The sequence below is a fragment of the Pleurodeles waltl genome, chromosome 11, assembly GCF_031143425.1.
Source record: "Pleurodeles waltl isolate 20211129_DDA chromosome 11, aPleWal1.hap1.20221129, whole genome shotgun sequence".
NCBI lineage: Eukaryota > Metazoa > Chordata > Amphibia > Caudata > Salamandridae > Pleurodeles > Pleurodeles waltl.
In genome coordinates, this window is record NC_090450.1 from 792,273,972 (window position 1) to 792,346,060 (window position 72,089).

Here is a 72,089-nt window from a genome sequence, read left to right on the forward strand (position 1 = left end):
GCACCTGCACAGTTGGAGGAATGCCTGTAGGTTGTTGAATGGCTGGCAGCAGATCACACTCCAGCTGGGTACACAGGTCCCTGATTGTAGCACGGTTCAGACGATAGTTGGAGATGATGTGGTGTTCTTCCATCATTTCTAAGTCAGCCAGGGGATGGTACACAGTGCATGCCTCACCCTCCACAGTGCTTGGTATCTACACATGGCAAACAACACAGGAGTGACAACAATTACACTTCATGCATCCTACTTCATGGTCACAAATGGAGGATGAACATCTCATCTACTACCACTTTTTGCATACGAAGCAGACTTCAAAGTGCAGAGCTGTTGTAATACTTATGTATTTTGCACATACATCGGGTTTTAAGTAGGAGTACATTAGAAAAATGGTTGTCTGCCAATGCTAGTGTACAGTCACCATCATTATGTTTGTATTTTTCAATCTGTCATAATGTCATCATCTGATTCTGTGCAATGTCAAAGTTTATACTGCCTGATTGTTTTCTACACAGTCCTAGACCGTAACTTATTTCATGTCCATAATGAAAAAGATTAGTGAAGCTTTTTTATGATGTTTTATTAACAGTAACAGTGTAAAATGGCTGCTGCCTGTCCTGTATGCAGGGGCAGATAACAGTGAGCTTATTCCACTGGCCTATGCCGTCATGGCGGTAGGCGATCGGAACCGCTGTGCAACTCCTCATTGGTTAACATTGATGTCTATGGCATACAGGGACCAATTACGATTACCTCCAGTGGTGACGGTGCAGACCGCTGCAGCCATGACTGCCATTTTCTACAGTGTATCTTACTTGACTCCTGACTCACCAGAAACCAAGACCTCCACTGAGTGTGCTGCTGTGTCGTGTTCCTGGGAGCCACAATGGCGCATGGTACAGGGGATAGGGCCCCAGCCTTCACTACGGAAGAACTTGAGAAACTTGTGGATGGGGTCCTACCCCTGTACACAAAGCTATATGGGGCTCCAGAACAGCAGGTAGGTCACATTATGTTATATTTGTTGCTACATGGGTATGTAAGAGTGTTAGAATGTGTATGCAGGATATTCCAGTGGAGGGTGTAGCTTCAGATATGACTGCTGGGAATGTTGTGCAAGTGTGAAGTCATGTACGGTCGTGATATGTTAACAGTTTGTAGGCCTAAGAATGTAGTAGGTTGTTGGGCCTACGTAAATGTGCTTTTCCCTCTGTGTCTCCCATGCAGGTCAGCGCCCATCAAAAGAAAGCGTTGTGGAAAGCCATCGCCAAGGAAGTGCGGACCATGGGGGTCCATACCCAGCAGAGCACTCACTGCAGGAAGCGGTGGGAGGACCTGAGACGCTGGGCCCGGAAGATTGCAGAAGCCCAGTTGCAGATGGCCTCCCAATGAGGGAGGGGTGCCAGTGGGACCTTGACCCCCCCGCTAGTGGCCCGCATACTGGCGTTGGCCTACCCAGAGTTGGATGGGCGCTTGAGGGCAACACAGCAGCCACAAGGGGGTGAGTTATAGAGTATATTTCCTGTACTGTTTGCTTTGGAATGAAAATGGGAACAAGCACTGTCCAGATATAGAATGGCTTTGTTCTTTAAAATAGCATTTAACTGTTGCTCAGGCTGTCTGGAGGACTAGTCACCATTAGGTCACAGGATGACTGCTGCTGAAAATGAAGTATCAGATCTGAAGACTGGGCAAAGCTTGTCATTAGAGGCAGGGAATCACATCTAGATATTGGGCGGAGGCATCTGATGGCAGTGGGTTATTTGCACAGGAACAGTGAGACGTTTAAGTTTAATTTACTTCCATTCAGCTCCTGGCTTGAATGGAGCGGAACATAATTATAGAGTACAAAAAGATAATATCCAACAAAACCCTTCTATGAAAAAGATAATTCTCGTTGCCACTCCTCAAAAGCAGGACTTCCTGAAGAAGCTTTTCGAAAGACTAAACAACTTGTAACTAAAGATTTTGTTAGATGTAAATAAACAGTGGTAGTACGTATTACAGAATACAATTGGGTTTGGGGAAGGACGGTTGAATGGGAGAGTGGACTAGATATCAGACAGGGGTGAAAATGTTTTATAAAGTTTTGTATGCAACCCGAGCAATATCTGAATACTGGGAGAGGCGGAGATCAAAATGGGTGTATTGCTACAGTAGTGGAATAAGGCATCTGGAGTAGGGTAGTATTTTAGAAAAGTGGGAAAAAGCCACACACATGAGGGTTTGGAACAAAAGCAGACTATTGGAAGACGGTAGATGATAAAGGGGTATGATATTGAAGTAGCAGGAGAAGCCTGGGTGTAGATTAAAGAGGACAAAAAGACATCAGTTTAGTGGGAGAAAGCAGCATTTATGAGATAAAAGAATCACACCAGGATAAGAGGAAGGGCACTCACATCAGAATAGTAGGGTGAGGTTACAGGTAAGAGGAGGTGGAATTGGAACTGTAGGAGATGGTTGCAGACATGAGGGAGGAACACGTCAGAATAGTGAGAAGAGGCTGCATATATGAGGCATTAGAATCACATTACGAGATGAGGAGGACTTGTGTTAGGATAGTGGGAGACTGCTGCACATATGAGATGTAAACTCACCAGGATATGCATGAATATACATCTGAGATATTGTCGGTGAATGCATGATGCAATATAATTCTAAAGGAGACGATAGTGAAAATAAAACTGTAAAATAGATTCTGTATAAACTCTTCCAGGAAGGTAATAAAATCCAAGGAACCTTGTAATGTTTGCAGTTGTGCTTCAAGGTAGAAGCTACAAATTCTCCCCCTGGGTTCGAGTTCCCCTTTTTCGAGACTCCTGTATGTAAAAGCAACTATGACATATTTTTATTATTATGTCTTTAAAAATTATTTTCATATCATTCTGTTCAATAAAAGTTACAAATTGACTTTGAATGCAATTTTCAGAATTCTGATTTTACTTTTGAACTATTCATTATGAAGTGCTTGTGAAAGACGTGATGATCAAAGAATGAACCCTATAGCGAATTGTAACTTCATTTCTCACCATATACTGGTGGAGAAGAGGAAGAGAGTCTACCACAAAATCATAGAGAAAGGGAAAGCAGTAAACTCATGGCTTATCTAAAATGGTAACAAGTATATAGAGCTTTCACACAACATGGGATTCTTTCCTCTCACGCCAGCGGATTAGTGCATACAACAGAAAAGGGCTATTATACTTGTGAACTTGAGGTAAGATGCACCTCCTCAGAGTCAGTAGATATGCCCACTTGTAAAAAGGCAGGAAATTTGACAAATATTTCTCATTGATTCTAACAATAGATTCTCTCTATCCACATTGATACTAACAATATATTCTCTCTACTGATTCTATTGTAGCTTAATTGGTGAGATGTGACATAACAGCATCTCATTATATTCTCCTTTAACTGAAGACCTCAATTTAGTAATCCAGGGGTGTAATCAAGGCTTCTGTTGTCCTTGCCGGGCAGGGGACCTCCACCCTTGAGGGGGCGTCATTCACCTCAGGGCCTATGAGTATCTGTGTAATATAAGTATCAGGGGGCATCACCACTTTCTGAGAAGGGGCATTAATTAGCATTACACCACTGGTGTCAACATATTTTCACTGTTATTTTCAGGTGTGCTACAGAGTTCTATAGAGCACAAACAGATAAATCATAGGATGTTGTTGTGAGTAGAGTCCACACTTGCTGCTACAGAAATGCATGCTTTATTTCTATATTTTGCCTGAAAGAAAATACAGCAGCTTTCCCAGATAATGTCTGCCTCCACTGCTTGCCCGTTCCTTTTTTTGACCCAGTGTTCTCTTCCTCAACCAGAACCCTCATGACCACAAGTTCCACACCTGGAACCTGATGGTCATTCCGATAAGCCCACAACAAATTCCCCTCTTTACAGGGGTGGCTCACCACTCACTTCTATTCTTCTATTGTATATTTGATAATGCATAATAATATGTTAAAATGGCAATTCATTATAAATTCATTTTCAAAATGAACTCTGGACAGTGGTACAGCCATTTAGCCGATTGCAATTCAATAACACTTCCTTAAAATTGAGGGTCCCGTGGAGAGCAGACACAGACTAGTCTCTCCGCGGGATCTTTTGGAAAGGGGAAGTGACGGATGGCGGGCAGGATTGGTTGGGGCTAAGTAGGCGTGGGACAAAGAGAGGGGGTTTATAGGGCTGCAGGGGAGGGACCGGCCTCTTCCACACCAGCTCATCGGGTGGCAGAGAAGTTGGCAGGTCCTTGGGGAATATTTTTTCGTATCCGCAGGAGGCAGCGGGTAGGGAAAGTCTCAGACGCCATGGCAACTGGCCATGACGCAGAGGCTGTTGGGCGAAGCCTGCCGAGAGGATCTTCTCAGGCGTGGTGTATTAGACCAGGCCTGGGTCAGCATGAAATGCCCGCTTGTGGGTATCCAGACAGGCCAAAAAGGATTAAATCAGCTGGAGGGAGGGTGTGCAACGCGTCCACCCTCCGTTTTTGAAGTCAGGCCACCTTGAGGCTCAGACAAGGGCAGGTGAGGTGGGGGGGGGGGGGGAGGGATGGGCACGTACAGCCAGAAATGAGCAGGGCCCAGAGGGGTCTGAGGTGGCAGTGGATGAGATGGGGGAACAGCGCACAAGGCTGCAGGAGGAGGCAGGGCCAGTACTGGCTTCTTGCCATTGGACCTCTCAGTGCCTAAGGGCGGGGGCAGCATGGGAAGGGCAAGTGGGGCCCCTGGGAAGAAAAAATGCAAAGGAGCAGGGAAATCAGGAGGGGGGGCGCTCAGAAAGGCATAGGACGCTGGGGGGACAGGTGCCTGAGGTGTGGAATAATGTGATGGAGGTCGATGGCAGGTGGGAGATGGATGAGGATGATGTGGTGGAGCTCGATTATGAGGAAGAGATAGATAATTGGGAAGACGGGGAGATACAGGAGAATGAGGTGAATGGGGGCAAAGGGAGGGGGAAAGGGCGCAAGAGCAATGCAACCCCCTCTTCATTTTCTGTCTTTCAGGAGAGCAAGGCAGGTGGGGAGACACAGGAGGCGGTCCGTGGAATGGTGCATGGTTGAGGGGCAGCGAGAGGAACCCATAGTTTCCCATGGCAAAGGTAAGGGAGAATGGTGGTCAGTGTGGGGGGACGGGACAGGTGCTGTGGGGGCGAGGACACACAAGCCTATCAGGGTGAGAGATTATTCAGTGCATGAGACACCTGGGGCAGGGATGCCTCAGGAAGGGAACAGCACACAGACAAAGGACCCAAGCACAACTACGGTTGGTGAGCAAGGACAGTTGCTCGGGGATGGTACGGTGACGGAAGACAAGGAAGGAGGTGGCATAAGAAGCGGCTTCCCTACATGGGTCTGGCGGTGCCTTTGGGCTCCCATGTGGCAGAAAAGACGAAGGCGAGGATCTGGTGGCACGAGTATGTGAATGTTTTTAAGCTCCTCTGTGGAGATATACAGGCTAAGGAGGGTTCCAAGGAAGAGGAGTGGGAGTTAGCTCACCAGTCGTAGGTACTGATAACAATGGATAATTGGACCTCGGCGTTTCTGATATTCGCAAGTATTTACTGTGAGAAATTACCATTGCACTGTTCAAATGCATAGACATAATACATAATGCTCAAATGCATTTTGAGGGCTTTGCATGGTTGAGCTACGATGAGGAGTTTAGGGTGAGGGTGAATGTGAATCCGGAGAAGCCATGAGGGGATGTGGATCCAGAATTGTGGATGCAGTGGATGGCGTCATTGCAGTCCACGGCATCTACGCACACCGCAAGTGGCTCACCGGTTGTTTACAAACCGTTTCAGTCACGTCCTGCCCAGGGAGGGGCGGGTGTTGGGCAGCTGCCCCCGGTACCGACTTCAGGGGCATGCTGGAACTTCAGTAAGGGTTTCTGTTCCAGACACCCATGTAAATTCAAACATGAGTGCTCCAAATGCGGGAGTCGCCATCCAGTCACGCAATGTTTCTCGCTCTCCAGTCCAGCTAAGCAGTGGAGAACGACCAAGGGTAGGGGTATGCAGGGCACTCCTACGCCAAGGGGCTTTTACACCAATTAGGCTGGAAACTCTATTGCCCTAGCTGCACATGATCCGGATAGGGACATGGCGCGTAAATTGGAATGGGGTTTCAAGGAAGGTTTTTTAATAAGCTACCAGGGCCAGAGAAGGAGGAGATGGGCAGACAATTTGTGGTCTGCTAGGGACATGCCACAGGTTGTGGCTGACAAACTAGACAAGGAAGTGTCTTTGGGCAGAATTGTGGGCCCCTTTTAGGATTGGCTGATGGAAGACTTAATGATTTCCCTGCTAGGTGTGGTACCAAAAAAGACAAGTGGCAAATTTCACCTCATACATCATTTGTCCTGGCCAGAGGGGGCGTTAGTGAATAATTTAATCATGCCGGAGGACACATGAGTGGTATACGCATCAGTGGATGATGCCATTGGGCTTGTTCGCGGGTGCGGCAGAGGATCAGAGATGGCAAAATGTGACATACAACGGGCCTTTAGGTTGCTGCCCATACACCCAGAGGACTTTGCTTTGTTAGGGATGCAGCTTGATGGGGCAATCTTTGTTGACAGAGTACTCCCGATGGGATGCACCATTTCATGTGAGTGGTTTGAAGCCTTTAGTACTTTCCTACAATGTGCTTTCATTAAAACGAGTGGGCATCGGGAGGTGACTCAGTAATTGGACGATTTCCTTTTTGTGGGTAAGGCAGGATCTGGGTCTTGTGGGTGGACTCTGAATTTTTTACAAAAGCTGGCACAGGAGGTTGGGGTCCCTTTGGCCCCAGAAAAGACACAGGGCCCAAATTCCGTGCTGACATTCTTGGGTATTGAACTGGACGCGGAAGCCTTAGTGGCGAGATTACCATCTGGTAAGGTGGATGAGATCTTGAAGTTTCTGGGACGCATACGGTCCTTGCACAAGATCAATTTGCGGACGGCACAGAAGCTTTTGGGTTGCCTCAACTTTGCATGCAGGGTGGTCCGGGGGGGAGGGGCAGGACATTTTGCAGGCGGTTAGATTTAGCCAGGATTTGTGTGTTGGTGGGGATGAGAGAGGACATCAGGGTGTGGGAAACCTTTCTGACGCAGTTCAAGGGGGTTTCCATGTTTTTCCGGGAGGAGGACACAATATGGCAAGTTCAGATATTTTCAGATGCAGCTGAAGCAGCTGGTTTCGGGCTCTTTTGGGATGGCAGGTGGTGTGCAGAGACATGGCTGGGAAAAAGGCTCCAGCAGGGAAGGAATATTGCCTTCTTGAAATTCTTTCCACTGCTAGTGGTGCTGGCAGTGTGGGGGGATGAGCTGGCAAACAGGACCGTAGTTTTCCCTGTGGACAACATGACAGTGGTAGAACAGGTGAACAGACAGAGGGCAAAAGATCTTAGAGTGCTGCATTTGTTGCGGCATTTTATGCTTAGATGTCTATCCTTGAATGTTATTTTCAAAGCTGCCCACATGCCTGGGGTGTACAACGGCATCACAGATTCCCTGTCGCGTTCACAGTGGTGACAGTTTCGCAGTTTGGCACCAGGAGCAGAACAGAACAAGACAGCGGTCCGGCAGGCATTTGGGAGTGGGGGTCGTGATGATTACTCAGCTGGTGGAGATGTCATTAGCAGAATCCACTCGGAGGAGCTACTGACTGGCATGGTTGGAGTTTCAGAGTTTTGAAAGTTTTGTGGGGGATTTCTGGTTACAGGACAACAGAGTGCTTGAGGTACGTGAGTTACGTTTTGTACTTTTCTTGATACAGAAGGGTTTGTCGCCCGCAACGATTGGGGGATAGCTGGCAGGGGTGTCCTTCATGGGAAGTTATTTTTTGATTATGATCTGGCTAGGGATGACCTGTTGGGAAAAATGCTGAAAGGATGGGGAAGGGTCAGAGCAGGGTCAGTTAAGGTAGTGGGGGAACCAATTACATTTGAGTTATTATTGGAGCTATTGCATGTTTACAGGTATGTTGTACAGATGCATATGAGCTGGCCTTGTTTTGTTTATGCATGGTGTGGATGTTTTTTGGGGCATTTCGGGTGTCTGAGCTTTTGGGCATAGGTAAATCAGTGGGTGTGAAAGTGGAAGAAGTTTGTATTCATGGGGAGCGTTTGGGCATATGGCTCAGACTGTCAAAAACTGATCAGCTAGAGAAAGGAAAATGGGTGTGGTTGGAAAAAGGGGGGAACGCACCGGCTTGCCCGGTTCTGGAGTGCTTGGGTTTTCAAGCGCAGAGGATGACAGTTGGGGGGAAGGGGTAGTTAGCCACTCCAATACCCCTTCCAGTTGTTGCAGGTATTACGGATGGCTTTGCGATGGACAGGCAGGCAGGCGTAAGGTTATGGTACACATTCTTTTAGAATAGGGGTGGCTACTGCTACGGCACATTTAGGATGGGAATGGGCAAAGATTAAGAGGATTGGGAGGTGGAGATCTAGATGCTGTGAGCGCTATGTGAGTACTTGAAGTTCAGCCAGCAGGGAACGGGGGTAGGTTTGGTAGCAAGGTCTTGTATAGAAGAGTTGGGGATTTGTCAAAGGTGATATTACAGTTTGTTTTCTTTGGAGGTTGCGTGTCTGGTCCCAGGAGCAAGAAAATGGTCACATGGCTGGTCGGGCATTTGTTTATCCATTGGGCTGCAAAATTTGCGGAGAGGCAGCTTTATGGACGCGCCTTAGGACTGCCTAGTAGCCAGCATGAAGTCTTTTGGTGGGGGAAGAGTGGCATGAGGTGGGAAAATTTGCTTCCTTTTCTAACGTCCATCATGCCGAATTGGGGTTGTCCTGATCTTCTGTTAATACATCTTGGGGAGAATGATCTGGTGCGACTGTCAGGGCTCACCCTACTGCAACATCTGCAACGGGACTTGGAATTGCTCTGGCAAAAAATGCACAGCACTTGCTTGGTCTAGACTGAGTTTGTCTCTAGGTGGACATGGAGAGGGGCAATGAAGCATGGAGCCATGAAAAGGGCTTGGAGAAAGCTCAATCGGGCAATGAGGGTTTTCTGTTGGGCAAATGATATCAAGGTTCTGAGACATGAGGAGATTACGGAACAAGAGGAGGGGCTGTTCATGGCTGATGGTGTGCATCTGTCCGAGTTGGGCAATGCTTATTATCTTACGGAGCACCGGTTAATTGTGGGCGACTTGTGAGGAGAGAAGATGTGGCTAAGAGAGAAGGTCTAAATGGTGCTATGTTGCAGTGGGTTTCGCTGGTGGGGCAGCAAAATGCCAAAAGGGTTTGTGACAGTAGATGGGGGAGGGTGGAGGGTCAGATGCGGGCCTGGCCACCCTTCCAGGGGGAAAAAGAAGCAGGTGAAGGATGAGAGCATGGGGGATGACCGAAGCAGGTAGGGCATGAAAGGAAAAGGGGGATGTTTGGGTGAATGGAAGTGAAAAGTAAAGGAATGAGTGAAAAGGATGATCGAGGAGAAGCTAAAAGGGTGGGGGTTTCTAAAGTTGAAATTTGTTTGGTAACGTTATATGTTATGTGCAAGATGCAATCCTGTCCTAAATAAATGGCCTTTTACACTAAGTAGACTGCGTCACTGACTGCGCCACGATGGAGGGTCCCGCAGAGAGCAGACATGGTCTAGTCTCTCCATCGGATCTTTCAGGAACGGGAGGTGACGGGAGGCGGGCAGGATTGATGGGGGCTAAGTAGGGGTGGGACAAAGGGAGGGGATTTATAGGGCTGTAGGGGAGGGACTGGCCTCTTCCGCGCTAGCTCATAGTGCGACGTAGAAGTTGGCCGCCCCCCACCCTACAGGATAAAGAAGGATGGAAAGGGTAGAATGTTTTTTTTTTTTATTGAGAAGTGAGTGTGTTTGTGGGTGGTGAGCGCCAGTTAGGGCAGGTTGCAAACAGAAGTTTTTGAGGCAGTAGATGGGGGAGGGTGGAGAGTCAGATGCGGGCCTGGCCCCCCTTCCAGGGGGGAAAAAGAAGCAGGTGAAGGATGAGAGTGTGGGGGATGATCGAAGCAGGTAGGGCATGAAAGGAAAATGGGGATGTGTGGGGGAATGGAAGTAAAAAGTGAAGGAATGAGTGAAAAGGATGATTGAGGACAACTTAAAGGGGTGGGGGTTTCTAAAGTTGAAATTTGTTTGATAACTTTAAATGTTATGTATAAGATGGAATCCTGTCCTAAATAAATGGCCTTTTACATTAACTAGACTGCGTCACTGACTGTGTCCTGAAGGCGGAACATCGTGAATGTAGTTACACATGCTCACACTGTGAAGATTGGTGTAGATTGACAACTTTGATAATATGTTGACAGATCTTGTACTTTCAATATGGTGGAACGTCTGCAACATGGCAGGCATGCGGCTTCCTGCGTGCAGCTGCAATCAAATCAAAACAGTCAACGCTTCTTGCATGAGGTTGATGCTGAAGGTGAAAATGCATACAGCTGCATGTGTGTGCCTCATTCAAACTTTAAATGTGAAGAGCAACGGGACAGGCAACAGAAGCCATTTTAATCACTGCATGAGCTTCCAAATGCAATGCACTCACTTATACATAAGTGAAAAATGCTGAATGCTGTAAGATTGCTTCTGTCCTCCAAGTGCCTCCGATTCTGTCACAATTGTCTTCTGTTACACAATGTAAATCAATGAATTCAATGTAAATCACCTCAGGCTATGGTAAAATCACCTTATGCCATAGAAATATTACACGTGGGTTCCCTTCAGGCATCCTTGTCACCACTTTTTGCAAGTAGTGTCCACACTTGCTGGTGTAGAAATGTATGCTTCATTTCTATATTTTGCCTGAAGGAAAATACTGCAGCTTTCACTGGTAGCAACTGCATCCACCACTTGCTCATTCTTTTTTGACCCAGTGTTTCTTCTACAAACCGAACCCACATGACCATAGGTTCCATACCTGGAACCTGATGATCATTCCAACAAGCCAAAAACAGATGTACTGGTGTTGAGAACCAATTTAGGAAAGAAACATCATAGACAGCTTGCAAAGGTAGTCATAAAGGAATGTTTTAACCAATCTGGAAAAGGCAAGGCGATGAGCAATGGCTTTGAGGGAGCTAGGAAGGTCATTCTATGGTTTAACAGCAAGCTGACTGAATGCACAGACTCTACAAAAAGATCAGGATGTGCACTGTACAACCACCTCTAACATTTGATTTAATAGTCTGTAAGGTTGTTCCAACTATAATAAGAATCTAGCCCATGTTTAGGGTTTACATGACTACTGACTTGCCACTTCGTTCATGAATGAGAGCCATGAATGTTTCTATAAACTATCACTTTTGATAAATGTTGTCTATGCAGTGATACAATCTGATGTACTAAGGAGAAAAGCTTTCACATGTTAAGGAAATATATATTTTTGTTAATTTTGAAGAGATTAGATCATATATTTATAATATGATGTCTATGCCAAATGTTTTCATGGCTCAGCTCATCCACTGACTCCTGGAGGTAAGCCAGGTCCTCACTTGATAAAATGGTTTTTTATGTGACCGTAGTAATGAATTCCCAGGGATGGCTACCAGGCCCAGGTGGGCAAGCAGGTGGGTAGCTTAAGCTGGGGTGATTAGCGTGTGACACCTCTCAAATGCATTCTTGGTTTGGTAGTCAGTTGTCAGGGCCTGAGTTAGGATGACTATGAGTATGTAGGTTTTTCTTGTTCTCTCATTTCACTAAGAAGTTTTGACTTGTTCATTTTTTGCATTGGGATCTTGAATATATATATATAGTGACAGGTTTACATGAAAAGTAGTAAATCTGCACCCATAGAAGTACTCCTTGAACGGGTGCAAATTTACTATGTTTTAGAATTCACAAACGCAGGTAGTAGTAGGCTTAGAAAGCTACATTAGTCTCTACTTTTCATACATCCTACTGGCAATCAAACACCCAAAAGTAGATGGGAGGAATTCTTGCAACTAGCCTACCCAGTGGCAATTGCTCGGCATAGCTTTCCAACCCATCGTTTTTTGCCTACTGTGTCACTCTAGACAGCACCCACATAATGCAAATCAGGACTAACCCTGTTCTTCATGGAAACAGTCTATCCCAAACATTGATCATCTCAGTCCTTCACCTTGCAGTCCACTGTTTATTTAGTTGGGAAATTGTGACCCACATCCTCAGATTGTCAGTGACTAAGCTATGCCCCTACCCACGTTGCTTCAGTATCAAATGACTTCAACATACACCCAGGTCACCAAAGTTGCATATTCTCTATCTCCCTGTCCCATACCATCCCCGGTCAGGGGGAAAGACTGTGGGGAAACACCATAATAGTAGGTTTCCTACCGTAAGAGTTTGGGCTTGGCACGTCTAAGCAGCCATCTTGTTTGGAACCGCCCAGCACAGTAAATCTTTACCACAAAATCCAGAAATCTCACTTATCAAATACATATTTTATATTTCAGTTTATTAAATTAATATAGGAGTTTAAGGCCCAAATCTTAATACACTCTCAACTATAAATCCTCCGTCTTGAGTGGTCCCAATGCTAGCATATATGTCTATGTAATTTATGCCAATTGGTAGCACTCTGCAGATGACATCTTGGTGTCCTCTGGTATTAGAGACTTCTAGGAAAAAACAAAAAACAAACTGAGGCCCATATTTAAGAAAAGTTAGCGCCGCCTTTGTGCCATTTTTGTTATAAAAAGGCGGCACTAACCTGCCGCCATATTTATATTTTGACACAAGATCCGTCCAGTGACAACATTTCAGAGTTAGCCTCATTTTTTGGGAGTGCCGACCCACCTTGCGTTGTTTTGCAAAAATCATATGTAAGGTATGCGTTCCCTTCCAAAAAATTGCACTAGCTCTCCAGTGCCATATTTACAGACCAACGCTAAAATGACGCACACTGAGGAACCGATCCCAAAAAATAACTCAAAGCCCAATTAGCGTCAAATATTGAGGCCTGGTCAGACCAGGCGTTATAATGAGGCACACACAATACTACTTTAGGAAAACACACAGAAGGAGTATTGGCAACCTTCTGGACAACATGGAACTGTTAATCTTCCAGCTTGGCACACACCGCAGATGACAGCTACCACAACAAATCCCTCCAGCACCACTGCAGCAACCACAAACACCACCACAGCAGCCACAAAGGCAGCACTGTCTAAAGGATATTTAGACAGCGCACATCCATCCCTGGGCTCAGGAACCAAGATGTCATCAGAACCTAAAGTCTGAAGCGGGAGTCAATTGTACGCCTGCTACACCACATACTGCCAGACATCACTGCAAGGGTGGAAACTCCAACATCTATTCCACCCATGACCAAACTCCTGGCTGTCCTCCATATGCTGGCATCAGGATAATTCTAGACAACAGGCGCACAAGTGGGTGGTATCTCCCAGCCATCCTCCTCGGCCTTCCTACCAGAGGTTTTGGATGTAATCATCTGCCTCACACCCCGCCACATCTGCTTCCCCAACACCCAGCAACTGCAGCAGGAGACCAAGCAAGGTTTCCACCTAATTGCTGGGTTTCTGCATGTGCTGGGTGCAATGGACTGCACCCATGTTCAACTTGTGCCTCATACTGCAATAGAACACCTCTACAGGAACCGCAAACACACCCATTCGATAAATGTGCAGGACATTGTGGACCACAGTGGGCTTTTCACAAACATCCTAGCCAAATATCCCAGTAGCATCCATGATGCCTACATATTCCAGCATTCCACCATCTACGACCAGTTCCAGGATGGGCAATATGGCAATGGGTTACTCGTAGGTAAGCCACCACATCAATCATTACACGGACAACGCACCAACCTTGTAGGAGAAACAATACATAAACCACACTAAACACAGATGTACAGGAGAACACAGATGTACAGACAACAACACAAATGCCACATGCCACACTACAATGCATTCATTGCACATCACACACACATGCACCCATATCCACATAATACAGCCACAACCTGACTGGCACACCATGTGAAGGACAGGTGGAGCTATGTCCCCTTGCATACAGAAGTTGACCCCAAACCACTATAAGTGTCCACTGGTTGACAACTAAATACAGATCTCACACACATAACACCAAACAGCCAATAGCTCAGCTATGTGAATGGCACTGGCCTTGTCAATGTAAAGAAAGTCACACATAGGCACAGCCTCACATTTGTGAGGGTGTTGAAGCCTCTGGCTGCACCAATATTAAATGCCATCCAAGTGTTTGCATCACCAACTACATATCACCTACGCAGACCTGGCGTGCCCGTTGTGCGCACTTTCACCTGTCTGCTGCTTTGTGCAGCACACATAAGAATACAACATCACCAGCCATGAAAGACCATGGGGCAGATTAATGAAAAGTGGTGCAGCACCTAGTCCAGTGCCACCTTACATGCTCCCCTTAGCACCCCCCTAACACCACCATGTGTGCGCCGTATAGAAGAAATGGCCCACCATGATCCAGAGTAGGTACAATACTATCAAGATAATGGATGCCATCGTAGGACTCTGTAGAAGTATTGAGAACATATCTTAGCTTTCATGCACTGTACAAAGGTTCCCATTCAGAACTATGGTGTGCCCCCTCCTAACGCCTGCTCTGTGCAGGTGTTGAATGTGTCTGGGATAAATCATGTCTAGGAACCTTGGAGATTCCTCTGCACCAATTTTGCTGCTCCTCCAATTGTGTGAATCTCACCCTTGTACACATGATGGCTGGCACAGGCATAATCTGCCACAAAGGGTCACTAAGTGTCGCACTGCATGCATAGTAGTGCCACATGGTAACATGGAGGCCTGAGTTTGGCTTTGTTGGGCTACCATGGTGTCAATACAAATGACACCATTGTGATGCAAGGAGGTCGTAGGTTCCACTAACAACAGGACACAGCCTCAAATATGGACAACACAACATATATTTGGCATGGTTGAACTGTCAGTTCAGATTTCTTTTAACAATCATCAGGTTCCGGAGCCATAACCAATGATAGTAATGTCCATCACCACACACCAATGCAACCATTTTACAAAACAGGAATACACACAATACCAGGCGCAGGTCTGAGCCACCACTCCACCTAAAACTAACATCTGCCATAGCACATACGAAACCACAGACATGCATGACCGACATATGTTTTCTCACTCCTTTGCAGCCAACCAAGTCTACGGCATCAAGCCATTGGTGATGACTCCTTTTGGCAACCCGACAATGGTGGAAGAGTGGGCATACAATGAAGGGCACAGAAGGACTCTAAATGTGGTGGAGGGGACATTTGGGCTCTTGAAGTCAAGGTTCAGGTGCCTTGCCATGACAGGAGGAAGCCTGTTGTATGCACCACCCCTGGTATGCAAGATGATCCTTGTATGTGCTATCTTGCATAACATATGTACACAGAGTAATGTCTCCTGGGATGAACTGGTAGATGTCCCCAATGAGGAGGAGGATGACAATGGTGCAGCACAGGTGGAGGGGGAACTACAAAACACATCTGCTGGAGTTCGCAGGAGACAGCAAATTGTACAGAACTTCTACACGTAGACACTGTACAACTAATATCAATTTGTAAATATCACCAATAAATCACTTTGCACCAGAATGTCCATGATGTACCCATTCTCCACTACATATACCATTGGAATGTTGCTCATACTTCAGAGAGGAGGAAAGAAACACAAGAGCTACAAAGATGGTTTGAACATAGGTTGTGATGTAAGAGGGTCTAGTGCCTCCATGCCACACATCAGCGTCCCATAACTCCTGGCCATGTGGCTCTCGAAGGCCTAGATCCACGCACCAGAAAAAATTAGTGGCGTTAAGTAGGCATAGTGCAAATTCCTACCCGTTTCCCCACATCATGCCCACGCCAGGCAAGATGTGTGCAAGAGGGGCGTACATATGGTAATGGCTGTTTATAAATGGTGCATTCGAAAATAAGGAACTAAACTGTGTCACATCTTAGGCGGGTAGCTATAACGCCAGCACTGAGCACGTCTGGCAAGGGGGAATATCATTGGAATCAATGGACCTTCACTGACTGTTCAGGATTAGGAGCAAAAGTTTAAGCCTACCCCTGCACAGTATGTCAATGGTGTTATGTACCAGCACTGCCATTGGCCCCAACCCTGCCACATGGTGTGCTGTACCTCAGATATAACACACACATGTTTGCTGTGGAGTGCGCTAAGGGTTGCTAGACAAGTGAAGCAGCAGTGGGTGCTGATCCACTCTCCATACATATGCCCCATAGCCAGGAATTAACAATAAAATGGGAGAATGCACCACCAAATTAATGTGTGGGTGGGATGTAGGCAGAGTCTGTTGCACACCCTATGTACATTCTAACACACTTGTCACACAAATCTGCTGTCTTGACACATGCCTGCAGCTAATCTGGATATACATGTGAAGACTGATGTACGGGTGTATGGCTTAGGTAGGAAAGGGTTTGCAATTACCTACAATGGTTTACATTTGTCAGCAAGGTAACCCAGTACAGTCTGTATGATACCATCACAAACCACATATGAAAACACATCTCTCATTGACACTCACATGCCTGACCAAGAGAAATTTACCTACTGTGACAAAATCCCAAAAATGTCTAGGTCTCCAACATCCCAATCAGGCTTGGGATGGATATACATGTATGTCTAGCAATGTCCAAGCATGTCACAGACCCATCCTAAATTGTATGGGTAAAGAAGGAGACAGATGTTATGCATATGGCAAATCAAAAATCCAGAGCTGAGGTGATTTCACAAACTACCAAGATACGCTCATGGTGACTGTGAGATAGGTTGTGGAATGCAGATGTGAGTGCATCCTCATGTTCACCAAAGGATGCGGCAGGACAACTGAGCGACTCCCACAGAAACTTGGAGATACAACATGTGGAGGTCACTTGGATACTACACAAGTGCTGTGGCTGGTGTACTGTCACGTGTGTGTGGAAGTCATGTAATCTTGCAAAGCCTGGAAATGGGAGGGAAACTATCACGTTGCCAGTAGGAGAAGATGTGTACCTCTTCAAATTACACAAGTCACACGTAGCATCCCGTCCATGTATGACTGGACAATGTTGCATCAGAAGATGTGTGCAAAGTGTAATCAGCCTAAAGAATGCCAGCGATGTAGGACCAAATCTATTCCAAACAACATATGCTGTTAATGTTGGAGAAGGTATACACACAGACCAATACTAAAAGTGCAACACAACAATGTCACCATGTGATCACCTGACATATGTTCACAGAGGATGTCTTGGTCGGTACATAAGCCAAACATGTTTGCTACAACAACAACATTGTAGTTGCCCTTCACATACTATTCTAACAGAAGGCAGTGACAGATTACATCATCTGTCCCCTGGGTCATAAAAAATGAACAAGTTACATTAGAGATACGTGCCCTAACCAAGCTGCATATGGAAATTACTAAGAATGTATAACCATTTCTGTCAGACCGCGCCAAATGATGAGACATGTCCTACACATACCATCAGCCAGTCCCATGTGCATGATAGGGCACGCCTGACATCTAGTACCCCAAAGGAAATTGTAAATCCTAAGCCCTGTGATCACATTTGTGCAGGTGTCTGTCTGCAGGGGACTGCACATTTCTCTGCTGAAGAGCTATCATGCTGAGGCTAGATCCCCACCCAACACCATCTAACTCCCATGCTGAGGCTACATTGACTCTTGACACAGTCAGGGGCCTAATGCATGTGCACAGTGTACTGAGCTGAGTGGAGCAAAGTCGACCTGCATCAAAACATGCAGCCATGGGTCTGTGTGGGCACAAAAAGTCCCATACTAACAATGATGACTAGGCTGCCTTCATTGCCTGACTGGAACACTGCTACACAGTTGTATGCCATTGTATTTGACAGTCATAACAAACATGTTGTGATCAATTGTAAGTACCTAGTTTGTGCCATGCACACATATGTCTGATTTCTCAGCACACATTTACCACTTCAATGGTATAGGCTTGTTATTGTGTCTTGGAGTCTGCATAAAAGTCAACTTTCCACTAATGAAAATGCATTTGTGTCACATGCTTATTGATAGACTTAAATCACCATCAGATGTGTTCCCTCATACAGAAACATAGGTGGCACTGATATGACTGCACAGCCATTTAACAATGTCCAACATGTGTTCATGCAGGAAGATAGATATGTGAGGTTTCACATCCCATGAACACAACGCTGTGGCATTCTTTACACATATGACATTACACAGGTCTTTCCATACACACGTCACATTCCAGCCTTCATTGACACATGTGAGTACACCATCTCCTGCATCATAGATGCCTGGGGAACCATATGTTACACATATAGCATAGCATCATGAAGCATGAACCAAAAAAACACCACACTGTGGCCACACATGTACTCACATTGCCAGGGTTTATGTGAAATCAACCCAGCCATAGTCCACTGCATCCTCTGAGTACGATTTGTCAAGGGTATCACGTGCATGACCATGTATTGGACATAGCCCATCATATCAATTGTGTTGCTGTTAAACGTACATTTGGAAATCAGACACGACAATGTGTTAGACCCACAAATATGTGTTACATCACATATGTAGACTCCTAGTACACATGTGGTAACATGTACTTGGACAAAGTCTACCAACGCCTGCGCATAGTCATTGCATACATTACACACACAAACAAACATAATGGTAAAACATACCAATGTTACAGTTAAAATAAGAACGTACATGCACACACAGATAGCCATACCATACCGACTACATACATGCATAGCCCCTGTGACAAGGTATGTGAATTTAGGGGTACTGTCAGCCTTTCCAACACAATCCATGCATCCCTGTTATGCATCAAAACATTCTGACACAAACGGCAATATTCCATACTCCGCTATTCCAAAACATTACGCTTGGCGTCTGCGTGTCAAATGCAAGTCCACCGCCCTTGTCAGCCTTCATGAGAAGAAACACCATACGTGACCGTTATGGGTCAAATATTTTGACACAAACACCAATACTCCATATTTAACTAATTGAAAAAAATTATGCCTGGCACCAGCTCATCAATCAATCAGTCAATCAAAATTTATTTTATTTGTCATAAGCCTTAAAAGTATAAAAACAATGAAATATACAAATTCATTAAAAATTTCTATTACATACTACATTCACAAACAAAGTTCTTGAATCATTCTAATTCTTGTTAACCAGCTCTGCTTACATTGTTCATTACATTATCCCAACCTTAAACCAATTTCATTTCCCTACTAATTCTGCCGAACACATCGTGTCAGCCAAATTATCCCGTATACAATTCTTAACGAGGTTCAAGTTCTTACAGTTTCATAAAGTGCAACGTGCCATCCAAATTATCCCACCTACAGTTCTGATTAGACTCAGGTCCTTATACTCTCATAAAGTGCAATTTCCGATATAAAGTGCTCTGCATTTTATTTCATGCCTCGTTATTACGTGGCAAAATTTTCTAAAGTACCATCAACCAATGTAATTTTAGAATAGTCAATTATGGTATTTAAAACTCATCATTCCTCTTTACTTCCTACATTATACTGGACCCTATAAGTCCAGTTAAAACCCCTCTTAGGCCATTTAAAAATAGGCCCAGTGCACAGGTTACATTTAGAAATCTCATATCAATAAGTAACCTAAGTGCTTAGTCCCGGTTAGTAATATTATATTCCTTAAAAATTGGTTTTAAAAACTTCTTATGCACTTCTAAAAACCAGTGACAATCCAAAAGTAGGTGTTGCATGGTATATTACTGCTGTAAGCCGCATGTACATAGGCCCTGGGTATCCTTAAGAAATGCTTTTACTTTGTGACCCCTATAGCCTGGGTTCAACCCAATTCGAAACTGTAGTACTGAGTCTCTTAATCTTGGGTTGGGTAGAACCTCTATATAGGGAAAGTTTTCCGGACTCCTCCATCCGACTTCCATATCCTGAGTTGATATTTTATTCTCTAAGTACTTCAGATCTATTTCTCTTGTTCTTTCCTTCACGATTATTCATAGATTGAGTTTCGGAATTTGTGCACCACACCACTGATTGCCGGGTATGCCTAAGAGGACACAGATCTTTTCTAAGCGTCCTCTCATTTGTAACACCCAATGTAACTCACTTATTGTTATTTCTTTTTTACACAATCTCACGATCTTACAAATCCCTTCATCTCTTATACTTAGCCAGAACTTCAGTGCAGCTTGTAGTCCATTGTAAGTCCACACCGTCGTTTGACATCCTGCTCTTATAGCTTGTAGCATACTTGAGGGGGCAGTGAGAGCATACGCTTTACGCAAATGCTTTCTTCTATCTCCCAATTTAGTTTCCCAGAAAATGTTAAAACCTCCACCCCATATTGGAACTGGGGACATACCATGGCATTAAAGGCGGAAATAACCGGCTGGAGGGAAGGACCCCCATATTTATTACTGAATGGTTTCAACCCCCAAACTGATGATAGAGCTTTATTTTTTAGGGCTTCAGTGTGAGCTTTCCATCTCAAATGTGAGTCAAACCACATGCCTAGATATTTATATTTTTTTACCTTTTCTATTTTTTCTCCTCCTAGAAGGTAGGTGAATGCACTTTTCTCTTTCCCTATAGACATTATTTTTGTTTTCTCCATATTTACTACAATTTTTTCCTTTGACAGTAGGAGTAAAACACCTCCAATTTCCTTTGGAGCCCTAACTCTATCATATCCATTATCACTAGATCATCAGCATATAATAAGCAGGAAACATGCACACCATCTATTTTTGGGCTTAGGCCTTTAACCTCCCGCAACAACCCTGGCAGGTCTGACAGAAATAATGTAAATAATAATATTGTGCCCAACACACAACCTTGGCGAAGACCATTCTTTATGGGGATCCTTTTTGAAAGAGAGCCACTCGTGTCTAAAATTACTTGGGCCCAATTTTGTAGATGCAGACCCTGAAGGAGAAATAATAAATCCAAATCAATCCTTAACCTTTTTAGCATATCCCATAGTAATTTCCTATCTACCAAATCGAATGCAGCATGAAAATCGAAGAAACAGCAAAATAGGCTTCCTCGCATTTCAACTGATTGTTTTGCTAATGCCCACAAACTAAAGCAATGGTCAATTTTCGAGTGCCCTTCTTTAAAACCACCTTGTTCTACTGGTATCAAATCATTATCGTCTGCCCATTCTTTGATTAACCCCATCACTAGCTTCGTAAATACCTTTTCACCTACGTCTAATAGGCTTATCAGTCGATAATTTTTTGGTTGGGTCCTCCTATTTTTTGTGAATCGGTCTTATCATGGCACCCTTCCAACTCTCTAGAAAACGGCCCTAATCAAGGATTTTACAAAAAGTAGCATGAAAAAATGTAATCCACCAATCAATATTCTTTTATATAATTATTGCTGGGAGATTGTCTGGACCTGCCGCTTTAGTTAAATTCAATGCTGCAATAGCTTCTTTTATTTTTCTGGGACAAAAGCTAATCTCGTATTCTCACCAAGCTTCCTAGCAACACCATAACCTTGCTCATCATCGGTACCTTTATATATAGAAGACAAATATTTATACCAGTCCTCTTCTCCAACCAAACACCGCATAGTTCCAACCTTTTCCCCTCCCTTACCAGCTGCCAGAAGCCCCTAATATTCTTGGTTCTTATCACCTCAATCATTGTATCCCAGTTTTTATTAACATATTCTCGTTTCCTCTGTTTTATCAATGTTTCATAATATTCTTTTGCTTGATGGAGCTTCTCTTCTGTATCAGCGGAGGGTCTTATTTATATTCCCTTTCTAATCTTTGCGTCATTTGTTTTTTACACCTACATTCCCAATTAAACCTTATTTTGCTATTATTCATCTTATATGGTTCTCCCTTAATCTTTCCCTCTTGCAGTATTTTTAATTAGTTTTTTAAGCAGTTAAATATTAACACAATGCCCCTATTATAGCCCTTGAATATATCTTTTGGATCATCTTCCATAATAAGGTTTGGATAGTTTACTATCAGATTATTAAGTGCTTCTAGACTACTCTCTGTAAGTCATGTCGTTATCCTACAGGGGCTCTCAACTAGTGCTATCAATGCCTTTTCTCTTACTTTTTGGGTTATATCGGCTGATCGTATTGTTAAATGGAATGGCCAATGATCACTGCCCTCTATATGCGCAACTTCAAGTCTAGTACTTCTCCAAAGGACCAGGTATTTACAAACGCATAATCAATAGGGCATACCTGATTGCCTATTGGAAAAGTCTGTTTTGCCGGGCTCATCAATCGCAAGTCATCAGGCCTGTCATCCTCAGTGGGAAAAAGTTGACACATGATCGCCATGCATCAATAAAAATGACATGTATCAGAAAACTGGATGCCCACACTCTGGAAGTAATGAAACAGGACGTCCTGGCTGCATACATGGTACAATAATTTCACTTTCACTTTTACTTCACAATCTTTTTGTCTGTGACTGTGAGAGGGTGTGCGGAGCTGGTGCTGGCGGAGGTGTGGTGGTTTTGATGAGTATTGCGCTGTGTCCTGCTGCTGTTGTGTGCTTTGTGCCTTTTTCCTCAGTCTATTGTAGTGTTTTTGTCCTGGTACTGTTATTATATTGTGGGGTGTTTGTCTTGGGGCAGCATAGTGTGTTGGGGTATTTGGGTTTAGGTGGGGTAGTTTATTATTATTTTCTGGGGCTTTTTCATTTGCAGTTACCTTATACTGCAAAATGTCTGGGAAAGGGAGAGCAACTAAGATGAGTGGAGATGAACTGATAGGGTTCATCTGGCTGGTGCAACATTACCTCCCCTTGGTGCTGACTTTGGATGGCCCGGTAATACAGGGCTACCCAACAGAGGCATGGAAGCTGTGGTGGGGCAAGGTGCTTCACCATCTACACAGAATTTTCGGAGTTGTGCGCACCGACCACCAGATAAAACACCATTGGGCAGAACTCATAGCACAAGAGCAGGATCTACTCGATCACCTGGGAATTCAGATTGGTGGACCATTTGGTAAGTACCCCATTTGCATAGCAACATCCTCATTTGCATGTGCATGACAGGCGGACATACGGGTGACTGCAGCATGTTTTGTCAAGGGTCAGGACGGGTCGTTTTTGGCCTGATTTAAGAGCCTCCAGTGCCACCTTAGCGTTGCTATTGCCAAATATATTTTGATGCTAAGGCAGCGCTAAAGTGGCATTTTCCCCACGCCATATTAACTAAGCGGTGCCATGCATGCATAATGCCACTTTGTTAACCCTTGCACAACATTCCGCCTGCGCCAGGCATAATGTATGCAAGGGGTGTGTTCCCCCATTAGGGAGGCCACAACAATGGTGCAGGGAAATCTTAAAGATTTCCTCGCGTCATTTTTTCCTGCACTCTTAACACCTGCTCAGAGCAGGCGTTAAAACGGGCATACCATTAGATATTATGGACCTCTATTTACTCTGCAGGAGTTGTGCCACAGTTTTGGTGCTACTCCTCCAGAGTACATCAATAGCATCTAAATAAAATTACACTATTGCCCTCTACCCTGTGCCGTAACGCACACATGGGGGTGGGGTAGGAGGCCCTAAAGGGCCTCAAGGAAAGTTGCCTGCACTAGGTGCTGCACCACTTTTTTTTAAATCTGCCTCTTTGTGGCCTTAGCCAATAGCATTTAAAGGAGCTTAGCTATACACCAGGACCAGACTACTTTCACATTCCTCTTTGTGTACATTGTGTATCACATGCTTCCCATAAAGTGTAAAATATCAGACACACATGTGCTGATTTTGTACCACAGACCTGCCCCGTATTACTGACAGTACCGGGCAGGCCTGCATCTGCACCAGCACTTGCACATTACTCAGCAGCCTACGCCAACGTAGGCATACTTGGACCACAGTGCAAGTGTGTCTGTGTTGAAGGGAGTGTCTATGCGCAGGTTGGTATCCCTTTCTGGACATAAGTAGTCTATTCTGGCGACAAGGGCTGCCCACATAGTAGTGGCAAGACATCTGTAATGTTACTCTGTTAATGTGCAGGAAGGGACAACTACGAGTACATAAGGAGATTGCCATGGCATTTTTAGATCTACTGTGTGTGCCTTCAAAAGACACACACATATAAAAAGCAAGAAACAAGGATGTATCAATGCATTCCCCAAGACTTTGCCATGCTCACACCACCCCTGAGCAGTTGATAGTCTTTTGGCACTGATAATGAGTAAGATGTCTTCAACATCTGGGGCAGGGTCAAAAGCAATGGGTGTAACAATGGGACGGCCACTGCAGCAACCACTGCATGCCCCTCTGATGCACAATACAGTGTCATGCTGCCCCATATGAACATGGATGTGTAACGCAACAAAAAGCTGCATAACAAAACCATGTACATATGGTGAAGTGAAATGCACCACAGGAGCATCAGGGAAAGTGATGCTTTGGAGGTGCCAGGGCCTCCATTATCTGACCCTTTGTCTTACAGACACATTTGTAATGTTTGGCAGTTGTTCTGACCTACCACTAAGTTGACTTGCTTACTCAGCTTAACAAGTTGAATGTGTAACTGTTGTCCATGCATGGAAATGTTCAAAATTCACTAAGCTTTGTTTTCCTGTCATGTATTGCAGTTGGGCCTCCGCCCTACACCATTGGAGAAGTGATTCAATGTGAAGACCCCAATGCAACCAGTAAGTGTCACCTTGTGCGTCACAGGTGTCATTCCAGGGTTTTGTGTGAGAGGGTATGATGTGTGCAATGCAATGATGAAATGTAATGTGTGACCAATAAGATGACATCATCTGAGTTAGGATATGAACATCATGTCTGATGCTATGTTGAGGATGGAGAATGAGTTGATTGTTTCACAAGTGCCAATGTGCTGCTATGGAATTGTGGGTGTTAGGAAAAGAAAAGCATGCCCACATACACAGTGATGTCAGTCAAGATATGTGTCAGAGGTGATGTTTATCTGAATAGCATGCCTGTTGCAACATATTTGTCACAACACTTTGTACAGCACTGTGTGACACCCATAGCTTTCAGTTACTCAGGAAATGGTACAGATGATGTACATGTGTTGATGTCTCCAGGGGGCTTATGCGGGAGACACTTGCACCACTGGTGCCTCACTACTCTTCAGAATTTAAGTGAGGCAGCAGTCGTGCAAGAAGCCTTATTGTGCTGACCAACAGTCAGTTGAGTACACAATAAGAATACAACTCTGCTCCAGATGGATGTGGGACATTGTCTATGGATTATAGCAAACTAGATGTGTGCAGATTTACCAACATGGTCTACCCATCATATTTGTGAATGATCTTGGTCACATCACATGTGCACAGAATGTGAATGCTGAGTGTATACCTGGTGCTTAAAAGATGTTTGGCATGCATGTGCACATGTAGTTCAATAAGTAGGAATACTGTAGCTGCCCCCAGAGCAGTGCCAATCTTCCTGTGCCCCTTAGGGCACCATACAGCTACCATGTGTGTGCCGCATTACACAATATGCACACCATACCACTGGGTAGGGGTCAATAGGTACAAATTCTGTAGACAACATAGATGTATTGTTCAGGCTTTGGGCAAACTATATGGGCACTAACCCTGAACTGTACATGGGGGCCCATTGTGAGGTAATGGTGTGCCCCCTTGTAACGGGTGCTCTGAGGAGGTGTTAACCCAAGGACACATGAATGATGCACTGGCAAACCTTAGAATTGCCAGTGGCAAGTTTCCTGTCCTCCAAGGTGACCTCCACCTTGCATCCATGATGCCTGGCCAAGGCTTGATGTAGCACTAGGGGTGTCAAAGTGGTGGATTGCATACATTGCGATACTTATTTAAAATGGCACAGGGATTTGGGACTTGTTAGGCCACTTGATCCTCACTAGTATGATAAGACAAATGTTGTGCAAGGACACAGTACTCCACTTACCACTGGGCCCTGATGGTCAACAATTCATGGCCGTTACACCAATGACATGTACATGATACCGTAGACAGCTGGTAGGAAGTGTAGTATTAATTTGGAATTTGACAGTGTTGTGGAATGAGAGGTGGACAGCATGTGTCATCTGAGGATGCTGTGTATATTCCATGTTTGTTCTACTGCTACCCAATGCTGTGTTTTATGCCATGTTCTCCTCATGTTTTAGCTGCCAATATGACCACAGCACAGAAACATGCATTTGAGATGAGGGATGAACGTTACAGACACATCAAGGAGGTACAGGCCGGGTAACAAAGGATGGCAAAGAAATATTGGAAAGAGAAATCCACTGGGCTTGTCTTGCCTTTTCACATGGGGGACCTCTGCTACAGGCCACAACTGTGCAAGCCACATTGGACAACAAATCTTGGGTCAGAGGGACCGTCACTGTTCCTACCCCCCCACATCAGGTGCACCTATGCATAGTCAGACACCGCAACAGGCGCAACTTTAACCTTTGAGGAAGACATTAGATGGGACATGGCAGCCCGATGGCAAGATTGGACGGACTGGTAAAGGACAATGCCAGGAACTAAAAGTTGCTGAAGTACTGCAAAAAGAAACTTAAGAGGATGTAGACATTTTGTAGCACAGCCTCCAAGCTCCTTTCCTTCTCCCTTTTTCTATTGTTATTTGTTTTAGTGGGTCAGTTATATAGTTTAGGTAAGTTGCAGGTTAGTGTAAGTATAGTTGAGAGGGTATCTTTTAGTATATTTTTGGTGGGTTGGGTGACGAGTTATGTTGGGGTTTCTATGATTATATATATATATAAAATATATATTTGTTTAGGATAACGGTTAGGTTAGTACATGTGTAGCCTTGGTTTATGTTGTCCAACTCGTATCTTGTCTCTTAAGGGGGTTGGGGGGACAATGTTTAGTGTCTGGCATTACATGTTTAAGTTAGGTTTAGATTAGAATTGATAGCTGTATGGGTAAGTTAAAATACGTTAATTTAGATTAGTTTAGTGGAGGGTAGTGTCTTGGTTCGGTTTTAATATGATGTTCTTTTAATGTTTTAATAAATCCTGTTAGTTTTAGACAATTATCTCTCCATGTTGATTGAGTGTCTGGGTGTTCTCATTTGTGGACTGGCTAAGTAGGAGGAATGCCTTAGGGTATGATTTCTGTATTTATTTGCATGTATAACCATGTGCATCCTCTATGACCGGTCAGATTGGCCGCAATATGACATCAGCTAGTCAAAAATGTGTCATCCCCAGCTCCAGCCATTCACATTGTGTATATATACGGAATCTTGGACAGGTAAGTATGGAACTTCAACTGTCATCGCTGGTCTGTCAGAAATATTGGTAGAAAGTGTGGCACATATTACATCAGCCATTTTAGGGTATGTGTCCTGGCACACTGACAGCTGCCCTTCAGTGATAAAATGTGCCTCTTCTGTGCCACACATATTAGTTGTACTGGTGCTCTCATTTGGGAAACTTCCAGACACTTGGTTCTGAATCCATACATGACAAATGTCAACTTCCATGGTAACTGTTCAATACATGTAATTAAGACTCTGTAAGTGGGTTGTAGCCCACAACACCATCTGTCACCTTTTTCATGTTAGGTTCCTAGCATGTGGATTTGTGTCTCTTCTCTTCTAATTAGGTTCTGTTCTCATTGACATAGCTTCACACAATGCATACATTTAGCTTAGATGATGGATCACAGTAAACGTTGACATGATACATGTGAACATGGAGCTTTATTTACATGTGCAAGTGTATTTTCCAATGCAATACAAAGTCCAGTTCACAGACCCCATGAGTGATCTGGAGTCTTTTGTACTACAGTCAGAGTCCAAGTTTGAAGGACATGTCATGAGACATGGACAGGAGAAGTGTGCATTAGTGAGGAGGTGTCCAAATTGGTGTAATGAGTGTTGTCATTCTTTTGGTGCTTTACTGCATTCGCACCACGAATGATGGCACTAGTGCAGAACAACAAAGGGGGGTGCATTGCTAACACTGCTTGTGTTACTTTGTCATCTATCTTTAGCTGGTGCCACACATGTGCTATTTGTATGGCACAGTCCAACCATTATAGATTGACAGCCCCATTAGTTCATCCCTCCCTTCATTAGGGACATTTCCTTGCATACAGCATATATGCCAAAGGCATATGTTGGTGTAAATATGTACAGTGTGGATCAATGCATACAAGTTGAGACTCTATTAATGTGGCACAGGGGAATGGGCAGCGTGGATCCACATGGGCAACATGTTCTGTGATGGTACAGTTGCTTTACGGGCTTGTGACATTGTGCCCCTTGTGCAACAATGATGCCAATTGTGCCAGTTCTTACGCATTGAGGTGTCCCTTTATGCACAACACTAACCATTCATGCAACACAGGGACAACCTTGTTACATGGTGAAATTGGAGCAACTTGTACTGCAGCACAAAGGATGATCACAAATGTTTGCCCCATATATTGTATGAGTTCATTTTTGTGCCCATTCCGAAATGGCGCATGGAGGTGTGTGGGAGTTGTTGTTGGGCCACCTTGTGCAGCTTGCATTCCACATATTGCACAGTGAGGCCCTGATTTTTTAATATGTGGTGGAACCGTTGCAGCAGCATTAATAGTTGCACTGGGCTGCACCACTATTGAAACGCAGGGATGCACTGTGTTTTCTGGAAGACAGCACACATCTTGGTTTCCCCAAGCCTGCACAGGCTTGTTCTCCCTGCACCAATGCAGGTATCATTGCACCATGGTGCAAGAGTGCCTGCATTGAGGGGATAGATTGTTGATATGCAGGAAGGTGTCCCTTCCTGTATATAAACATTCTATTATGGCAAAGTGGCATTTTTTTGGTGCGCTGTAGGATGCAGCACAAATGATCAGGGCATGGACATGAGGAGGATGGGTAGCCTTTTGCCTTGTTGCGCCATCCCGACACCACCCCTGGGGTGGTGTTGACTTTAGTCACAGCCTCTAGTGAACATATAGGGGGTTATTCTAACTTTGGAGGAGTGTTAATCCGTCCCAAAAGTGACGGTAAAGTGACGGATATACCACCAGCCGTATTACAAGTTCCATAGGATATAATGGACTCGTAATACGGCTGGTGGTAAATCCGTCACTTTTCCGTCACTTTTGGGACGGATTAACACCTCCTCCAAAGTTAGAATAACCCCCATAATGTATCTAGCGCAATATCATTATGCAATTGGTGTCGTCGTGGCACAGCCACACTGGTTGCACGCCCCTTCCAGGCAAAGTGCTGCGTGAATAAGGGGCCATATTTACAAGGTGGTGTTAAGCCACAGTAAGTGGCTTAACACCATGTTGTGTATATGTCGGTGTGCATAGTGAAGCTTGGGTGGCGATGAGTCCTTTTGATTCTGGCCCTATGTGCCCTGATGCAACCCTTTTTCATGCATTCACTGTGTCCTATGTGCCTCCCACTTCTACCATTTGTGAGATTCCAGATAGTTCCCCCCTGTAAATTACCGAGCAATTGTGGTAGTTCTTGGTAATCTGTGCTGTCCTGCGAGTCCAGTGACCATCTCCTCCGGGATAACTGCTGCCACCATCTCCTTCCACCTCCAGTCTGCAGTGCTGCCTTTCGGTTCCTGGTCAGTTTCTCATTAGTTCTGCGCTTTCAATCGTGCCAGTGCTTCTTGCAATCAGTGACAGACCTTTTCCCCTTTGCCACGCTGTTGACTTTATCTACTATTGTCTGCCATATAGCTTCTCTTCTACCAATTGGCATTTTGGAGGTGACAAAGAGGTGGTGTTGGTGCTCTGTGTCACCTCTCTGACCAAGATGTCATTCTCCTCCTCGCTAAAGCGACACTTCTGCTTCCTCTTCTCCTGGAACTTTTCTGGACCCTCCTGACTGGTACATGGTTGATTGGGATCTCCCTGGGGTGTCTCTAGGCCTGCATTTTCTATCTTGGCTTCCCAATTGTTTTTTTTCACTTGCACGTTTTTTTACACTACGGTGGTTAAATATGGCAACAACCCTTTTTGCGCCCCAAAACTGCCACAAAACGTTCTAACACCACTTTTGTAGCATTAGCGTCATTTTTACTTATGGCATGTTGGAGTGATTTGTGTCGTTTTTTTGGTGCTAACAATTCCTTAGCACCACCGTGCGTCATTTTATAAATATGGCGCAAGGATGGTGCTAGGGAATGCCATTAGCTCACGTTAACATTTTTGACACAAAACTGCACTAGTTTAGTTTTGTGTCATTTTTCGTTCAACGTCGTAATTTGTCCTGAACGAGTTTTTGACATAAGAGTAGGATGAAGTCAGGATGGCTAGATTTAACTTCAGAAGGTACATGAAATTACATCTCGATAGTGAGCAAAATTGTTGACAAAAGCAATGAAGACATCACTTGAAAATACGGTGTTCTCGGGGGCTGCCAAATCCGACTTTTAGAGGCACTCATCAACAGTGGGAGGAAGCAGATGACAGATGTGATTTTAAATAGCTGGGCCACTGCACAAACCTTCCACCTATTATATGTGTTTACGGTTTCGCCACTCCTGCTGTTCCGCACATTGTAAAGGGACTGAAAAGGAGGCGGGGGTCGGGGGCTGTCATTATGCTGGGCGCCATACGCTCCAAACGCTACATTTCATTTCATAATTAATTAGTGATTCTTAACCCCGGGCTTTTTGAGTGCTCTCCCTGATAATAACAAGATTGAGGTCTTGTGAATCAACGGGGGCCTTTGCCCTTACCACTCTCATTACATCAGCTGCTGTCCTGTATAACAGAGACGCAAAGTCACTGCTTCCCGCTCGGGGAGGGCGAAGGTCAGAGGTGCTCACCTCTCCTGACACAGGGCCGCACTTAAGGCCTTTGTTCTTTCTGCAGTGAAAACAGAGGAATATAGGAAGGTCGGAGAAGAACTCGAAGTGAATGAGTCCTAAAGATGAGAAATGAGATCGAAATACACGGGTAGCAAAATGATGTCCAGGCGTGAACAAACAAAGACAAGAGAAAGAAAACATAGGATAACATTGGGGGAACGAAATGACACAGCAAAAGGGAAAAAAAGAGGAGAGTTGGAAGGAAAAGTGGAAGAAGCAATAGAAGAAGGGCAATGTATAACAAGCATTTGCAATGCAATAGGTCTCGCATATTTCGAACAAGTGGTCATCTTTTGACGAAAGCTTCCACGAGCAAAAACAAAAGAAAAAGAGAAGAAACTGAGAAAAGAGGACTTGGCAACATAACAGAAAGTTAGCTTTAAAAAATAAACCTTTCAATTTTGTGCCAGCTGGACTTGCTTTTGCCAGTTACAAGCCTTCTATTTGCAGGCACTTGAAGTTAAAAATAAAAAATAGTACCTCGATCATGTCGGGAGCAGCGGATGAGCACTAATAAGTTGCATCAATTAGTGTTTGATCCCAGCTCCATACAGAGAAACGGAAATGATGCCAGGCATGCCTTGACGAAATACGGACTTATAGAAGAGTGCCACGCAAACCAACAAATGTTGAGTGACAGGCGGGCTCCAAGCCCTTTATGGAACACAACAGAGACTCGCAAGCGAGACGCATACGCTAGCGAATGCACTGGCAGACTCGACCCCAAAAAGCAAGTACGAAAAGAGCCAGAAGTGGTGAAAGCAAAGAGGAAAAAAAAGACAGCAATGCTATGCAGAAGAAGATGAATAAAAAAAATGAGAAAATGAAACATTGAAGGGATGAGGGATCAAGTAGAGAGCAAGAAAAGAGAAATATTAATAAAACAAATTGGAAGAAGAAAAAGTAACAAGCATTTGCAATGCAATGGGTCACGTGTTTGCTCGAGTTAGAGCTATAAGTGTTGTAAATTCCTAACTAGACTTTCCTTGCCACATAAATTGAAAATGAAAAGTAATCATGGTGCAAGGAAGCCTGTGTTGCAGGCAGGATTGTTTTTGTGCAGGAATGTGAATGTTTCTGCACAAAAACAATCCTCTGAGGTTTTGTCCTCATTCTAGTGTGCTACAGATTTCAGCACATGTAGAAAGAGGGAAAAACGAGGAGAAATAACAATTTCTCCTCGTTACCTCTCCCTTGGGAAGGCTTAGCATTCTGACGCATTCCCAGATCTACCAGTATTGGTAAATCTGTGATCGGTTCAGATTCTTGGATGCATGCACGGGAACACCAATGCTCCACCCATGGAGAGCCACCTTGGAGCAGAGTAATGCAAAGCAGTGACTTCTGCTGCCTTGCATTACTCCAGATTTACCAAGCCACGCAGGGCTGCGTAAGGCGGCCTTGTGTGGCTGCGTAAATCTCATTATAGGTTTTAAAAACTGTATTAAATGACCAACAAGAGAGAGACTATTTTCTATGTCCTGATAGATCCCTTGATCTGGCAAACAGGTGCATCTATTTAGTTATAGAAGACCTGTCACCCATTAACATCTGTTAGTGGCATGCTTCATCATAGGGTTCCCACCCAAGATGCCTAGTGCATCTGAGTGTGCTGCGATGCCTGACTTATAGCAGAACTGTTTTTCCTTTATCAGGGATCAGAACTGTTAAAATTACTATAAGGTATCACTGCCAGAGAGGACAATTTGATTGGTGGGAGCCTTAGGTAAGGTTAAAAGAATTGCAAGGTTAGATTATTATGATCTCTCACACCTTGGTGTATATGTTTCAGCAATGTATTTTAGATGTCACTAAGGGTCAAATTTCTTTCTTCTGGACTGATAGCTATATCCCTTTTATGTTATCAGGTGTTTTCCATACACTTGTGTACTTGTGCATACTATCAATTGTGATCTTGTGAGATTGTGGCATAATTTACGGTCTCTGTAATTCTCACCACTGGATAGCTACCTGTGGATTGATATTAGTTTTTGTTGTCATTACATCATAGAGATTTAGAGGTGTACGGACCCTGTAGTCATACATTTGTCAGGGTGTCATGCCTTGTTGGCATCCTCTAAGTTCTTCATGTTCAGGAACTAGATGATGGCCTAAAGCAGAGTTTGATAAATACAACTGTAGGGGCTAGAATTTGATTACAGTTCTATCTGCCAAATATTTAAAGTGTAAAGATAAGCTATGGGCCTGAGCTTGGTGACAGCAGATAGGGAGCCAGGGTGCTTTAGGCACCCTGAGAACTTGGTCATATAGGTGGATCCTGCTCAAAACACAATACGCCTTAAATCAGTCCTCCAAGTGGTGTAGGCTAATCAGTTTACTAACAGTTGTAATGGTTGTTTTTTGATGATACACACCGGAAGGAAAGGCTGTGCGAATACATATGGAATTCATTGGTGATGTTATTGCTATAGAATAAGGTATTTCATGAAGTGGTGATGAGTATAGAAAATCCAGCAAACGACTGGTACCACTGGCTGGGCAGTTAATCCTACAAATTTAAAAGAGAAAGTGGTCACATCAATTTATTATGCTAGTTTGTAATTTTGAAGCATAACACCTGGGTCTTGGCTCTTTGGTAACTAATGTGTAACTTTGTCAATGTTTATGGGCCCAAATATAAGTTCACTGGGTTGAAACGTTGGTGCTACAATTTCGTTTTTGTTTTGTGATAGATGTACCCATCCCAGAGGTTGCTGGAGAAACTAATGTATATTCATAGTGCACAACCTGCTTCCATAATAATGGGGTGTCCTGACATTAAAGGCAGAAACTGGCAACAAAGCATTCACAACCAAAGGAGTCATGTAGGAAGCAATAAGGTTTTAAGGGATTGCAGAAGAGCAGATGAATAGAGATGAAATATAGATCTGAGGTAAGGTAGTTCCAAAATTTCTCTATCAGAAAAGAGAAGGCCTGAGCGCCTGCTTCAGCTTTCTTGAACTTTGAAATCTGAAGAAGTTTAGAGATGGCAGGCACAATGTTCTTGCAGGAGATTAATGAAAGAGAAAATGTTGGAGATAGAGAGGTCCTTGTTCAAAGAAAGTTCAGTTGCATAACCTAAGAACCTTAACGATGGAACACTTAGCCACAGGAAGGCACGGCAAGGATCCGAGATGCAGAACAGATTGGTACACGTTCTGAAAGACCAAGAATGAGGCGGCAGTAGAGTTCTGAATCATTTGCACATGATGAGCAAAAAAAAGCAGAGAGATTGAGATAGAATCTAACTGCGAATATTTAAGATTGCACAACATTTTTGTGGCAGCCCACATTAAATACAATAAAACCAAGTGAAAAAAGCAGGAATTTGCCACTGTTTAGAAGAAAACTGAGAATCATCAGACATTATCCCTAAATTGTGAGTTTCAAGCCACCAAGAAGAAGACTACAAAGTTGTGGAGTCAAATAAAGATAAGGACCTCCATTTTATCACTACCGAGTTGATGTGAATTTTGCTGCCTCCACTTCATCACGCTAGATATAGAGAGTTTAAAATTCAGATAGGTGCTACCAAGATTGTCTTAGACTGTGAAACAATCTGTGTGGGGAACAAGAGATGGGCCAAAGTATTTAATAAGACTTGCAAGAGGGATCATATCAATGTTATTGCAAGGATTCTCAGACGATGCTCTCTTATCAATATTTTTGAGCAAGGATTCGTGAATCCTTGTTTAAAGCTGCAGATAACAAGACAGAGGCTCGCATTGGACAGCAGCCCTTCATCTTTGCATTTGATTTCACAATGTGCCAACATTGTGATCTTTTCAGGGATCTCAATCCCAAAATGAAGCAAACAATGGGTGAGGCATAGATGTTTCTAAAGTTTAACACAACACTTCATAGATTAATAATTTATGACATTTGTCTCATCATCATTTGGTAACAACTTGTCTTTTTACACAGCACTTCAGATGGTTTTCTCATTCCTAATGGCTGTTAATATTTAGAGCTGCTCGTCAATTTACCAACTTTAAAGTATGAAAGGACAAGGTAGCCTTACCAGGATTCAAACTAATGACTTTAAGATTACACAAGGTATCACAGGCAAGCATTACCTGTATGAGCCACCTTGATTGCACCTGAGTGCTTGAAACCTTCTTCGGGTACCAACTAAGTAAGCTAATTATTGTCAGACGTTTACTATTCCCTTCCCTAGCGTTATCTTCTGAGGACTGTCAATACTACACCTCCTGAGGCCTATAGGTACTACAGGAGTACTACTGGTCCAAGCTGTGTTACAAACAATGCGATCAAATTGGTGAAATCTATACCTGCGTTTTTCCGCTGTTTCTCTACACCCCAGGGACTTTTAGGAAGCAGACTCCTTGAAGAGGGATATTTTATTACCGGTTACTCACTCATCCTAAACCAATTCAGTGGGTTTACTGTGGAAAGTAGATCACAAACACGTTTTCCGGTAAGTGGCTCACGCTGTAAGCGAGGAATGGGAGGAAATGAGCGGAGAAGGTCTGGGTTTGTTATCTACCATCGCCTCTCAGCCTCCTTTAGCTACAGCCCTCTCAGCTCGCCCATGCGGCTCTTCCTTCCCGCCTCGCTCTCCCTCCCACTCATTTCCTTCTGCCTCTCTCCGTAGTTTACTTTGTCGGATATCGCCTCTTGCTTCCATCGTGCCCTAGTCTTGCATTCAAGTGTTCTTTATTAATAGCTGAAATAGGCAGATTCAGGCTCTGATACAGGAAACGGTCGGAGAACTGGAAGATCAATCGATATGCCCAAGATCACTCAGCTGATCAGTCGAGAATGGGGATTTGAACCGTGGAAACCGATTGCAGAGCTTTTCTGAATTATTTGCCTGATGTTACCTACTTTTCGATCTACCCTTGCAGCACTTTTCTGTCATTCCTTCTCTTCTACATCAGTATTCCATCTGCAATCATCCACTATCTGCTGTTTATTCTCATCACAAACATTCATTCTCTCACATTTCACGTGCGTCGTGACAATTCTCGCACATTTAAATAACCAGTACACCATGCGCACCACAGGGTCACTTGTCAGTTCCGTCAAAATAGTTTTGCCCCACCATAACACTACCTTTCTTCCCCATGCCTGTTCTAGTCGCACAATTTCTACAAATCACATAAACAAAGTGGAATGAGGTTCTATAAGTTCGCTTGTGAGGGAGCTTAGGAGTGACTTAAAACATGAGCATGCGAGTGGGTGAGTGAGTGGCTACCTGAGTGACTTTTTGTGTGCAACACAATGGAAACAGAAACATGGTTAGGTCCTTGAGTGACCTGAAGATGTGATGACTTTGTGCCACAAGGAATGCCCTAGAAATTGAGGTCCCCATACGGTGGTGAATCTTCTCGTGCCTTTATCCCCTTTCATTTGGTGTTAGGCTACACCATGGGTGTAATAAAGGCTCCAGCAGCCCCTGGAGTGCAGGGGCCCAAATCAGCTCTATGATTATCTGTGCCACACAGGAGTCTCAGGAAGCCCTCACCCTGTTCTGCAGGGGACCTGATCATTTGGCGTTACACCACTGGGATGTTCATGAGGGCAACAGGACAGTTCAGATTACATTTTCAGGCTTTCCTTGGTATTTTCCAAGACTGTCAAACTGTAAATGTTGTGCAGCAACTGAAATGTGTGGAGCCTACTCTTTGTGGCAGGGGTGTGTGTGGCTTTAAACCCATTTAAACTTTTATGGCATTCTCCTTTTTGGGTAGATCATTTCATCAACTCTATCTCCTCTGCTACCCCATGATGGGTCATCAGGACACTGCTATCTCTAGTTCTGTGGGTAACTGGTTGTCAGCAAATGAAATCTAAGAGTAGTTGTCATCCAGTCCTAATGTACTTTTCACTTCGTTGTGTGTAAAACCAAACCCTATGGCTTGATGAAACCGAACAACCATCTTATTCCTAAGGGCCAATAAAAGAGCGATACAACATACCAGTTCAGTTGGGTACTTTTATCTGACTTTTATCTGACGAAATTTAACAATAAAGCAAGAATTAAGTGTATTGTGTGGCCTCAAACTCCTGAATTGGGATGCCAAGTAAAAATTCTCATAGCAATAATGATGCAAGCTGTAGTGCTCTTCATATATTTTACTTAAATTATTTTACTGTAAACATATGCCCTTTCCCGTTTCTACCTGTTTTCTGTAAATAATGTAATCAGATTTGTAGAGGGCATGCTGTTACTGGAAAGTAAGAAAACAGAGCAGTAGAGAAAAAATAGACCAGGTCTTTGGTGGTGTAGTAGAAAGACAGTCATGCGCTCATGCAGTCACTTCCTCACTATGTTAAGAGTACATTGTGAGGGCAGGTGTAAAGCAACATATTTGCATCCCCCCCCCCTTAGCTTTAGTAAATGGGTTATGAGGAAAGGTGATCATCTCTGGAGTTTACAGACTGTGACCGAAATCTGAATTAAAGTGTGGACTCTGTGACATTTTTAGCACTTTCCTGACACTGGAGGGCAGGTTCTAAACTGGTCATGGGATAGATGCCATGCTCTCGTCAATGGGCTTCTGTGCGGAACCTCTCGCCCTCGCACAATCATGGGACCAGCGGCGGCTGGAAATGATTCTCAGCTGATGTCTCCACACTTCTTTCGAACCCGCCTGCATGCTGGCGGTGGGTGAAAGGTTTTCTGTTTCTTCTGCTTTGGCCAGTGCCAGGGAGAGGGCCACGCGAGCAGTGGGCTGGGCATGGGGAGAGACGGACATGCTGTCTAGCTGTCAGAGGTCAGCCCAGGAGAAACTGCAAGATCAAAGGTCACGTCTATCAGGTTTACTTTATAGCTGGACAGTCTAAACAGAGAACAACTTTACCTGACCTTGGCACCCAAAGCCCACAAAAGAAGGCAAGTGTCAGGAAGCATGCTGGGTACACTCCTCACGATTTTGGCATCTTTTTATGTGAGGCTGGGCAAATCCTAGTAGCAGTTGGGAATGGTTACATCTCCTTCGGATAGACGTTTATAGTGTATTTATAGCCGGACCTGGGTCACACAAGTCTTGTATAGGATAGCATACGCTAATTACTTAGCTTCTTGGCGCTGATGTTTCCAGTGGCATTTATCAATGACAAGTGGCGGGGTTGACGATTTGAGTTCATGAATTTACTTTCTGCTTGCTGTGTGCTCTCTGTGCATTGCCCTGGTAAGCTACTTAGGGAAGAGAGGAGTTTCTATTCAGCTGTAAAAGCTATGTGTTACATTGTGTAATTGTGTATTTTTGAGAAGTGGTGGAGTAAAGAAGATAGGAGAAAGTGCATTCTGTAGTGAGAGTGAAATGAGTGTGCTGAAGACAAGAGAGATGAGGTGTAAGATATATAGACTGAAGAGATGTGAAGGGAAAAAGGATGTACATGCTTAAATTAGAGTGAACATAACCGGAGTGATTAGGATACCACTACTCTTTCTACAGGCCTCAGAGATGTTTAATTCACAATCTCATACTTTCAAAATGAAAATGTTTTTAATATTAGTTGTCTACAATAAAATCATTGGTGTTACTCATCTGTCTTAAACAACTCACAACCATTGACAAAGCCAATAGCTCTAGCTGGTTTTTGGTCTATGACAGTTGTTGTGTTACATATCTGGATCCAACAATAGAAAGCTCAGAGACACTACTATTGAAAGCACATAATATTAGTTTATGTGTTTAAGCCACGTGAAACAAAGCAGCTTCAAAGATAAACTGATAAATAGGCAAGACGTTTATTAGCTACATTTCACCAGGAGGGAGTCCGCCTTCTTCTGCAACCAGACTCCCTATTCCAATCTAGATTAGAAACTTTCAACACTCCACATTTTCAGAATACAAAACTTCTACTTCCCCAATTGAAATACAAAATGTATACAAGGTAAATCAATGGAATAGCATAAAAACACAAGTCACTTCAAAGTGAAACCTTTGCATCTCCTATTGCAGTAGAGTTCTTAGTGATCCCAGTGTACTTTACATCTACCTTCAAGGTCATTCAACTTCTCTTTTCCCAAACAAATTTTCATTCTGCTTCCTTGCATCATGTAGTGTGGGATCCCCACCACATTCATACGATTCCACAAATTTCCATTACTGAGGACAAGAGTAAATTTGTTCACTCTCCTGACCTGAAGAGGACAAGAAAACATGGGGGTATGTTTACAAAATAATGACACAGCTTAGCTGTGTCTTTAGGAAAGTGTAGGGATGTGTAATATTTACAGCAATGTGATGCATCCCTGTACTTTTCTCAGTACTGGCTCACAATTGGCAGCCTAACACCGACGCAGGCACCCTTGCACTATGGTGCAAGGGTGCCTGCATTACAGGGATGATTATTTATATGCAGGAAAGGACACCTTCCTGCACATAAACAATCATTAATTGCACTTTCCTCCTTCTATGTGTGCTACAGAATGCAGCACACATAGAGGAAAAAACAAGCAGAAGTAAAGCTAATCCTCTTCATTGTACCACTTTTATGCCACCTCTAGGGTGGCATAGGAATCTGATACATTCTCAGCCTTGTAAATCTGGGAATATGTAAGATTCCATGGGTGTGCGTGGGACCACCCACAGCGTTATCCATTGAATGCCCCTTTCACGCAGAGTAATGTGTGAAAGGGGGCCATATTTACAAGGCCATGAAAATCCATGCAAGGTGGCTTTGCGTAGCCTTGTAAATAAGGGCTAGCATACTGCGCCATCAGAGCGTCAAAAAAGTGACTCTCCAGTGGTGCTAGGGGCTTGAACTCCTCTTTATTCCCTGTTCTACCTCTCAATATACAAACCCAATCACCAACCACATAATCCTGAACTCCACCAGCATCCTTCTCCACAGGCTCCTTCTCCTCAACACCCTTGCACAACAAAGCATGAGACTAATGACCTCTCATTAATCCAAAAGGAGATTTCCAGTGACTGGTGAGGTGTGCTATGATAAGCCTAAATCAATTTATAGCCTTCATCCATTCACTTCCACTGCTCAACACCAAATGCAAACCCCAAACCCTCTATAAGTGTCCTAATCCATTTCTCAACTAAACCATTACTTTGCAGGTAATAAACAGAAGATTGCACATGCTCAAATTCACAATTCCTCAAAAATTCCTTTATGTCTTCTGACAAAAATGGTACGCCATTGTCAGATACCATAATCTCTGGCATACCTTCACCATCAAACAGCTTAGTCAAGAACTCAGCCACAGCATTGGTATTAACTTGTTCAGTGAACTTCATTTCTGGCCACCGTGAAATATGGTCAACCACAACCACAGCATACTTTGGAGTCATACCCAAAACATTCAATGGACCAGTTGCATCAATGGCAATTATTTTCCATGGTTTATCAGATGTGTTTGATACCACAGGTGGGTATTTTGCCTTCCTTTGTGACTTGTCACTCCATGTACATGGTACACATAGGCATACACTACCCTCCACCTCACGGTCCATACCAGGCCACCAATACTACACACTAATGCATCTTTTGTCCCTTATGAGCAAGCTTCACAACTTGCTTTCTCAACATAGACAGCACCACTAACTTCCTTCTGAACAAAACACCATCTGCAACAGATAATGCCACACTTACCTGGCGGAACAACTCTGCAGGGTCAGACACCCTCCACTTCACAGGCCAGCCATCAGTCATGTACTCCTTCACTTCTTGCTTGACCCCATGATTTTGCACCAAACTTACCCATTCCTCATGCAAGGTCTCTCCCCCCGTGATCGCACCCTTGCTGGAAAAACTCTGCCCCCAATCCTACACAACTAGCATCAGTATTTATGATGGTGGTATCTATGGTGTCAAAGGGGTTAAGTGAAGGAGCAGATGCAATATTTCCTTCCAGTTCACAGAACTCCCTTTCACAATCATCGCACCACACAAGTTTCTCCTTTTTCAACATACGTTTTCTTATGTGCTTTGTTTTATTAGCAAAACAGAAATGAACCACAAGTAATACTGTGCTAGATCCAAAAATGATCTCAACTGAGCCTTATTCACAGGTGAAGGAACTTTATTGCAGTGACAAACTTCATTTTAGGACAAATCCCTTCATTGTCAATCCAGTACCACACGTATTCCATACCATTCTATAGTATTTTGCACTCTTTTTTAAAATTTCCCAAACCACATTTAACTCTTGATCATGCTCTTTCCTGTCTTTACCAAATACAACGTCATCCTGAAAGCGTGTTACATGAGAAATTTCCTTACACAAAGGAGGCTTTACATGCTGAAACACAGCAGAATCCAATCCAATGGCATCCACTTGAATCTAGAAGCACCCTTCAACGTGACAAAGGAAGTCAAAGGTCTAGAATTAGGGTGCAGTACTGATTGACGGTACACTGAGGGTAAATCCAAAGTAAAAATTACCTTAGCCCCCTTATTAGAGAATAGCATTTCATTCATGCTGGGCAAAGCATGCCTGCCCATCCAGACGGCAGCACTCAAATCACACAAATCTACACACAAGTGCAAATCACCATCACCTTTCTTTGCTGGAACAACTGGAGCCAACTACTGTGATGCTTATATTCTCTCAATGATTCTTTCTTAACATAACCTCTGTAACTACTGTCATAAGAGCTCCCTCATTACAGTGGAGCCCCTCAGGACTTGTACATTTTGGCTGTTACCCCTTCCTTCAAGACAATTTTGTCTAGAACTCCTTTAACATGCCCAACCTGTTGACAAGCATTGAAGGAAATTCCCCTTCAAGAGATGAGGATGCCACTTCTATTCTAGTCATCCCCAATTGAGTCCCTAAAATCTAAGCAGGAAGATTAGGGTCAAACCGCATCATTAGAATTCTTTGCTGAGGCAGTACCAGCAGATAGGAACCATCTTTGGCAAAATAAACCTTAGAAGGAACCACACGCCCTGAAACTCTAAGTTGGCTTCTATGCACCCAATCACATCTATTGGTTTATTGCATATGCTACCAATTTGACATTTGGTGATTTGAGAGTGTGAATGGGAAGTTTGCTTAAATAGTATTCACAAAAAGAAGGTATCGAACAATAGAATGAGCCATTACACTTAGTTCTTCACCATCAATATTGATAATGCAAAACAGATTATCAATTCCATTACTACCTAAATGTTGTATTTGTAAAAGGACGCCCTGATCTTCCTAATCCTCAATGCCTCTCTCCATGCTATTATCTCCATTTTTGACCCTTCTAAAACTACCCAATTTTCCCTGGCACTCCCTGGCAATATGCCCCATGAGTTTGCATTTCAGGCACTTTTGGCCAATAGCAGGCCACATTTCATCTGTCGCCAAATGTCCCTTCACATCGCACATGTAAAATGTCTTGTCACCCTTTCACTGCTGGCTTTTGACCATTCTTTTGAATAGCATCCACCCTTTCCCCTGACATCAACTTCGTCAACCCCTCATACATGCTTGCAGCTCTCTTCATGATTTCAACAACCATTTGTAATGTAAAACCCTTAGACCCATATTTATACATTTTTAGCGCCGCATTTGCGCCACTTTTTTAACGCAAAAGCGGCGCAAACTTACAAAATACAATTGGATTTTGAAAGTTTGCGCCACCTTTGCGTTAAAAAGCGGCGCAAATGCGGCGCTAAAAAAGTATAAATATGGGCCTTAGTGTTCAACAAACTTTCTTGTACCTTTTTGCTATTTACTTTCAACACCAACTGGTCCCTCAACATTTCTTCAAGGAAAGCCTTGTAGTTGCACATGGCTGCCAAAGATCTCAATCATGTGCCACAACTTTCCACTGATTCATCAGGCATTTTGACTTCTTTTGAGAAGTTTTAACTTTTCTACTACTCCATTTTTCTTATTTCCAAAATGTAAGGTTAACTACATCAATGCCATCTCATATTCATTTCCTCGTTTGTCTTCCTCATCTATCAGAGGTGGAATGTGTTTTAAAATATGCCTACCTTCAGCCCTGAGGTGATGTTTAAGCATAATCTATTTCCCAGAGGCTGTAAAAATGTCCCCAACAATAGCCTATACATAAGTCTCAAAACCGTCTTTCCAATCCCCCCAAGGAACAGTAGTTTCATGTAGCACCTGCAGAAAAAAATATGGGAGCCAAAATACCTTCTATAATGATTTTTTAAAAATGTGTGAATGTAGTCAAAATCACCCAGTTGATAGCAGATTATTTTCACAGTCTCCCCAGCAGCTCTACGATACTAAAATGTTTTTTCTTCTTCTTTTATTTTCCCAGATAACTTCAGCACAGTAAATACAGACGCGCTGTGCAGAATGGCAGTAGTTGCTAAGCAACAGATGTCTTTGTGGCTATCCGTCTTTGCCAGGCAAGAAATGTTTTTGTGGCCATCCATCGGCTATGCCAGTACTTTGCATGGTGACAATGCCTGGGGCCATTCAGGAAGTGCGCACATCCAAAATGCGCAAGAGGTGGCTCGAGGCTTCTTTCCCAATGCTGGGCTCCTGTTGTTGACCCTCTTCACATAAATATTGTTTCAGCAAATATTTGTTAATCACAGGTATTGCAGTACTTGTTAAAACAATTCTTGGCCATTTGGCTCCAACCAGGGCGATCTCCTTTCACTCCTCATAGATGTCACAGGAATAATATTCTGTACATCCCTCACGCAATGCAGGCCCTCTTCACAGCTCCTTCTAGTGACAATGGGTTCACAAGAGTTTGCCACCATTGAAAAAAAGCAGCGTCAAAGATGTACTGTTAAAACAGGTAAGAGCTTTAGTAGCTTACAGTTCACCAGAGGGAGTCCGCCTGTAGCTGCCAACCAGACTTCCTATTCCATTCTAGAACGGAATCCTTCAACACCCCACATGTTCAGAGTACAACACCATGCCCTTAATTACATAGGTCATGCCCATTTTAGAGAAACCTCACTTTTGTTCATTCCACTTAAAGTCATGTATATCATAGATTCACAGTGCTGATTCTGGTGTACTCCAGGTCCTGGGATCAGCTGTCATTTAATATCTCTAAGCACTCTCTACTGCTTTAGCCATGGGCACAAGACATAAGATCAGGAGATCATTGGAGTAAATAAATCCATTACTTGCCTCGTCTGTCTTCTTCATCATAGTACTTGCAAGCATGAGCTCTGTTGCTGCCAAGTTACAGATTTCACCTACATTTAGAAACAAAAAAGGTCTAGCCTTAACCAACATGGTAGTTCAGGATCACTCCTGCAACATGACCCATAAAGGTGGGGCTGACCCAGAACACATCCTTCTCTTTTTCTGTTGCATAGGCTATACTTGTTCACTCTTGAAATATATTTATATGAATTCTGTATTATTTTTTATTTTGGATGTGGTTTGTTTTGCTCTGGTGGCCTACAGGAATATAGGTATGATAAACTATGAGAGCCAGCTACAGTTGCCTTGTTATTTGTTGAAAACATTGCTCTATTTGTTATCAAAGCTTGTCCCAGCATCTTTTTCTAATGTTTCCATGCCTGCTATCAAGTGGTGTTATAGTGATGTGAACAGTACTACCTACTTGAAGTGATTGGGGAACACTTTAATGCTGTTCTGTGATTTGTTTTCAATGTCAATTTGATGCACCTGGTCTAGAAATGGCACCAGTAGCACAATATTTCTGTTTCTTTTTGAGGTTAGGTTGCTATAGAAACTGAGAAGCAGTAAAGTTGTAGTTCTTCTTTTAACAGCCCAGACTTTCTGCGTTTTTATTACTTTTTTAAGTCTGGCTCGAGGAAAGGTGTTTGATGCAGACATAGAAGACTATTGGTTTGAAGCCAAGGAAATTCTCCAGCAATAGACATACGGACTCTGGAACTGAGTTAGATCTCGGCGGACGGGCTTCTCCATCACAACGGTGATGGATATCCCACCCACTGAAATATAAATCCCATAGGAAATGATAGGATTTTTATTTTGGTGGATGGGATCTGCGTCACCGTTCTGATGGAGTAACCCATCCCCTGAGATCTAAATTAGGCCCTCTGTCTCTTTTGTGGTAGAAGCTCCCCATATTCCTCAGGATACTGATCAAGCTGTTCAGTCTCCTTTAGAGCTTCTTCAGTCCATGCTCAAGAAAGCTGTTGAAGTTGTTTTTGTGTGAAAGAGGAGCCCATGCTAAAAAATCCCAGAGTGCCCCCCCCCTTTCTCCAAGGGCTAGACCCAGACTCTGATAGATCAGAGTGGATCACACAGGGATGTACATTAAAGGAACCAAACTATCAGAGTTGGTACAGTAGCTATCTGAAGAATTTGTCGCTACCAGATCCAAAAGTCCATGATAAACAGGACTTCTTGCAATGCAGGTGCAAGGAACGTGATTCCCTTCCTGTTTATAAAGTCATCGAGGGGTGCTTTCTCATAAATGGTTAGACATTGAGAAATCCAGTTTCCTAAGATTCCTGTCCAGAAAATATGCTTTGGAAGATATTCAGGATGAGTTCTCTTCTTCAGTTATAGTTAACTCTCTAATGGCAGGCATTTTGTTTTTAAGGCACCATCTTTTCAGAGGAAGCTAACCCGTCTGATGACACTGATAAAGTTAAAGGAGCTCTTAAAATAATTTATGCAGCATCTAACTTTGCACTGAGGGTGGAAACCTATGCTTCCTATTCTGTAAAAAAACTTTTACTAGACTTTCAGTCTTTATCAGATGATATGCAAAAAGGAAAAGCTGTACCTTTTGGGTTCCTCTTTTAATAGGTTGTGTATCACAGCTTCAGATGCAGGTCCAACAATATCAGCAGGACCTCATACCTGGATGAGGCCATGGTAGGCTAATTCCCAGAAAGCTTTATTGAGTCATCTTTTTTTTTTTCTTGGTCAAAACTGTTTGGGCCTCAGATGGAGGAGGAGGTACAGAAGTCAGTAAAGTCAGTGGAGGATGGTAAATTGCTGGGCCTATTACGATCCATTCAAAGAGATAAAGATTTCTGTTTCTGATGTGTCTTTGGACCTTACAAGCATGAGGTTTTACCTCAACAGGGTACAGATTTTACCCATATTTAGAAACAAATAAAGGTCTAGTGGCTATCAACATGGCCATTTAGGATCACTTCCGGTGACATTTACCCATACAAGGGAGGCCGATTACTAAGGTAAAAAAGCCTAATATCAGTACAGGATTGAGGAAGACTATGACTCAGGGTAATGAAGATTCCTGATGCTGTGCCACATGACTAGAAATGTGAGAAAAGCTTTTAATGTGCTCCTATAAAATGACACAGCCGCTTTTAGTTTTTTTTGTGAACGATTTGAGTTGTATCGGTAATGTAAAAGAAAAATAATGCTCAAAAGCAATCCTTTTTGTAAAGTGGGCGGGGAGAAGCAACATGGGAGGAAAAAAAAAGGGGGGCATGGGTGCGGTGAAAGCAACATAGGGGTACAGGTGGTGGCTACCTTTAGAGCAGGTGAGGGAAGCCACACAGGGCAGATGCAACATGTGCGACATGAGTGGGAAGTGGAAGCAACATGGGGGAGTGGGTGAGGGAATGCAACACAGAGGCACAGGTGGGAGTATCAAATAGGCAAAAGAGGGAAATGTGGAGCTGGCTGGGAGAAAGCACACAGGTAAAAAGGCAACATGGTTGGCATGGAGGTACTGAGGCAGAAGCACATGGGCAAGAGAGAGGAACAAGGAGCATTGTAGAGAAGGGGAGAGAAACACACAAGGGAGATAGCAGATAAACACATGCACTCTTGTAGAGTGTTTGAAAAAAAAGAAAAAAAAGAATCACCTTAAAAAGCAAGTAGTGAAAGGACAAAGTAATGCAACTATTGCCCAGGGGCTGGACAAACACAAGAAGAAGAAGGAAAGCCCCCACAAATAATGAATGAGAAGCAATCTAACAAGAGTGAAAATAAAGGCAACAAATAGTTAACAATCGGCAGGCTCTAAGCCCACTGTAAAATAACAATATGTCTCACAACAGTCAGCACTTGAACTGTCTTAGGCAAGACCTAAAAATGCAAAAAGTAGGAAAAACAACAAGGAAGGGGAACATAGGAAACAGTGACAAAGTGAGAAAGCAGGAAAGGAAAATAACATAAATTAGGGAGATAAAGACACAGGAAGTGTAGGGTGGTAGAAGAAAGGCATGAAGAAGAATAAAAAAATATTCAGCCTTGCTATTTGTAACCCTGACATTCGGAGGACTCATAACGAAATCTTTGGGTCCCAACACTTATTTTTTTATACAATAAACACTGATTTAAAATCATAGTTTATCACAGGCATATGTAAAAAATAAATCGGTTGTGAAGTCAGTGTTGTACACATGCATTCGCACAGATGTAGCGCACACACAAGCATGAGCATGAAACACAAGCATGGACATTCATACTTATTTATGGTCAAGTAGCAATACAGAGCTACATCTAACCACTTAAATTGAGACCTGTGAGGTACAGCCAACTGAAAAGGAATATAAGTTAGGCATGGTTGGAATACATTTCTTGGTAGAGAATAAGCAGATTTTGTCTGAGAGACAATTGCTTAAATACTAATAGTGAGTGATGATACCACACATGGAAATTCAAACCCCAATTCTCTGTTGCTTCTCCCTTTATGTCTTCCTGTGCTCCAGTTCCTGTTTTGCTGAGCTAGTACCATACTACTCAGTACAGATCAAATAGTGAAGAAGGCCCACCCTCTTACTGAAAGACAAATATTTGCTGTGTGTAAGCTTAGCATGCGTCACGTCTTTTGATGGCACACAATTACATAGCTACCTAGACAAACTGGAATACACGCACACACATACACACCCACACACATGCACACACACTGCACCCCCCACACACACACACTAAGCCTAAAAGATGCCCTCTTTCCTGCAATAGTTGAAAATGGAGGCAATGTACTTGATGAGCTCACCATAGCAGAGGAAAGGGTGTGAGGCTTAAGCGTTAGAGCATCAGGCAACTGATGGCTTCCTAAGTGAAATTTACTCCATCAAAATGTCAATTAATCATCATGTTAGCAATAATACTTCTCAGGAGGGCTATCAAATGTTAATGAGACACAACAGACTCTTCTAAACTTGAATGTTATAGTTTTTGATTTATAGGACCCACTTTTCTCAGTTGGGCTACCATGTATTTTTAGTTTAAAATACCAACATGGCTTAGCGTTCTACTATTTATTCAAAGTGGCAGCACTTCTGGGTAAGGAAATCATATTAATCATAGGCAGTTCCATCACATTTTAGTGGAGGTGCCATATTTCTAATAAATTGTTTCAAAACTTATCAGAAAGACTGCTTTACAGTACCAACACTGTTATGCATGCTTCTTTTTTAATGGGGCAGCATCAGCCCTTCTCAGTAGGGCCGTTACACCTGTACAGGATAGCTCCAACACATCTATGAAGATTTGCTACACTCAATGGGGCAGTAGCAAGAATTCTCTGAAGGCATGGCATAGCTTAATCGGACAGAACCAAGGGCCTGGTCTAGATGTTGGCGGATGGAATACTCCGTCACAAATGTGATGAATATCCTGTCCACCGCATTATGATCCCCATCATGGGATCGTAATACTGCAGACAGGATATCCCCATCTGCCGACATCTAAATCAGTCTTTTCAGGTTGGATGGTATACTTCTCATACCAGTGCCAACATTTCTAGAGGTGGCATGCATTTATTGGACAGAGCCAAAACTTTCCACCATGAACTAGAATAACGGTTCTACATTGTCCATTTTTTACAGCTCTGTTGGCTAGGGGAATGGCACTGGCTAAGGTGGACCCGGATAGAACAGGGCCGCCTGCAGCTCCAGATGGATAAATGAAGTAGGGTCATATCCACATGGTGCAAGTTTACATTGTCCACTGGCTCTGCGAGACAATCACTATCAGAGACTTGGGAGAAAATAACAAGTGTTAATATCTCTGGGTCAGTGTTTATCCTCAAATCAATATCTGCATGTCAATATTGGTGCCACAGTGTTAGTGTCCAAGTTCTATTCTTGGAATTTCTGTGTCAATATTTTATGGACATTATTGGTTCTGATGTGTTGCTGTATGTGTCTCAGTGTCACTGAGTTCCATTGCTCAGGTGTGGGTCCCCATGTCAGTGTTGGCGCCTTAGTGTCAACACCCTAGTTTCAATGTGACAGTGCCCTAGTGTTCATGTTGGTACTTCAGTGTCACTGTCCTACTGCCAGTTTCTGTGTCCTTGGCAATGTCCAAATGTCAGTGATCCCATACCAGTGCTGTATTGCTAGTGCCTTTAGGTCAGATTTGGTGCCCCAGTATCACTGTCAATGTGGCAATGGGATATACAATATGTAACAATGGGATATACAATACGTACACTGCCTTAAGTCTAGGGATGGGCGGAACTGACAGAATTTCACTCCCCGGAATTCTGCAGAGTTACAGAAAAACTCTGCAAGATTCAGTGGAATTCCACCAACTGGCAGAAAATATGCAGCTCACACTGCAGTTTAGCGGCAGTTGCACAAGTAGCACTGAATACCAGCACGAAAGGCACAGTGCACTGCACAAGAGCACACTGCCATTTGAGTTGATTTTTCTGCCTCTCAAGTAGAAAATCTACTTGAGCGAAAGAAAATCTACTCAAACCACAGCCCCCTAACCACGAATGCTCGCGAACACCAGCAACTGCCCACATTAGAAAATCGCACTAGGGGACTCCAACTTTTGCATGCGCTCACCAGCTTGCAGACGGTAGAGCCTCGCAGGAGAAACATTTCACCACGCATCAGTTGGCATAATTTGGCCAGAACACTGCATTACAGACTAACGAGGAGTGACCAAAAGTTTGTGGTAGAACAGAATATTTAACCTACCCATACTTAAGTCCCAGTAGTGAAAGGGACTAGGAATAAAGTAGGGATCAGTATAAAAAATGCCCAAAAATAATTTCTTGTTAACCTAAATAAAAATGAGTAGGCAAGTCATATGCATATTGAGACATATGTTGTATAGCTATAACACTTCATTTTGATAGGTGATCATGCTGGACTAATTTTATTTGTGGTTTGTTACTACTCAAATTAAAGAAAAAAGTAAAGTGCTGGAAGTGTTTATTTTGATGTGTAGATCTTGATTTACACTTACATTCTTCAGTAATTCAAAAGTGAAAAAAATGAATTGAACTTAGCAGCTCTTCAAGAGAAGTATTTTTCAGTGACAGCTCTTTTGACCTACCAGCTCTGCCTGCTGCCAAGGACATTCAGGAGGGGGCATTAGTATGGACTGGTGTGCCCCCTCCAGATCTCCCGTATGAGCCACAGTCCTGCAAACCCTTTGATGGAGGAACTTTCCTATCACCCATTATGCCTGTCTGATTTGTATACTATTCGGTCAAGAGCTTCATCTCATCCCTAATGTGTTTAGGACTTGTGTTACATTAAGCTTTGCAGCGACGGGAACTCCCGCCCCACCTCTGCATCTATATGACTAGTAATACTATAAGCCTTGTAGACCAGACAGGACTCTTTCCAGTTGAACCTGACTGCTGTGAATGAACACTTTGTGTCACAAATGGCTCTAGGCATAATGTGCTAAGCATTTCAACGGTCTCATGGGCCCTAATGCAAACAGGAAAATTGGTCATCCTGACTGCTCTATATATAGTAAAAGACAGCAATAATCAGGGTTTTTCAAGTACCTCAGCATCTAGGCCCAAGTGCCGCCTCACCCACTGCACCATTTGTAGTGACACCACTGCTATTTGCTTTTTGAAACCCTTAAATACTTTTTGAAAGTGGCTTTATGAATTATACTGATTTACCATTTGGAAGGTAGCGTATGGTGGGTGTCCCTGCTGAATTGCGAATCAGTATGTGCTGTATCGATGTTTTGTGGCTGTAATTTGGTTGCAAAATATAGAAATATTATTGACTCCTGAGTTGGGTAAATATTCAGAATAGGGAGTGGTCCCCTCGAGACCCCTGCCACTTTGTGAATCTTGAACGAAGTTTGTTTGGTAGTGGGCAGTAGTTCAGGAGCACTCTGCTTATTCTTAACAAACTTCTAAAACAAGACAAATTTATTTTAAAATTGCCCCATTTCCTTTAAGACAAAAGGACCTGCATTTAAACCAACACGTTTTCTTTATTGAATGGCAATCACGCACATGGTGTCCTGCTGACCCAGCAGGTTACCATCCCTGTGATGGTCTCCTATTAGAGGGAAGCTCAGTTTGCAAACTACCTAATTATTAATAATGAGGTAGGTCGGATTGTGACCCACTGCAAATCCTGTTGTGACCTATTGCAACATTGTTTGGTTCACATAGAACCTTTCTGGTCACAAAAATTCTGGTTACAAATCATGATCAGTATTTGCAACCAGAAAGTACTAATGTCCGGACTATTTTTCTTGTATTACTGTAATCTCTGTAGCGCAAATAGTCTTAGAAAACTCCTTGTGACTCCATGACGTGTGTCAGTACAAATATTATTTCTGCAGTGGTATCTATTGGGCTGCTTTGACAGAGGGTTGCCTCTAACCAATAAAACAGACTTAACTGAGATGCTTTATCCTGAAGCCATCACTCTATCAACTAAGCATACTCTAATCATCAAAGTGAGGTATCTCAGTATTGCATAATTTCTTATTCACGAAGAATAAATCAAGTCAACCTTACTGATCTTTCAGTCCCGTCTTCTGATATACTGACAAACTCGAGGATTTTATTTAGAACGCTATTCTCGTTCTGACCTCACCGCCCCAAATCTTAGCTAATATTCGTCACCAAGAGACAATGGCCCTCATTACAACCCTGGCGGTCGGTGATAAAGTGGCAGTAACACCGCCAATAGGCCGGCAGTAATTACTGCCAAATTAGGACCATGACAGAAACAGCTCAGACGGACAGCCACTTTAACACAACCACGGCAGGGCGTAATCAACAGGCACCATGGCGGTAACCGCCAACAGCCAGGCAGAAGCCAATGTGCTGCCCACCGTATTATGAGAGGCCAATCCGCCACCTTTTCCAGGGCGGTACCAATGACATCAAAATCCTGGCGGAAACACTGCACAGCAGTCAAAGGACTCACCTGTGGAGACTCAGGGAACAACCATGCCGCCATGAACCCCGAGCTGCATGTCTTCCCCATGCTGGTCCACTACGAACACCAACAAGGGTGAAGGTGAACACGCTGAGTACAGCCGCCTAGCACACAGGGTAGGGAGGGAGGAAAAAAGAGAGTGACACACAAACGCAACACGCATACCCCCAATACCACACACAAGCAGATGCCGTAACATAACATATTGACCCTGTACCCCTCAGGAACAATGCAAGGACAACTACAAAAGAGTAAAAAGAGTGTAATAAGAAAAATAAGTAGCAATACGTGCATCCAAATCAAAAAGTATATACATATTTACAAATCAAGGGACACTGCCCAGTCCTCATGTTCGTGGGCCTCAGGGCAACATTACAAAGTCCAAGGCCCCACCTCACTCCTGCAAAAACACAGAGAAAACACTGCAGGGGCATCAGGTCAAAAATAGCCAGGCACCTCATGGGGACAGGGAACGGGCAGCCAGAAGATGGTACAACGCCATTGGTCCTGGAGGGGGCAACATGCCCTATGCTTGGTCCTGGGGAGTGCAAAGCCACAGTCTCTGAAGTGGGTGACCTGCCCACTGGTTCTGGAGGGGGCAACATGCCCATTACTCTGTCCTGGGGAGTGCAAGGCCACAGTCTCTCAAGTGGGTGACTTGCCCACTGGTTCTGGATGGGGTAACATGCTCTGTGCTTTGTCCTAGGGAGTGCAAGGCCACAGTCTCTCAAGTAGGTGACTTGCCCACTGGCTCTGGAGGGGGCATTGTGCCCAGTGAGCTCCATCCTGGAGAGGATGGGGTGAGTAGATGGCATCTCCACTGGTTCTGGAGGGGGCATCATGCCCAGGGAGCTTCATCCTAGAAAGGATGGGGTGAGTGGATGGCATCTCTACTGGTTCTGGAGGGGGCATCGTGCCCTGTGATGCGGTTCTTGGGGAGTGCAAAGTCACAGTCTCTCAGCTGGGTGTCATACCCACAGGATTTGGAGGGGCCAGGCCACACAATAACCCATGGATGCAGGACTACACACTGTCCACTGGCGGTGACGGCTGTTCAGTGGTGGCAGGGGTGGTGCTGCTGGCGGAGCTGGTGGTGGTGGGGGGAGTCTCCAGCCCATCCCCTGCACCCTCGGGCGGCTGCCCACTGATGCTGCTGCTGCTGCTGGTGGTGCTGGTTGCGGTGCTGCTGGTGGAGTTGGTGGTGGTGGGGGGAGGCTTCAGCCCATCCCCTGCAGCCTCGGGCAGCTGCCCACTGGTGCTGCTGCTGCTGGTGGTGGTGCTGGTGGCGGTGCTGCTGGTGGAGCTGGTGGTGGTGGAGGGAGGCTTCAGCCCATCCCCTGCAGCCTTGGGCGGCTGCACCACCATGGTTGGTGGTGGGGTCTCCGACTGAGTCCCAGCACCAGGCCCCTTGTCCTTACTGCCTGCTGGTGCAGGCTCCTTGCCCTTCCTTCCAGCAGCTGGGGCTGGCTCCTTGCCCTTCCTTCCTGCAGCACTTCTGTCTGGCTCCTTGCCCTTCCTTCCTGCAGCACTTGGGGATGGCTCTCTGCTGCTTTCCTGCAGCACTTGAGGATGGCTCCTTGCCCTTCTTTCCTGCAGCACTTGGGGCTGCCTCTTTGCCCTTCTTTCCTGCAGCACTTGGGGCTGCCTCCTTGCCCTTCCTTCCTTCAGCACATGGGACAGGCACCCTTTCCGACTAGCTGGCTGGTGGCTGTGATCCTTTCTCACTTTGAGTTGCTGGAGACACTACTGTGCCCGTGGACTGGGTGGCTGAGGTGCTTGCTGGGGTTTTGACCACCCTGGCCTGAAGTGAAGGACGGGGGGGAAGGGTAGTGAAGAGGTCAATGGTGGAGAGGAAAAGCTTCTTAGGGACATTGGGGCGGGAAGAGGGAGATGGTTTGGGAGTGGAGGAAGAGGGAGTGGTTGTAGGAGGTGTAAGTCTGCTGTGTTTGGGTGAGTGAACAGATGGAAAATGGCGGTCACATCCGCGGCGGTGCATACAGTCACCACCGGCGTACATCACCATTGGCCACTGTACCCCATAGGGCCCAATGTTAATCAATGAGTAGTTGCGCAGTGGTTCTCGACCCCCTCCTGCAACGGCACACATCAGCGGAATTACCTAATTTCCACCTGTCCCCCCATACTGGACAGGCAGATGCCATTTCGGGGGGGGGGGCAGGCCATTGATCCTAACTGTGTCACAGTACACAAATTCACATTTTGGACATATGCACCAAAATATTGTAACAATCACAATATACATGTGTTGGCCCAACTCCAGAGGCACCGGGTGTGGTGAATAGGTGAGCCCTGGTTCCCACCCAGTCGATGTTGGTGTATAGGTATGTTGTGGGCCATAAGGGTTAGTCTGTGGCTAACGGTTGTCTCTCGATATTTGCAGGTGACTCTGGTTACCCCAACCTCTCATGGCTACTGACCCCTGTGAGGAATCCCAGGACAAGGGCAAAGGAACGTTACAATGAGACACATGGGTGAACAAGAAGGATAATAGAAAGGACATTTGGCCTCCTGAAGGCCAGGTTTAGTTGCCTCCATCTAACTGGGTATACCTGTGCTACTCACCCAAGAAGGTCTGCCAGATCATCATGGCATGCTGTATGTTGCACAACCTTGCCTTGCGACGCCATGTGTCCTTTCTGCAGGAGGAGGAGGCTGGAGATGGCCTTGTGGCAGCAGTGGACCCTGTGGACAGTGAAGATGAGGAGGCAGAGGATGAGGATGAAGACAACAGAAGTGCAGTCATTCGTTAATACTTCCAATGACACACAGGTAAGACAGTGTTATTTCACTTTTCATTGACAGTTTGGTGTGTGACATTGTCACTGGCAGGATTTGAATTCCTACTTCTATGCCCACTCACTGTACCCTTTGGCATCTCTTTTTGCAGATGTTGGTGCCCCACTATTGCTCCTGGTGTGTTCAGTGCAGCCTACTACCGGACTTTCCTATGTAAACAGTGCTGTACAGCTGAATTGCAAAGTTTGAACCTTGTTAAACAAATTCATTTTTAAATCATTTGACATACTCCATACTTATTTTTTCAAAGTGTGTTTATTGCAGTGCTCTGAAGAAGAAGGGGTACTGCAATGGGCTGGGATGATGATGGAGGAAAGTCCAGGTTAGAGTCCAGTCTATTTGTAGCACAGGTGCAGTGTCCAAGAGGGAATAGGAAGGGGAGCAATGGCAGTTCAAGGTGGACAGGATGACAGAGTGGGACACAAGGGTGACAATCAGGAGAGTCTTATTTCCTGGCGGGGTCTTGACAATAGTCTCTGGCTTCTGCCTGGATCGCCGGGAACGTTTGTGGGGTGGTTCTCCTTCTTCAGGGGGAGGGGTGCTGGTGGCCTGTTGGTCCTGTGGTGGGGCCTCATGTCCACTAGCGGCAGCGGAGGTGGAGGGCTGTTCAGTAGTCTGATTAGTGTCAGGGGCCTGCTGTTGTGCCACTGCCTCCCTCATACTGTCGGCCATGTCTGCCAGCACCCCTGCAATGGAGCCCCGGGTGGTGTTAATGGCCTTCAAGTCCTCCCTGATCCCCAGGTACTGTTCCTCCTGCAGCCGCATGTTCTCCTCCAACTTGTCAATGATCTCGCCAGCGTATCCTGGGAATGTTGGTATGCTCCCAGGATCGTGGTGAGTGCCTCCTGGAGGGTCGGTTACCTGGGCCTGTCCTCCCCCTGGCGCACAGCAGTCCTCCCAGATTCCCTGTTGCCCTGTGCCTCTGTCCCCTGAAACTTGTGCCCACTGACACTGACTCCAGGTCCCTGATTGTCCTGGGTTTGTGGTGTGCCCTGGGGTCCCTGTACTGGTGGACACACTGCTGATTGACGTATCCTGGGGACAGAGGTATGGGCCTGCTGGGTGGGTGCTGTGGTGGTGTTTCCTGAGGGGGGAGGCTCTGTGGTGGTGTGAGAGTGTGCCTGGGTAACCGACTGTCCGGAGGTCCCTGATGGGCCAGGTTGGTCATCCAGATATAGGCGACCAGAGCTGCTGTCATCACTGTGGGCCTCTTCTGTGGGGGGACTGGATGATGCTTGCATCTCTTCTCCCGTAACATTGGCTGGGGTACCTGTGTGGATGTAAATGCAGTGTTATTGTTTCTGTGTGTGACATATTGTGCATGGGTGGATTGCCTTCTATGGTTGTTATTGCCCTTGCAGCTTTGCCTTGTGTGAGTTGTTATTTGGTGGCTAGGTGATTCTCTCTGGAGTGCCTGCTGTGGTGATAGGTGTCCATGCAGGTCTGTGAGTGGTGTCCATACATTGGTGTTGCATGCAGGGCTTGGCATTGGGATGAGTGAGTTGTGATGGTGGGTTGTGTGGGAGGTGGTGGAATGATGGGAGTGAGGGTGAGGGTGAGGGTGGGGGTATGTGATGGTATGCAGGTAGGGGGGTGATAATAGTGAAGGATTGACTTGCCAGAGTCCAGTCCTCCTGCTACTCCTGCCAGGCCCTCAGGATGCATGATTGCCAAGACTTGCTCCTCCCATGTTGTTAGTTGTGGGGAAGAAGGTGGGGGTCCACCACCAGTCCTCTGTACAGCGAGTTGGTATCTTGCTGCAATGGAACGCACCTTCCCCCATAGGTCGTACCACCTCTTCCTGATGTCATCCTTTGTTCTGGGGTGCTGTCCCACGGCGTTGACCCTGTCCACGGTCCTCCACCATAGCTCCATCTTCCTAGCAATGGAAATCTGCTGTACCTGTGCTCCAAATAGCTGTGGCTCTACCCGGATGATTTCCTCCACCATGACCGTTAGCTCCTCCTCAGAGAACCTTGGGTGTTGTTGTGGTGCCATGGGTGTAGTGTGAGTGGTGTGGGTGAGGGTGTGTAGGATGATGTGTTGGGGTGTGTGATGGAAGGTGCGTGGGTGGTGTATAGGTGATGGTGGTATGTGGCTCTGGTTGTGTGAGTGCTCTTGCTGGCTCTCTCTGCTGGCAATTGTTTGTAGTCGTAAAGGGTGGTGGGTAGTGTGGGTGTGTGTTTTATAGTGGTGTGGATGTGGTGTGTGTGTGGATGTCAGGTGTGTGTAGCTTGAATTGTCCAATGTGGTGGTGTTTGGTATGTGTGTGTGTATTTTGAGTGCAGCATTGAATGTCAGCCATGGTGATTTGTGGATCATAATGTTATGGGCATAGTTCTGTTGGCGTAACGGTGTGGGTTTTGCTACTGCCAGTTTATCACTGACCTTTGGTGTGGCAGATTTGTGTGTGTGTGGCTGAATATTGACAGATTGGTGTGTGTGTGTCATAATATGGTTAGCGGATATCCGCTGAGGCAGCGGTATGTTGGCGGCATGGCGGTAAGTGTAATTTACCGCCAATATCATAATGAGGGCCAATGTCTCATGGTGCTGATTGCAGTGTCAGTGCCTTTAGAGCTGTCAAAAAAGAGGTTTTACTTGTTTACTTGAAACTCTCTTTTCAAGCATGAGAATAACTGACTCTTTCAAATTAGTTCACACTTTATACATTTGGAGTCCACCCGACGTCTATCAAATCATGTCTTCTGCAGAGCTCCAAATTTTATTTCGCCAGTTCCATGATATACACTCTGTATGTGAGCACTATTCAGCTAATGGCAGTGGCACATTCCTAGCCACTGCTCCACTGACAACATCCAACTACACTTTAAAGTGTTGTCATCGAAACACATCTTTAAATTTATATATTTTATTGATGTCATTCTAAAGTAGATGTCTGCAAGTAAGCTAAAACTTAGCCTAAGAAAAATTGAATTTGTCCTCATTGACAGAGGAACACTCCAGTTCATTATTCAGGAGTAGCTCAACAAAATGAATGAGGCAAAATCTTTTCCCACCTTTCAACCTATGCCATAACCAGATTTTTTTAGACCCATAAAGGACCATATTTATTAGCTTGTTTATTTATTTTCATAGGAATGTTTTGGTTACTCCTTAAATGCTTTTAAAAGAGAGTATGAACATAATGGTGATCATTATAACCCTGGCGGTCGGTGTTAAAGCGGCTGTAAAACCGGCAACAGGCCGGTGGTAAAAAAAATGGAACTACGACCCTTGCGGAAACCACCAACATAGACAGCCACTTTAACACTCCGACCGCCACGGCGGTACAAACAAACACCGCAGCGGTAACCGGCAACAGACAGGCGGAAGACAATGTACCGCCCACAGAATTACAAGCCACCAATCCACCACCTTTTCCGGGGTGGATTCACCGTGAACAAAAACACGGCGGAAACAGGACTTCAAAGGGAAAACGCTCACCTCTACAAACCCCACGAGGAACCAGGACGCCATGGAACCTGAACTTCAGATACTCCCAGCCTTTATCTTCTTGCTCCTCTACCAGGAGCAAGAATGCCGGCGGCGAAGACCACGGTGAGTACTGCACCTACGACACAGGGGAGGGGGGAGGGAAAAAACAGTGACACACACACGCAATACGCAACACCCCCACCCCCACCCTCACCCACGACAACACACACACCAATACATATTGATACATCACAGTTACACCCCCACAACCCCCCTGGAAGAATGCAAGGACAAAAGGAAATGAGTCGAATGATTGTAATATATTAAAATACAGTAATCAATTTGTTTTACATATGTACACATTTACACTATGAACAATTATATACACCAAGAACACAAGTTCAAGGAATTCCACCATCATAGTCCGTGGACCACTGGGCCCAAAAGGCATGGGCGAGGCCCACACTCAATACCCAAACAAGACAGAGAGAACACTGCAGGGGCATCAGATAAAAATAAAACAGGCACCTCAGGGGGAAGGGAAGGGGGGGCACCTCAGCCGGATGAGTGCACGACGCCAGCTCCACAAGGGGGCTCCATGCCCATTGATGTATCCTGGGGAGTGCAAAGCCACAGTCTCTCAAGTCTCTCCAGTAGGTGGGTTGCCCACTGTTCAATCCTGGGGAGTGCAAAGCCACAGTCTCTCAAGTCGATAACAGTGGGTGGGTTGCCCACTGTTCAATCCTGGGGAGTGCAAAGCCACAGTCTCTCAAGTCTCTACAGTGGGTGGGTTGCCCACTATTCAATCCTGGGAAGTGCAAAGCCACAGTCTCTCAAGTCTCTACAGTGGGTGGATTGCCCACTGTTCAATCCTGGGGAGTGCAAAGCCACAGTCCCTCAAGTGGATAACAGTCTCCACTGGTTCTGGAGGGGGCTTGGTGCCCAGAGTGCTTCATCCTGCCAAGGAGCAGAGGTAGTGGATGTAACTCTCAACTGGTTCTGGAAGGGCTTGGTGCCCAGAGTGCTTCATCCTGCCAAGGACAGCGGTAGTGGATGTAACTCTCCACTGGTTCTGGAGGGGGCTTGGTGGCCAGAGTGCTTCATCCTGCCAAGGACAGAGGTAGTGGATGTAACTCTCCACTGGTTCTGGAGGGGGCTTGGTGTCCAGAGTGCTTCATCCTGCCAAGGACAGAGGTAGTGGATGTAACTGTCCACTGGTTCTGGAGGGGGCTTGGTGCCCAGAGTGCTTTATCCTGCCCGTGGCGGCCTCAGTAGCGTAGTAATCATTGGCGCTCACTGTCCTGTGGTGGTGCTGGCGGTCCTGTCTTGGGCAACGGGGCTGCTGGCGGTCTTGTCCTGGGCAGCGGGGCTGCTGCTGGCGGTCTTTTCTTGGGCAACGGGGCTGCTGGGGGTCTTGTCCTGGGCAGCGGGGCTGCTCCTGGTGGTCCTGTCTTGGGCAGCGGGGCTGCTGGAAGTCTTGTCCTGGGCAGCGGGGCTGCTGCTGGCGGTCTTGTCTTGGGCAGCAGTCTGCTGGCGGTCTTGTCCTGGGCAGCGGGGCTGTTGCTGGCGGTCCTGTCTTGGGCAGCGGGGCTTCTGGCGGTCTTGTCTTGGGCAGCGGGGCTGCTGCTGGTGGTCTTGTCTGCCGTGCTGATCTTCCCAGACTAGCCGGTTTTCATGTGCCCCTTCCCCAGCTTGGATGGTGTCGCAGCTGTCTCCACACTCCCAACTGTACCCCTGGGAGCGGCTTTGGTGGCTGATTACTTTCCCCTTTCCCGCCGGGCACTCGCCAACTTTTTATGCTTGACAGGTGGGGAACTGTCCGTACTCTGGCTCCTTGCCACACTGGCTGTTCAGCTGCCTGGTGCACTCCATGATCCGGTGACTACTCCCACCTCTGGTCCCGCCGATGTTGTGGCTGAGGTGCTAGGTTGGGACCTGGAGAGTCGGCCCTAGGAGACTTAAGGGTTGGGGGAGGTGAGGGAAAGAGGTCAAGGTTGGCCAGGAAAAGTTTCTTCGGAACACTGGGACGGGTAGCTGGAGGGGGTTTGGAAGTGGAGGAAGAGGTAGTGGTTGTAGGAGGTGTATGTTTGCTGACTTTGGGTGAAGGTGCATGGGCTGGAGAATGTCGTAAGGTGGATAGCTGTTGGGTGGGTGTGTGGCTGCGTTTGTGTACCTTGGGAGATGGCCTCACAGACACACTGGGAAAGAACACAGGGGACGTGTGAATGGTAGTGGGGGTGGTGACTGCACATGAGCGGGGTGTGGTGGTGGGTGTGCTGGTGATGGACGTAGTGGCTGAGGATGTAGTGCATGCAGGTGTGAGTGGAGACGAGACAGAGAGGGAGGAGGGAGACGAGGAGGAGGGGGACACAGTGGAGGAAGTGGATGTTGGTGTGTCTGCATGTGTGTGATGCTTGCGTGAGTGCCTGTGGGATGTGTGGTGCTTATGTTTGCCTGAGCTTCCCTTGTGTGTTGAGGTGTGTGCATGCTGGTCTGATGGTGTGCTTGGGATAGGCTGAGGTACAGGTGTGTGGGTCTGGGTGGAGGAAGTTGGAGGGGGGAGGCTAGAGACAGGACAATGGCTACCATCAGTGCTGAGGCCAGAGTCTGAAATGCTCGCTGAAGGGCTGCCTGGCCAGAGTGAATGCCCTCCAGGTATGCATTGGTTTGTTGCAACTGCCTCTCTACACCCTGGATGGCATTCAAAATGGTAGACTGCCCAACAGTGAGGGACCTGAGGAGGTCAATGGCCTCCTCACTGAGGGCAGCAGGGATGACTGGGGCAGGGCCTGAGGTGCCTGGGGCGAAGGTGATGCCCACCTTCCTGGGTGAGCGGGCACAGGCAAAAGCTGAAGGGCTGCTGGGAGGGCGGTGCTGGTAGGGGGGATGGCGGCTGTACCTGTAGATGCGGGGGGCACAGATGGGCCCACCACTGCAAGGGAGCTCCCATCAGAGGAGGATTCCGTATCACTGGTGTCAGCTCCTGTCCCCGCTGTGGAGCTCCCCTCGCCCTCCGTCCCACTGGTGAATTCAGACTCCGTAGTTTAGCCCTCCAGGGCCATGTGGGATGCAGCTCCCTCCTGCTCCGGTGCCACTGCTCCTCTGCCTGATGATGCTAATGCACACAAGAACAGGGAGACCACAAAAAGGGGGGGAAGACAGAAGAAAGACATGTTGAGTGCATGCAATACTGCTACCGTTGGTAGACACGACAGACACAGAAGGCCTCTGCACTAAGCCGCGCACTTGGAGTCCACTATTCAATCCCAGGGACATGGGTTACAAGGCTATGGCTGAGTTCTGCACACATGGATGTCACAGAAGCCTGACTAGGTGTAGTTGGCACTGTACACAGGAGGGGTGGGGTGCCACAGGGTCTGCCTTAAGTAGGGTCCTTGCCTACTAAACTCGCCCTGGCCTAGGCGAGCCCACAGCCCACCTCCCCCACCCAGACACCTACAATGCGCGCTGAATCAGCAGAATGAGAGTGTACTCACCCCCTTGTTGCTGCTGTGATGCCCTCAAGTGCCAATCCCACTCTGGGTACGCCACTGCCAGGATCCTGAACATCAGGGGGGTCATGGTGCGACGGGCACCCCTCCCACGTTGGGAGGCCATTCTCAGCTGGGCCTGTGCCGTCTTCTTGGTCTAGCGGCGAATGTCCTCCCATCTTTTCCGGCAATGGGTGCTCCATCTGTGGTAGACCCCCAGGGTCCGGACTTCCTTGGTGATGGCACGCCAAATGTCCTTTTTCTGGTGGGCGCTGACCTACAGGAATAGTACAGGGGAAAAGGAGAAGATATTACTGCACGCACCGTCACAGTCATTGGCCTGCATCCCTACCCTTGCCATGACGCACATGCACTCACCGTCTTTTCATGCATGCCTCATTCTCACCCCCCCCTATCTTTCATCTACCCCACTCCACACAGGCATTGCCCATACAGCATGCTCACAGTGTACTTACCTGTTTGTCTGGAGGACTGTAGAGTAGCGTGTACTGGGGGAGGACCCCATCCACAAGTTTCTCCAACTCCTCCGTGCTGAGGGCAGGGGCCCTTTCCCCAGACACATGAGCCATTTTCTCTTCCAGACTGAGGTCACAGCAGCACTTGCAGTGCAGGTCCTCTCCTGTAGAAGATCAGGTATCAAGTGATTAAACAGAGAGAAAATGGCGGTCATGTCGGCGGCGGTGCGTACTGTCACCGCCGGCGTACAGCGTCATTGGCTCCTGGGACCCATAGGGTCCAATGTTAACCAATGCAGGATTGCGCCACGGTCTTCAACCGCCTACCGCGACGGTGTAAAACGCCAGCACAGTTACCTCTTATTCCCTTGTCCCACTTTACAGGTCAGGCATCCGCCATTTCATGGGGCCACAAGGCATTATTTTTTACTGCGTCACACATATGTAGGCCTTGCCTAAACACTCATGCAGGTTAATTTCGAATTGCTAATATTTTCAGAGTAAGCTGTGTTTATGCACCTCAGAGTTGGTTGACTCTCTCCTCGCTGTTCTCCTCCATAGGCACCGTCCGCTGGGGCATGTGAGGATATGGAGGCATCCTCCGGTGTACAGACCGCTGGTGGACCTGTCGACAATGGAGGAGCGACATGTGATCATCACCTACAGGCTTGATTGTGCCACAATCCATGAACTGTGTGCCCAGTTGAAGCCAGACATGATGTCAACTATCCGCCATCCCACAGGAATCCCCCCTCAAGTGCAGGTGCTGTCAGTACTCCATTTCCTAGCAAGTGGGTCTTTTCAAACTACAGTGGCCATAGCATCAGGGATGTCCCAGCCTATGTTTTCCAACGTGTTGTCCAGAGTGTTGTCTGCCCTGCTGAAACACATGCGGAGCTACATCGTTTTCCCTCAGGTGGAGGATTTGCCTACAGTGAAATGTGATTTCTATGCCCTGGGACATATCCCCAACATCATAGGTGCCATTGATGGGACACATGTGGACTTGGTACCCCCCCGCAGGAGTGAACAGGTGTACAGAAACCGGAAGAGGTACCATTCCATGAATGTGCAGATGGTGTGTTTGGCAGACCAGTACATCTCCCATGTTAATGCCAAATTCTCTGGCTCAGTGCATGACGCTTACATCCTGCGGAATAGCAGCATCCCTTATGTGATGGGGCAACTCCAGAGGCACCGGGTGTGGCTATTAGGTGAGCACATGGACCCAATACAGTGGGAATAGTTGTCTGGGTCTGTGGATGTCCCTGTGAGTTTGTGTGTGTCTAAAAGTTGTCCCTCGCCATTTGCAGGTGACTTTGGTTACCCCAACCTGTCATGGCTACTGACCCCAGTGAGGAATCCCAGGACAAGGGCAAAGGAACGCTACATTGAGGCCCATGGGTGGACTAGGAGGATTATAGAGCGGACCTTCGGCCTCCTGAAGGCCAGGTTCCGGTGCCTCCATATGACAGGTGGTTCCCTATTCTACTCACCAAAGAAGGTATGCCAGATCATCGTGGCCTGCTGTATGCTTCACAACTTGGCTTTGCGACGACAGGTGCATTTTCTGCTGGAGGATGGTCCGGATGGAGGTCTTGTGGCAGCTGTGGACCCTGTGGACAGTGAAGACGAGGAAGCAGAAGAAGAGGACATTAACAACAGGAACACAGTGATCCTGCAATACTTCCAGTGACACACAGGTAAGAAGACAACACTGCCTGCTACATCTGATTTGAATGTACTACCTCTCTACTGTCTGTCATTTTCACCCAGTGTATGGTCACTGAGTTGTCACTTTCCCTTACGATTTCACAGATGTGGGTTCCACTGTGTGACATCTGCTTTGTTTCCTCATGGACTATAGCTGTGTGACATAGGTATGTTGACATTACATTTGAATGAGCATTTTGCCACTGTAATTGCTAATACACTATTTCGAAATCACAGACAGACTCCTGATTGTTTTGTTCTTTAAGGGTGTTTATTTAAGTGCTCAATATTGGAGGGGGTTGTAAAATGGTGAGGGGTGATGGTGGAGGAATGTCCATGGCAGAGTCCAGTCTATTAGTCTCACAGGTGCATTGTCCAAAGGGGCATAGGAAGTGGAGCTGGGGCAGTTTAAGAATGGACAGGGTGACAAGGTGGGACAAAAGGATGACAATCAGGGGGTCTCATTTCTTGTGGGGTTCTTTGCATCGTTCTCTGTCTCTGTCCTGGATCTCAGAGACTGTTTGCGGGGTGGTTCTCCCTCTGCAGGGGGTGGGGTGCTGGTGTGGTGGTCCTATGGCGGTGCCTCCTGTCCACTAGCGCCAGCGGAGGTGATGGGCAGTTCATGGTCCAGGCCAGTGTCAGGGGCCCCTTGTAGTGCCACAGTGTCCCTCCTGGTGTTGACAAGTTCCTTCAGCACCTCTACAATGGTGCCCAGGGTGGAATTGATGGATTTGAGTTCCTCCCTGAAGCCCAAATACTGTTCCTCCTGCAGCCGCTGGGTCTCCTGAAACTTGCCCAGTACCGTTGCCATCTTCTCCTGGGAATGGTGGTAGGCTCCCATTATTTTGGAGAGGGCCTTGTGGAGAGTGGGTTCCCTGGGCCTGTCCTCCCCCTGTCGCACAGCAGCGCTCCCAGTTCACCTGTTTTTATGTGCCTCTGTCCCCTGAACTGTGTGCCCACTGCCAGTGCCCCCAGGTCCTTGGTGTTGTTGGGGTGGTGGGTTAGCCTGGGTTTCCTGTAGTGGTGGACACACTGCTGCTCGACGTGTTCTGGGGACAGAGGTATGGGCCCGCTGGGTGGGTGCTGTGCTGGTGTTTCCAGAGGGGGGAAGGTCTGTAGTGGCTTGTGCCAGTGTGAGGGGAACTGACTGTCCCGAGGTCCCAGATGGGCCGGGCTGGTCATCTAGATCCAGTTGGACAGAGCTGCTGTCATCACTGTGGGCCTCCTCTGTGGGTGGAGTGGACATATCTGGACCCTCCTGTCCGGTGACGTTGGGTAGGGTTCCTGCAGGGGTGTAAAAGCATGATTATTGCATCTGTGTGTGCCATGGTGTGCAATGGGTGGATGACCGTGTAACCAAGTGCTTGCATTCCTGTGAAGGACCTTGTGTGATAATGGTTTGGGGTGGTGTATGGGTATGTGCAGTGGCCATGCTTTGGTGATGGGTGTCCATGCTTTGGTGTTGCATGCAGGGCTTGGGTTTGGGATGTGTGGTTTGTGATATTGGGACATGTGTGAGGAGTTGTAGTGATGGGGGTGAGGGTGAACGTGGGGGTATGTGATGGCATTCAGGTAGGGTGGGGGATGAAGTAGTAAAGATTTGTCTTACCAGACTCCATTCCTCCAGCTACTCCTGTGAGGCCCTCAGGATGCAGTATAGCCAAGACCTGCTCCTCCAATGTTGTTAGTTGTAGAGGAGGAGATGGGGGTCCGCCGCCAGTCCTCTGTACCGCGATGTGGTGTCTTGAGACCACGGAATGCACCTTCCCCCGTAGGTCGTTCCACCTCTTCCTGATGTCATCCCTAGTTCTTGGGTGCTGTCCCACTGCGTTGACCCTGTCCACGATTCTTTGCCATAGCTCCATCTTCCTAGCTATGGAGGTGTACTGCATCTGTGACCCGAATAGCTGTGGCTCTACCTGTATGATTTCCTCCACCATGACCCTGAGCTCCTCCTCAGAGAACCTGGGGTGTCTCTGCGGTGCCATGGGGTGGTGCGGGTGATGTGTGGGGTGGTGTGTGTTGTGAATTGTGGGGTGATATTTAGAGGTGTTTTGTGTGAGGTGCGTGGATGTTATGTGGGTGATGGTGTTGAGTGCCTGTGGATGCGAGTTTGTAGATGGTGGTGTTTCTCTCTGGCCTTCTGTCGCAATTGTGGTCGTAGGGGATTGTGGGTGATGTGGGTGGGTGTTTTATATTGTATTGGGTGTGTGGGAGTGGTGTGTGTATGTGTATCAGGTGTGTGTATTTCGAATTGTCCAATGTGGTAGTGTTTTGTAAGTGTGTGTGTATTTTGAGCGCGGCGGTGTGTACCGCCAATGGATTACCGTGGTTAAAAGAGCGCCGCGTGGATTCGTGGGTTGTGACAGTGTGGGCGTATTCCTGTTGGCGTGACGGTGGAGGTTTTGTTTTCACCAGTTTAGCACTGACCTTTGGTGTGGCAGACTTGTGTAGGTGTCTAGATTTTGGCGGATTCCGGGCTTTGGGTCATAATGACCGTGGCGGAATTCCGCGGCCACGGCGGTGTGTTGGTGGTCTTCTGCACGGCAGTAAGCGGCTTTTACTGCCAATGTTGTAATGACCCCCAATGTGTTTAGTGGCAGACATTTCTGCAGATAGAAAGAGTAGGGCATCATCCTGGTACAGGAAATACAAGGGTAGGATGATACACTATGTGATCCGAATACATCTCATAGGTACACCTAAAAAACAAACATCATGGTTACAGTTTACATTAATATGCAAATTCAACATTTCTTCCCTTTCATGTTCTTCCAGATTAGTCCATGCCCTTGCCTTATCACACTTTCGTGAGAGATCATATGACTCACTGCCTCCCAGAGTTCTAATTGAAACCAACCATAGCCTTTCATAATTCATTGACTCGACTAATTATCAACCAAGCATAGTTCAAGCATATATCTCTACCTCGAAACAACTGACTTGGTTCCCTCCCGGTATCCACTTAAAAGTGTGTTGTAGGATGTATATGATACTCGACAGGAGCATACCTTGCAACTTCATCTGTAAACCCAGGGTTCCTGCTGGTACACACACTACCACTACTCTGCTAGAGCACATCCTTGGCTACTCTTCTGAAGACCTTTAATCAAAGCGAAATGTGTATATCCAGGTGCAGAAAACTGCATTGCTGTTTACAACTACTACAAGGACAGATAGTAATGCACTAGCAAAAGCTACTCATCCAAGAACATGTTGTAAAGTTGATGCGTAAGATGAATTGTATTATACTCAACCTAGTAGTCAATGACGCAGAGAGAAACAGGCTACTCAATAACAGCAACTGATAGATTACTGCTGAATTGATGCAGTAGCCCCACTTGATGTGTTTTCTGCTTGGTTTTATCTTTATCACTTTTTTCTCTTGCTCTTGTGGTATTGGCAGCACTTGCCAGAGTGTATTCGTCTAACACCCATGTTCCTAGCAAAACATAAAGTGTGGCTTCTGGAGGAGATCAGCCTTATTAAAAAAATATCAGAAATCTTTTGAGGCATTAAAATGTAAATCCAGCACTTAGTACAACGTAGGTCGAAGTATTTCCATGACTAGAGCTGCAAACTAACCCATACTGCTTTTAAAACTAGGTATTTGGAATGTTAATTTAATACTACGACTTAGGTTTTCTTATCAGGAGAAATTGTGCTCATGGAAGCAAACACTAAACTACGTGAGATGTGTGAAGATCATAACCTCACACTGTTCAACATAGATATTACCAAAGTCAATCAAGATGATTGTTTATTTTACTTATTTATTTTAAAATAGTAGCTTTATTAGTGAATAACCTAGCATGTGTTTAGCATTAGATGTGGAGCAGTGTAATTTTGGCTCCACCATTACACGTCACATGTACGCAATATATTATGTGCACTTAGCACTACATACTTTGTGAGTTCTAATGTTATTAATGTAAGGTGTTGCACTTAGACTCAGTACTCGGGTGCATTTACTGTAGGGCTTGAAAATCAAATACTCTGTGTTGCCTTAAACTTATTAAATAAAATGTCGTCTTTTGAAAATGTGATAGAAAACCATCCTTACATTATTGAATTGCATTTACTTTAGAAACGAGAAGAGTTCATGTAAACATGTGCACCAATGTTTTCACATTTGCATTTAAAATGTAGTGCTCTCTTGCATTTTAATTGTGTATTCAAAATCGCACTGCTTTTACATAAAACTGTAATATGAGTTTAATGTGAATTCATGTACTGACATTCTTATATATTTGTAGTAAGATGTGCACAACTGACACGTATAAAATGTGCACCATTGAGTTATAGATTTAAACTTGACGTGTCTAGGCCTGAATTTCTTTCAACATTAAGAGGGTCATTCTGACCCTGGCGGCCGGTGGCCGCCAGGGCCACCGACCACGGGAGCACCGCCGACAGGCTGGCGGTGCTCCAATGAGCATTCTGACCGCGGCGGTTCAGCCGCGGTCAGAAGCGGAAAGTCAGCGGTCTCCCGCTGACTTTCCGCTGCTCATTGGAATCCTCCATGGCTGCGGAGCGCGCTCCGCAGCCATGAGGATTCTGACCCCCCCTACCGCCATCCAGTTCATGGCAGGAAAGCCGCCATGAACAGGATGGCGGTAGGGGGGGTCGCGGGGCCCCTGGGGGCCCCTGCCGTGCCCATGCCAATGGCATGGGCACGGCAGGGGCCCCCGTAAGAGGGCCCCAAAATGTATTTCACTGTCTGCCTTGCAGACAGTGAAATACGCGACGGGTGCAGTAGCACCCGTCGCACCTTCCCACTCCGCCGGCTCGATTACGAGCCGGCATCCTCGTGGGAAGGTCGTTTTCCCCTGGGCTGGCGGGCGGTTTAACTGGAACCGCCCGCCAGCCCAGGGGAAAACTCGTAATACCCGCCGCGGTCTTTTGACCGCGGCGCGGTAATTTGGAGGGCGGGATCCTGGCGGGCGGCCTCCGCCGCCCGCCAGGGTCATAATGAGGCCCTAAATGTTAGTTTTCATTTCTGCTTGCATGTATGTTTCTTTGCAGGATCATTCACAAGAATTATTAGCTTGAGAATGGATGTTACACTGTACTGGTGATAGAGAGACTGAGAAAGAGATCTTGATGAGGGACATGGAGAAACAGAGTGTTAACTGACAGTCTCTATTCAGTAATGTTACAAGGATTTAGAGGTGCCCAAGTCTAATGGCATTCTCAGGACTGGTCTGGGAGAATCCACAAATATTGCAGTTCAAAATGTGAGGAAACGATAACAGAACTCCTGATGGCGTGACCGAGGGGTGTTGCTTTGAAAATTTGTGTGGCATTAACAAGTGCCTTCCAAGTTGATGTGAGACTATCCCTTTGGACTTTGATAGATGCAGTCCTCTTTTTGCCCTTTAACTAACTATAATCTTTCTCTAGAAGACTCCTGACCAAGCTTCTGAATTGGTGACATTTTCTGTGATATGTAAGTGGACATACATTTTACTCCTTTTTCAACATTTTTCCTGACTTTTTTAGATCTTCCCCAGTTTAGTCATTTTCATTTATATAGGCCATAAGCTAGATGACTTTAGTCATTATTCATGTTTAGGAGACAAGATCAAAAACGTTTCTCTTCGCACCAGATTTTATTGGTAATATTCTGTATTGCTGTACCTGAACCTCTTTTTTGTCTCATGCTTATTCACCTAAACTTCTTCAGGAGATTAGGTTATCCTGTTGTAATCTTGTTTCTCTATAGCATATTTTTGAGACTGATTTAAATTAACCTGACTGTTAACTTGTAATAAACTCCTTAACTTTATTCCTGATTCCCGGTCCTAATTGTGTAGCCTAATGTGTTATATTGTTTATTGGAAATTTTGACTGATGCTAACTCCTTCCAGCTCCCGACTCAACAAGAAAGGTCCATCAGGTAACCAAATTTTGAGAGGAAGGTCCAGTGCTCCATCACCTGGTAGCAGCTGGCTTGTCAGCAAGGTGAGGGAGCTAGTGTTGCCCATTTAGAAATTGTCAAAAACCCAGCCCAAAGGTCCAAAGCCCATGGATCGTTCAGAGGACTGATGGAGTTCCAGTAGTTTGGGAACGAGTCATTACAGAAGAGGTGTGAGTATCAATAGGATTGCATGTTGCAATTGCTCATGATTAGCTTGCTGTGTTTTGCAGTTATTGTGTGGTGTTCTGCGGAGATACTTTAGGTTGTTTTGTGAATGTGGCACTTAATGCAAAGAAGTTGAAGTGGTTATCGGGTATGTCATGGCCTAAGATCCCGGGATCTGATATGATATTGAAAAGTGAAGAATACATATATTGTAGTTATCTGCTGTGTTGTGGGTCATCAACAACATTATTAGATAGGGACCTTATCTATGCATGATTGTGAGGTGTGGTTGGTATAGTGAATCTCTATGCTCATGGAGGAACTGCATCAGTCCGAGTGAGATACCGCTATTTGGAACTTCTTTTGAGTGTGTGTTGGGGCAGGTCATAAAGCGTTACTCTGGACAGTTTCTTGAAGTGTTTGAATACTTTAATTTCCATAGGGGAGCAGACAAAGTTAGTTGTTGGCATTGCTTGCATTTTTTTTTTTTTTGCATAGATTGTTGAGAGAGAGTGTGTTCATGAAAAATTGTAAAGGAGGGTGAGCTGCTGCAAAAAATGAGGTTGACATCACAAGGTTCTGCGCTGGTATTGATCGGTTGGTGTAGAGCCACGCTGATATTTGTCGGATACGTCACAGAGAATTGTGCTGGTATTACTTGTGGACGCTGAACAGAGAATTGTGGGTGAAGGATCATTTCCTGCTTTGGACGGAAAATGTTTTGTGAAATTTCTATACTTAGATTGAAAAATGAATTCTTTAAAGTACTACGAAGTCTAATAAAAGGAGGTGTGACCATACCTGTTAGAGTGGGAGTAGAGGCATCTCCCGAAGGTATGCTAGGCCATTATACAGCAATAAATGTGGGTCTTCACACATGTTTCTTGCTTGAGCAATAGCATAAAATCACTGAGATTAAGGGTGCACTGGCATTTCCACTCAATGACACACGTAATTTGAAGATCATTGAACATTTAAGGAGGGTATTGTATGACATGAAACTGCCTCCTAGACCTGCACAATATCAAGCACTTAATGCTTGGGAACACATAGCTCATCAGAAACAGAAGGAAAGATACCAAGGAAGGGTCAAGACAACAATATGCGCTTGTACGGATGCTAGGTGGGATGCAGAGCAAAAGACATGGAGAACTGATGTGTGCGAGAGAACTAGGCTGTATCCTGCATTGGCAAGAGAGGAAGAATGAAAGGTAAACAAAAGAAATAGAAGGAAGAGATAGATGATGCCGAGAATGTAAAGGAGGGCAGTGATAATGATTCAAGTGAGGATTTCATAAATGAACTATTGTTAAATCATCCACTCCCAAATAATGTAATCCAATGGGAATTCTGATGTACCTACCTCACTAGTAACTGTAGGCTCAAATTCGAAGGAAGAGGTTCAAGAATGATAGTTCCTCAAAATGTATCTGCCTTGAACAACCCAGATGCATTGCCTGTTCCTGTCACCATTGGTCCTGTAGTTCCTTTGTATTAACTTGGAGTGATAGGAAGGAAGTACTACACATATCTTACCTGTTCCCACTGAAATAGTTACCTCAGGTAGCAATCCTGCGCCCTCGACAATTAGAAGAATCCCTTCAGTCCCAACATGTTTGAATACTCAGCGTACTGCAAGTGTAGATCCAGCATTTAAGTCAAACAGGTTTTTACCCATATGTGAGGTTGCCTCAAAGGTCAACACCCTTTTTTGTGCCCAAGACAAATGCACCTCTGAATGTTAGTTGCAGTAGCTCTAGGACAGGAACGCTCTTAGGTTTGCCAAATTGTGATATGTCCATTTGAAATTCACCAGATAATGCAAATCCTAGTAGTTCTACAGAAGAGATAATCATTAATTCCCCCGAAGAGCAGCAACGTTTTAGTGCTCAAGAGCTAGATGATTGGCTCAAAGGTATTGACATTCAAGATAAAGGTGAAAGTTCAGGCGCAAGTGGGGAGACAATTCAAGCTCTAGAAAGAGAAAAGACAATAGATGTGGCGAAGTTAAAATTAGAATTAAATGAGATGATACTTGGGACCCTTGACATGTCTCAATTAGATACTTACCAAGAAAATGAGCTCTTGTTCATATGCAAAGATATTACAAGACGTGCAGGACAGGTTTATGAAAGGTTGGCTGAATTAGCTCATAAATAGGAAAGTGATTTGAATAAATCCAAAGCCTTACAGAGAAGTAACCATTTAAGCTTTAATGACCATGGCCTTTCT